This window comes from Leptodactylus fuscus, chromosome 11 (genome assembly GCF_031893055.1).
Source record: "Leptodactylus fuscus isolate aLepFus1 chromosome 11, aLepFus1.hap2, whole genome shotgun sequence".
Taxonomy (NCBI): domain Eukaryota; kingdom Metazoa; phylum Chordata; class Amphibia; order Anura; family Leptodactylidae; genus Leptodactylus; species Leptodactylus fuscus.
The window spans coordinates 25,495,729-25,567,817 of NC_134275.1; the positions used below are offsets into that span (position 1 = coordinate 25,495,729).

At 41.9% G+C, this 72,089-nt stretch overlaps 1 protein-coding gene across 1 annotated transcript; it reads left to right on the top strand.

The window, feature by feature from the left end:
• Window positions 1-12,043: 12,043 nt before the first annotated feature.
• On the top strand, window positions 12,044-50,048 carry LOC142184494 (Krueppel-like factor 5). The gene is made up of 4 exons (XM_075259385.1): window positions 12,044-12,290; window positions 33,141-34,017; window positions 38,869-38,928; window positions 49,493-50,048. The coding sequence occupies exons 1-4, from the start codon at window positions 12,141-12,143 to the stop codon at window positions 49,669-49,671; spliced, it is 1,266 nt and encodes a 421-aa protein (XP_075115486.1). The 5' UTR covers window positions 12,044-12,140; the 3' UTR covers window positions 49,672-50,048.
• Window positions 50,049-72,089: the final 22,041 nt, after the last annotated feature.

The following is a 72,089-nucleotide window of genomic DNA, read 5'->3' on the forward strand; positions in this document are numbered from 1 at the left end:
TAATACTCATTTTCTTCCAGAAAATGATTGCAGTCACAAATTCTTTGGTATTATTATCTTCATTTAATTTGTCTTCAATGAAAAACCACAAAAAGAATTGTCAAAAAGCCAAATTGGATATAATTCCACACCAAACATGAAAAGGGGGTGGACAAAAGTATTGGCACTGTTTGAAAAATCATGTGATGCTTCTCTAATTTGTGTAATTAACAGCCCCTGTTACTTACCTGAGGCACCTAACAGGTGGTGGCAATAACTAAATCACACTTGCAGCCAGTTGAAATGGATTAAAGTTGACTCAACCTCTGTCCTGTGTCCTGGTGTGTACCACATTGTGCATGGAGAAAAGAAAGAAGACCAAAGAACTGTCTGAGGACTTGAGAAGCAAAATTGTGAGCAAGCATGAGCAATCTCAAGGCTACAAGTCCATCTCCAAAGACCTGAATGCTCCTGTGTTTACCGTGCGCAGTGTCATCAAGAAGTTTAAAGCCCATGGCACTGTGGCTAACCTCCCTATATGTGGACGGAAAATAAAAATTGACAAGAGATTTCAACGCAAGATTGTGCGGATGGCGGATAAAGAACCTCAACTAACATCCAAACAAGTCCAAGCTGCCCTGCAGTCCGAGGGTACAACAGTTTCAACCCGTACTATCCATCGGCGTCTGAATGAAAAGAGACTGTATGGTAGGATACATACTTCTTACCCAGAGACATAAAAAAGCCAGGCTGGAGTTTGCCAAAACTTACCTGAGAAAGCCAAAAACGTTTTGGAAGAATGTTCTCTGGTCAGATGAGACAAAAGTAGAGCTTTTTGGGAAAAGGCATCAACATAGAGTTTACAGGGGAAAAAAAGAGGCCTTCAAAGAAAAGAACATGGTCCCTACAGTCAAACATGGCGGAGGTTCACTGATGTTTTGGGGTTGCTTTGCTACCTTTGGCTCTGTGTAAAATGATCAATGATTTGACTTTTTTTTCATTCTCTTTTGTGTTTTTTCATTGCAAGCAAAATAAATGAAGATATTAATACCAAAGAGTTTGTGCTTGCAATCATTTTCTGGAAGAAAATGAGTATTAACTAACAGAATTGCAGGGGTGCCAATACTTTTTGGCCAACACTGTACCTTCCTATATTGATAATGCCCCTAGTAGCCCTTATATAAATAACTCCTGTTAATAAATAAAGTGCCCCCTCCTAACGACCCCTTAAATACCCACAACTCGCCTTAAAAAAAAAAAAAAAAAAAGAAGTTATACTCACGTTCCTAGGAGTGCTTGATGCAGCCGACGTCTCCTCTTCATTAGCCGGGATCACAGCGCGCAGGACGTCTGCTACTATCAGGAGGATGTCATCACATGGCGCCTCCCACACAGAGAAGCAGACGTGTTGCCTGTCTTCTCTGTGGCTACAGCAACACAGCTTTAGTTTTAAATAGATTGGTGTCTCGCAGACGCTGATCTATTGAACAGCACAGCCACTATCAGGAGGGGCGGCATATAATAATGGTCTGTAGCAAATCACACAGACCAGCGCTCCTCTATGCCATTCCCCCCCAAATAGTACCAACTGAGGCCGTCGCCTCACGTCACCTCATTAGAGGTGCGGCCCTGGAACTTACGTACTTTGCCTAGGCAGCGTATAGAATACTATTCTATAAAATGCCAAATGCTATTTAGGCAAAGTATGAAAAAGCCCAAATGAGCTTTGTAAAGTAAGTGAAAGAAATAACTGGGAGTATATTAGTAACATTACTGATATTCTGCAGTAAATACAAGAAGTTATTCTTCTCCACATAACCCTTTAAGATAGTCCTAAATATTAGATGAATGTAAGACTTTGGAGAAAAGAAGCCTTGGAGGGCCATGAATGTGCCTGATACTTTTTTAAAGTAGATTGTGAGCCCCATATAGAGATAACAATGTAAATTTTTTTTCTTTATAGAAAAAAATATGTCTTCATAGAATGGGAGGAAATCCACGTAAACACGGGGAGAACATACAAACTCTTTGCAGATGTTGTTTCTTGGGGATTTGAACCCATGACGCCTGCATTGCAGGGCTGCAGTACTAACCACTGAGCCACCATGTTGTCCTGTGCCTGATACTTTGTGCTCACAGGAGACAAGTCACCACATCAAGTGTCTGACAGCAGCTTACTCCACTTTTCTCCCATTCAGAACACATGCATGCTCATCTGAGCTGAGCATACATATATATGGAGCCATTGGGAAGAATAGTTAGCTGTTAAGTATATGGTAAATTTGACAGTTAACTATTTGCCTGCTGATTTCCACCTCCTCACCTAACGACTCTGCAAATCGGAGTGGACTTGGTCAAAAGTCACTCATAGAGCTCTACACATAAACTATAACAATACAGGGACCTGTTCAAGTATTTACACGGCTTTAGTGAGTTTAATTGAAATGTATAGGTTATCTTTACATAGTTTGTTCACATATAATGGGGCATTAAAATCTGATTTGCAGTTTGTAACTTGGCTTTTTGGTAAATGTAAGAAAATTGGTAAATATGACTTTAAGAAAAGAAGAAAATGCATAACCTTTAGAAGGTACCATTTCCACTTAATATGAAGGGTACATATACCTTTGTGTTATTCAATTGTATATATGTTACCGGCAATGTATGAAAACCGGCATTCTCTAGAATGCCTAAAACTAGCTGGAAATGTATGAAACAATTCGTCATATCACACATTGCCTAGGAAATGCCGAATGAGAAAGTGGCAAAGTATGAAATGATAGGCGACCTTCGTTCTCGTTTCACTTCTTCGGGCTCCTCTGCAAGGCAGTAGCACTAGCAGCAGCAGCATCTCCGATGATATTGCGTGCGTGGCCCTTCGCTTTGTATTAGCAACAGTAAGATTTCACTATGTTTAACTTCCTGCATTACAAATTACAACTCACTAAAGCTATACATTTCAATTAAGATAAGATTGCATTTGGTTAGACATAAATCTGGACTGAATGAAGTTTAGTGTTTCTTTTAGCTGCGTTTTTATTTCTTTACATTCCAGTAGCAGTTAAACTGGTTAAACTGGTGTAAGGGGAGGGGGAGAAAAAGAAAGAACTGAGGTGAAAAGAATTTGTCAGAACATTCAATTCAGCAGAAAAACAAACATTTGTGGTTTAGAATTACATCTCTAGTCACCTCCTTATACCTAACTGTGCTGACCTAACCCACATAAGACTATTAATGCTTGCTGGAGAGAAGATGGAAATGAATACAAGTATAATGCACTATATTGGTGAATAGTAAGCAGCATTGGTGGATCATTTGTGCCGTCTGCCTGGGCTGTTCCCAATACTTCCTCACTTCCTCTGTTTCTTCAGGGTATATTCAGACATAATAGGTAATGGTGGTAATGTCTCAATCTATTGGAGCAAAACTGCTCTATTATATTTGTAGTCATTTCTTTATACTGCTGTCTGAATATACCAGTAGCCAGCAGAAGCAACAGCACATCAGTGCACATTTTAGGCTATATGCAGACACCATAGTACATACAGATTTACAGCGCATTTTTATCAAAGAAAAATCTCTACAGGCTTTGGACATTTAGGATATTCGCGGTTTTGGAAATCGCAGCATATCAATTATAACTACGGAAATGCTGTCGCTTTCCCTATAGTTAGAATGGAAGCAGAAAGTCTGCAGCGGAAACCTCTGTGGACTTTCTGTGAAAAGCGCTGCAGGAAAAACCACGATGTGTTGCCACCGCAGTTTTTCCTACAGTACTCTTATTCAGTGGCTCACTAAGTGAGGCCTTAGCCTTAAAGAGGACCTTTCATGTCTTTTGGCCAACACTGTAGTATAAACTATTACAACTATTTTTTGAACTACAGCATTTTTATAAAAAATTTAAATTTATGCCCCTTACACAAACATATAAAACATTTCCGCCAGTGGTGTAACTACTGGGGAAGCCATGGTAGCAGCTGCCACAGGGCCCGGGACATTAGGGGGCCAGGCGACAGCCACTACCACTGCATTTAAAAAAAAAAAAAAAAAAAAAAAGGCCGTTACTGGCTGGAGTTACTCCAGCCAGTAACAGCCCTATTTACTTACTGATCCTGGCAGTGGCTGGGATCGGTAAGTGATACCCCACAAATAGTATTATTATACTCGAGGGTCCGAGAACACCCCTGAGTATAATGACTCTACAGTCATGCCCAGGAGAGGTAAGAGAACATAAAAAACTTCGGCCTACTTGTGTGACGTCCCTGACTTCACATGACCGAGGCCTGCGTCCATTGTGTTGCTACGCAGGCCCCCTTGGTCACGTGACATCCCGGACATCATTGAAGATGGCCAACATCAGCGGGAAGTACAGCGAAGCCAGAGATAGGTAAGGAACAGTGTTTTTTTATGTTTGTATCCCTCCTGGGTCTCCGATTATTATGCTCTGGGTTCTGAGTATAATAATTGTTCATGGGTGTCAACAGTGGAGCATAATGCTGGGTGAAGGGGCCGCAATATGGCATAATCCTGGGTGAAGGGGCCACAATGGGCCACTATGAAGGGGCTACTATGAGGTATAATACTGTGTGCAGGGGCCACTATGGGGTATAATACTGTGTGCAGGGGCCACTATGGGGTATAATACTGTGTGCAGGGGCCACTATGGGGTATAATACTGTGTGCAGGGGCCACTATGGGGTATAATAGTGTGCGCAGGAATGCGGGCGGGTTAGTCGGGGTCTTCAGCATGGGGGGGGGGCATGTCATGTATGCCACTAATTTACACCCAATTAACAACATAGTGCAACCCTTTCCCCTCCAGTGTAATTTATAAGTAGTTCATGGACAAAACAGTAAAATTGGTTTACAGTTACACAACAATCTATTGTCGTGCTTCAGTGATGAAAGGTCCCTGTATAGTAAGCAATAATGACAGTCTTACTATGAGGCAGTTTTCACCTGACCAATATTGCTGCTCAGTAAGGCTGCTTGCACACTACAGTAACACTAAATCTCCATAGACTTCTATGGAGCCTGCAAAATTCACAGCTTTGTGAAGAAGTCTATGGAACCACCAAATCCATGGTCTGGAGGCCCGTGAAAAATACTGCAGTGTGCAAGCACTAAGAATACCAGACATGTTTTGTCAGTGCATGCGTGAGTGTACATGTGTGTGATCCATGCGTATGTATGCGTGTGTGTATGGTCCATGTATAAGTATGCATGTGTGTGTTTGCATGCATGTGCGTATGTGTGTGTGTGTGTATGCGTGTGATCCATGTGTAGGTATGTGTGTGTGCATGCACGTGTGTGGTCCATGTATGTGTGTGTGTGCACGTGCGTGTGTGTATTTGTGTGTGCACATGTGTGATCCATGTGTATGTATGTGTGTGTGCATGCACGTGTGTGATCTTTATATGTATGCGTGTATGTGCACATGTGATCCATGTGTTTCTGCGTGTACAGAGCAAGTGTCCATGCATGCGGTAGTTGTGTGTGAGTACGCATGTGCTCTGTTCGTCCGTGTGTGTAGTGCACATCCATCTGAGTGTGTTTGCATGCGTGTGTGGTCCGTCAGTGTGTGTGGTATTTGTGGGGTGGTATTGTGGTATTTGTGGGGTGATGTTTGTGTTGCGTGTGTCTAGAGTGGTCTGGTGTTTGTGTGGTGTGTTGTTGCATTTGTGTGGTGTTGTGCTTGTAGGTTGGTGTATGTGACTGAACTGAAATTGCTGTCCTAGGTGCTCATACAGGGCAACAGAAAGTTTGTGGTGGGTCAGGGTAGCTTGTATATGTTAGAGGAAAGAGTAGAGGGAGCCCATCTACACTATCTGCAGTATGTACTGTATGGCCACAACATAAATGGTGGTCTCTGCTTACTACAGAATCTACAGAGGTCTGTTTTTAATATAGTGGCAAGTTTTGTGGCCAATGACCTTCCAGAAGCTGTGGACTCCAGGTGGCCATCCAAACTAATCCATCATTGGGAAGCAGACATTTACTAATCTACTGTACTTAGATAGAAGTTGGGAAATATTATATGTATACACATCTGTTTGAGTGATTTCAATGTATCCATGTTTGAGGAACAGTTTATTCCACTTTCCTGAAATATAGAGCCACCATCCATGCAAACTGTTATATATATATGTATTTTGGTAAATGCTCAGTACTGGGCTGGATTTTCAGGAATGACAGGTAGGATTGGTAGTGGGACCTGTCATTCCACCCCCCTCCAGTCCACACTTTGGGGATGATCCGGCAGCGACTCAGCTGTTGAGAGTCTCCTTGTCTAGGAGGCTTAAGAAGTCAACTCCAGCAGCAGACCTTTGGCAGAGTTTGGCTGGAGAGCTGACAGAGAGGTCATATTTTTGGAGCTGTGTCCTGAATGATTCTACTGGCTTTTTGGATTTCTGTTATTCTAGGTGAGGTAACCTATTCTATGTTTAGCCTAGCCGGGCAGGGATTTATTTTTGTATTGTTTCCTTTTGTTGCTGCACTACCTTTTTGAGTGAAAATAAACTCTACCTTTGTTTTGGACTAAAAGAAACTGGACTTGTGTCTCTATGCCACCCCACCTAGCAACCCCAGGCCCTGATTGATATATATATATATATATATATATATATATATATATATATATACAGTCCTATGAAAAAGTTTGGGCACCCCTATTAATCTTAATCATTTTTAGTTCTAAATATTTTGGTCTTTGCAGCAGCCATTTCAGTTTGCTATATCTAATAACTGATGGACACAGTAATATTTCAGGATTGAAATGAGGTTTATTGTACTAACAGAAAATGTGCAATATGCATTAAACCAAAATTTGACCGGTGCAAAAGTATGGGCACCTCAACAGAAAAGTGACATTAATATTTAGTAGATCCTCCTTTTGCCTCTAGTCGCTTCCTGTAGCTTTTAATCAGTTCCTGGATCCTGGATGAAGGGATTTTGGACCATTCCTCTTTACAAAACAATTCAAGTTCAGTTAAATTTGATGGTCGCCGAGCATGGACAACCCGCTTCAAATCATCCCACAGATGTTCAATGATATTCAGGTCTGGGGACTGGGATGGCCATTCCAGAACATTGTAATTGTTCCTCTGCATTAATGCCTGAGTCGATTTGGAGCAGTGTTTTGGATCATTGTCTTGCTGAAATATCCATCCCCGGCGTAACTTCAACTTCGTCACTGATTCTTGAACATTATTCTCAAGAATCAGCTGATACTGAGTGGAATCCATGCGACCCTCAACTTTAACAAGATTCCCGGTGCCGGCATTGGCCACACAGCCACAAAGCATGATGGAACCTCCACCAAATTTTACAGTGGGTAGCAAGTGTTTTTCTTGGAATGCTGTTTTTTGGACACCATGCATAATGCCTTTTTGTATGACCAAACAACTCAATCTTTGTTTCATCAGTCCACAGGACCTTCTTCCAAAATGAAGCTGGCTTGTCCAAATGTGCTTTTGCATACCTCAGGCGACTCTGTTTGTGGCGTGCTTGCAGAAACGGCTTCTTTCTCATCACTCTCCCATACAGCTTTTCCTTATGCAAAGTGCACTGTATTGTTGACCGATGCACAGTGACACCATCTGCAGCAAGATGATGCTGCAGCTCTTTGGAGGTGGTCTGTGGATTGTCCTTGACTGTTCTCACCATTCTTCTTCTCTGCCTTTCTGATATTTTTCTTGGCCTGCCACTTCTGGGCTTAACAAGAACTCTCCCTGTGGTCTTCCATTTCCTTACTATGGTCCTCACAGTGGAAACTGACAGGTTAAATCTCTGAGACAACGTTTTGTATCCTTCCCCTGAACAACTATGTTGAACAATCTTTGTTTTCAGATCATTTGAGAGCGGGCTGTCCATGCTCGGTGACCATCAAACTTAACTGAACTTGAATTGTTTTGTAAAGAGGAATGGTCCAAAATACCTTCATCCAGGATCCAGGGACTGATTAAAAGCTACAGGAAGCGACTAGAGGCTGTTATCTTTGCAAAAGGAGGATCTACTAAATATTAATGTCACTTTTCTGCTGAGGTGCCCATACTTTTGCACCGGGCAAATTTTGGTTTAATGCATATTGCACATTTTCTGTTAGTACAATAAACCTCATTTCAATCCTGAAATATTACTGTGTCCATCAGTTATTAGATATATCAAACTGAAATGGCTGTTGCAAACACCAAAATATTTAGAACTAAAAATTATTAAGATTAATAGGGGTGCCCAAACTTTTTCATAGGACTGTATATATATATATATATATATATATATATATATATATATATATATATATGAAAAATGCAGAATGACAAGTAGCTTCAGGTACATTTTATAAACCTGTGCACCAGGAAAATAATGAATTATCATAAATTTCTATTTGTCCAAAGACAAGTGTATTGTTCCTGTATTTACTGTAAACTGGAACTTCACAGTACTTTGTAGAATTGTGTAAGGATTTTTCTGCAGGTGCATTTCGACTGAGCCAGTTTATGTCGGATAGAGCGTGCTCTATATTTTTAATTTCCACAGCATTCCTTGAAATCTACCAAAATTATTTTCAGTCTCTAAAGCTTCTGAAAATAGAAAACCTGCAGACATTTCTAGTACATGAGGTGCCCTTATTTTATACACTATTACATGGGGATATTCCTTTTAAGTATTCAGCTGTACAGAGAGTAAGTGCTTGAATACACCTCTCCATGGCATACACTAAGTTATATTACATATATCTTTAGTATAGATTATCTCTTTTAGTGCTTATTCAGATGACTGTATTTCATGTACATGTAATTTTTTTGTTTAAAGTCAGACACCATAAAACTTTAGCGTAACAAATTGCCGTATCCATTAATCTGGTCCTTGTCCATTTCATGTAGTCCAAAATTCCTTTGACTGTAAACTGCGAATACACAGAGCCATACACTTTTTTGGTTTCTTTTTATCATCTGAGGTTTATGGGTGCACAATGAAGAAGTCCTTACAAATCTTACAGATGGTAAGCTAAAAGAATCAAGAAGCAATAGTACATGTACACAAACATAGCATCTAGAATGGTAAAATTACTATAGAGCTGTATTAGCTGGCATGGTTTAAAGGGGTTTTCTGGAACTAAAAAAAATTGATAACCTACCCCTAGGCTAGGTTATCAATATTAGATTGCGAGGGATCTTACACCCAAATGTACCACAGATCAGATGACGGCAGTGAAACTTCATAGGCCAATCATGTTCATGATTCACTTGTATGTAGTTCAGTCCTACTTAAGTGAGTGGAGCTGTCCTGCAATAGCAAGTACAGCCACTAAAGAATCCCATCCACAGATAGCGGAAACATTTTGGAAATTGCAGCATGTCAATTATACCTATAGAAATGCCGGCGGTTTTCCTATAGATATAATAAAAGCAGAAAGTCTGCAGAAGAAACCTCTGCGGACCTTCTGTCAGAAAAACCTTGATGTTTTTTTTCGCCATGGTTTTCGCTGCGGCCTTAGCCTTATGGTTACACATTTTTAATTGCTATCATTCAGCACTTTTTAATGAAGTATAGAGTATAAGCCGAATTTTTCAGCACAGTTTTTGTGCTCAAAAAGCCCCCCTCGGCTTATACTCGAGTCAGCAAAAAAAAATTATTTTTTTTTAAGGGGGGTCTGTGACCAGCCGCAATATCAATGTATAGAATCTCCCATAAAATAGTGGGAAAAAAAGAAGCTTTAAAAAAAGTTGTAAATCCCTCCTTTCCCTAGAATACATACAAAAGTAGAAAATTACTATGAAACACATACACATTAGGTATCCCTGTGTTTGAAAGTGCCCGGTCTACTGAATATAGGGCCTGCAGTGCTCCTGTTCCGTCGGGAAGGGGTTAATAGCAGCACTGCAGATACCCTATATTCAGCCAGGCTGAATTCCAAATGGGGGAAAAAAAAAACAGTCCTCAAGCTCAGGGAAGGGGCAGACAGACAACCAAAACACCCCCTCCCCTTCCCCAGCACCCAGCATCTATTGCACCCAAAAACTCCGACCATTTTAATTTTTGAAATTTTCCAGTAGCTGCTGCATTTCCCCCTAGGCTTATACTCGAGTCAATAAGTTTTCCCAGTTTTTTTGTGGTAAAATTAGGGGCCTCGGCTTATATTCGGGTCGGCTTATACTCGAGCATATACGGTAGCTTTTAATTTATATTACAGCAACTGAATATCTACTGTTCTATGCATGCCTGGTAACAAATACAAACATGTTAGGATCTGCTGCTTGAGGTACTGTAGGTCTATTACTAGCTGACAGCATTATTGCGACACTATCTTTGCATAATTAGATTAAATTTATTCAACTAAAAGGGACACAAGCATGGAAAACTCCTCAAGGTGCTTGCAACAATACAAAAGTAACAGCAGGGAAAATGTGTATTTGTTACTATTGAAGTTTTTTTTTTTTCCCCAGAAAATGTACCGAAATACAACTAAAAAACGCTGTAGAAAAAAACAAGTTTTTCTTTGCAGATTTTATTCTCTAATTAAACCTGTCGGGAAAACACCAGTGTTTCCGCTGGTATTATTGACATGCTGTGCTTTTCCGAAAACACATCAATTGGAGGCTTTTTAGCCCATTGATTTCAATGTGTAGCCCGCGTAAGATGGCACCCATTGAATTCAATGGGATTCTGTTTTACAGCACTCACTCTGACACGTGTTTATGTGTCAGAATGAGTGGCGTGTTAATCCGTGTGAACGCAGCCTATGGGTGAAGTTTTAATGTACATTTTTTTGTTAAAAACCAAATTAAGTTTTTTTTTTTTTTTTTTTTTTTACATGTCGAAACTCATAGAAATCAATGGGATCTGTTTTAACGCCTCTCATTCTGAACGAGTTTACGTTCAGAATGAGCAGAGCGTAAACTCCATGTGAAGGCTCCCTTAGTGAGTCAATAGTGAAACATGAAAATAACACAATGATAATGTCAAAAAGCTATACTGTGAGTTTTTTTAAAAAAATATCTAATGTTCCAATTTTCTATCTAATTTTTAACTGAAAGTATTTTGGATAATGCATGACCAGACACCTAAGGCCCGGTTCACGTCTGCGTTCAGTATTCCCTTCTGGGAGTCCGCTTGGGGACCCCCCCCAAATGGAATACCGACCGCATTAAAAAGTGATGAGCAATGAAGGCACACAGACCCCATAGACTATAGAATCATGTGGAGAGGAAAGTAGTTCTTGGAGTACTTTTCTCTCCTCATGACTCATACGGACACCGCGCGGAAAACACATGTACTCCATTATAGTCTATGGGGTCCATGTGCTTTCATTGCTCACCGCTTTTTAATGGATTCGGTGTTCTGTTCGGGGGTCCCCATGCGGACTCCCTGAATGGAATACGAAACGCAGATGTGACCCAGGCCTAAGTATAATTGCTGTGCATCAGAACAGTTAAATATTCTATCTATATTCTATCGCACAAGTGTATAGTCCTTCTTCCTCTGGCTTACATGTGTGCAGAAGCAAGACATGAAACATTGTAAATGCATGCAGTAGGTACAATTGCCAAACAGTAGAACTAGACTTACTTTATGAAAGGTTATATAATGAACAATATTTTACATTACTTAACTTTTCATGAATTGTAAGTAGCCCTTCATTGTATAATTGAAAGCTGATTTGAGAAACCAGTTCACAAAAGCATAAAAAACAAATGTCTCTCTATATTAGGCTTTTCCTGTTTGCGCATGTGAATATAACCTAAGTGATGTAATATATAAATGTAAGTTATGATCTGCAAAGTAATGTTTTACTTGCGGTAATGCATCTTGAGAGTAATGTGCAAAAGGTCAAGGCTACACACATGTATTGTATAGATTCCTCTGGTGTGGCTGACTTAAATCACTGTCGTCTCTACAGGCAGACAAGTACTTAACAGTATAACAAATACCTGAACTTTACTCCGCACTCATTGGCTATACATAGCTGAGTTCCTCCCTCAATTGGCTAAACTTACCTGTCACTAAAATATCATCCAGCCACCTCACCAACTCCTCCCCCTCCAGGTAAAGGAAAGAAACTCTACATAACACGTTAATCCTTTAATTTCCACCCAAGGATCTAACAAAGGCAAAATACAAACTTATTTTATTTCATTCTCAACATATAGGGTCCAGGTATGACCCTACAAACCAGCTCCAGTGACAGTGCTGTGTATTCCCAGCTAAAACCAGTGAATATGTCTGGTGAAAATGTGGAAGACAGTGCTGTGTTCGAGGATATCAAACCTACTATAAGGATGCTAGAAACACAACCTGAGCTCAATGAGGTGAGACTACAAAGAATTGCTGGATTACTTGCTTTTTCTCTTATATTTTCTTTTACTTCTTCTATGTTTATTATTTCTAATGAAATGTATCAAGTGACACTTCCATGATTCTATATGTAACAACTTAGTAGCACAGATCCTCTCTCATGTATGGTATATGCTTGTGGGTAGATCTATGATGACAAGGCAGAAATAGAAGTCTGCTCTATAGGTTCCTATATATTGTCACACTTAAGTACATATCATATACATTTGTGTTAAGAGATATACACTTATGTAAAACTTCGAAAAGCTTGTTTTTTTTTTCAGAAAAGCACTGATATGAAACAATGTTTTAACTAATAGCAATCCTCACATACTTATACAGACTTGTACATGTGACTTGTAAAAGAGAAGGTATACATTTATAAAGGTATAAAAGCAAATTGTATGTGAAGTATAGTGTACTTTATGGAGAATTTGGCATTATAAAGGGAGTGGTAATAGAGGAATTACAGAAGATAAATTAACTTCGCTAACACGCACACTTTCTAGTTCACACAGTGCCTTCCCCATGTCCCTAAGGCAGGTATCACAATGTACAGATTCCTTTTATTTAATAAATACCTGAGGGCAAGATAATGCATTTTATTAGGGAGTGGAGACAAAAGCAACATCTGAACAAGATATCCCTTACTTGTCCAACAAGATTCTTCTTGTACCTGCAGCACTATTTGGTGATATGTACGTGAAAAGTAATCACATTATTTTAATTAATTTGGACAATTAATGTCAGTTTAAACATGCTTTAAGAATATATTTAGGAAGAGTATATCCTGCTCCATCGCTGAAAATATATTATCTAACCATGGTTTTCTTGAGATTGCGAATGATTTGTGGCTGAGGCCCCAAGTTGCAGAAACGCAGCTTTTTTTTTTTTTTTTTGTTATACAGAAGTGTGTTTCCTATATTCTTCCCATTCCTTTTGTAGTCACTCTTGAGTTTGTCTAAAAACACAAAACGCAACAAAATCTGCTGTGTTTCCGCAATGCGGGGCCTCGGCCTAAAGGAAGAACGCTATTAAAATATGTACAGCACAAAGACATTAGAGCTTTGCATCCATTTACTGCACAGAGACATACGTATACTAAAAACACTCTCAAATACATAAATGAACTATTATAATACACTATATTAGGTATCTTATACTTTACACTTCTGCGATCCACATATTGGCAATTTGTTAACATACTGAGGCATTTGATGCAGTCAAGTTACAGATATGGCAGATCACAGGTGATTGATAAGAAACCATTTTTGTTGAACATTTTACCTGCATGCTCCCAAGACAATTGTTGTAATGGAAACATGTAAAAATAAATTCATATCATATTCATAAATTATTCCTTCCATTAACTGGACTGCATAAGTCATTCCTCTGCACATGTAGTTTTCATTTTCAGTAAGGAGCAGCAGTCGCACGTTACTATGCATTTCTTTTACTGGTATAGTAGACATGCATTACCCATAACTGCAATTAATAGTGCATGCATATTTTCAGTACAAGAACGCTGCTAATCCAGCCTCAGACAGTGTGCAGACCCAGGTGTGTAAGAGGGCACGCACACGGGAGTGGCCAGTTAATCATTAAACCTCTTCCCATTGAAATATCACAATTTACCTCATTCCTTATTGAAGATAAGAATTATTGCAGTTACGTGTCTGTGTAGAGAAATGAAGACTGTATTTAAAAACATGTTGAAATCTAAAAAGGATGACTACGTGCCTCTGAAAAGCTCATGTTTGTGATAAAACAAAGGTCTGAAAGAATTCACAATTCTATCCTGTCCGAGTTATTTATTATAATTAGAGATGAGCGAACAGTAAAATATTTAATATTCGTTTCAAATAGCCGCTCAATATTCGACTATTCGAACGAATATCGAACCCCATTATAGTCTATGGGGAAAAAAGCTTCGTTTTAGGGGAACCCACCATTTGATTCAGGAGGGTCACCAAGTCCACTATGACTCACCAGGAAATGATGCCAACACCTCTGCAATGCAACCGGGACAGTAGGGGAAGCATGCCTGGGGGCATCTAACAAGCCCAAGTCACAGTTTTACCCCACCATCACAGCCTGTCACCTACACACTTTCCACACTCAAAAAAAACCTATAAGGGTGCATTCACACTGAGTAAATGCTAGCTTATTTTGTAGAGTAAAATGACACTTGTAAATTTTGCTATCCCATTGCCTTCAATGATATTTTTTTACAAGTGTAAAAATACGCCTGTAAAAAATACGCCTGTAAAAAATACGCCTGTAAAAATACGCCTGTAAAATGTCATTGAAGTTAATGGGATAGCAAAATTTACAAGTGTAATTTTACTCTACAAAATAAGCTAGCATTTACTCAGTGTGAATGCACCCTAAAAGTGGAAAAATATCTGGAAACCTTCTTTCCTCCCCAATTGGATGGACAGAAACCCAAATTTAAAGCAAAAGAAACATTAACAAGCACCCCTTTAAATCACGTTGCCCATGACAACCACAGATGGAATAAGCAATGGGAAATCCAAAGGCCTCCACACTTAACTGTCATTGTTCATGTGTGTGTGATGTGGTGAGACCTTCAAAAATTCACTTTTCTGGCCCTTAATGTGAGCCCTTCCAAATTAAGTTACAGGCCCTTAAGCTGAGGTACCAGCAGAGATTGAGGCCCTTCAGGTGACTTCAGCCTTTTACCTGCAGAGTTTTAGGCCCTTTAACTTAGTTCAGCCTTGCACCAGCAGAGATTTGTTGGCCCTTTGGGTGAGTTGAGCCTGTAAACAGCAGAGATTTAGTTTTTGGCCCTTGGAGTGAGTAGAATCTTGCACTGGCAGTGTTTTTGGCCCTTGGAGTGAATAGAGCCTTGCACCTGCAGAGTTTTTGGCCCTTGGAGTGAGTAGAGCCTTTAAAAAGCATTGTTTTTGGCCCTTGGAGTGAATAGAGCCTTTAAAAAGCATTGTTTTTGGCCCTTGGAGTGAGTAGAATCTTGCACTGGCAGTGTTTTTGGCCCTTGGAGTGAGTAGAGCCTTGCATCGGACTATATTTGTCCGCCTCACATACATTAAAAAAATTCCACACCACCAAAGACCGTGGCCTCGATGTGGGAGTTTTTCTAGGCTGGCTACAAGAGGGAACATTTTGGGCCCTGAAGGCTGTGGCCTGGCTTCAGTGAAGCAGCTGTCCTCTGCCTCTGGACATGCCTCTACCTCTAGCCACCCTCTTTGGTGCTGCACTTCCCTCCACATCTACACTGCTCTCCCTGCTTGACATCCCCCCTGTCCAGGTTGGGTCAGTGTCCTTGTCGTCCACCACCTCCTCTTCCAATTCCTCCTCCTCCTCCTCCTCTTGCACACTGACCATGGCAACAGGCTGCCCTGATGGCAACTGTGTCTCGTCATCGTCATCACTGAGGGCCAATTGCTGGTCAACAACAACAGGAGATAATGGATGATACAGTGTTTGTGCATCAGGACAGAGGTCAGACAGAGAGAGGGACAGTGAATGGACCCAAAAACAGCTCCTGGGAGGTGGGAAAGGTGGGATTAGTTTGCTGGGAAGATTGGGAATCTTGTGAGGAAGGAGGACCAGACTGTTGGGTAGGAGGACGAGTTCAGGTAGAGGCTGATTGGCTGGTGGAGAATGTGCTGGAAGCATTGTCTGCCAGCCATTGTAACACCTGTTCCTGGTGCTCGGGCCTGGTTAGGGTTGTACCTGCGGGGAAGTGCAATGCTTGCTGCCGCAGAGCAGTAGGCACAGTAGACGCTGTTGGTTGAGCGCAACCTTGCTCCACATCTGCATTTCCACGCCCCCGTCCTCGTCCCTGTCCTCTTGCGCTAGCCTTACGCATTTTTTGATGTATAGTAATGTCCTTTTTATGGTCTATACACCCCTGAGAAAAGCTGTTTTTCACGTATATAGCAAGAAGTAACTACTGTGGATTCCTGTTATTTTGTGGGGGGACACCCCTGAGAAAAGGTGGTTGGAACGTATATAGCAAGAAGTAACTGCTGTGGATTCCTGCTATTTTGTGGGGGAAACCCCTAACACAAACTGATTTGCACGTATATAGCAAGAATTACCTGCTGTGGATTCCTGCTATTTTTCTGGGGGGACACCCCTGAGAAAATCTGGTTGGAAAGTATATAGCAAGAAGTAACTACTGTGGATTCCTGTTATTTTGTGGGGGGACACCCCTGAGAAAAGGTGGTTGGAACGTATATAGCAAGAAGTAACTGCTGTGGATTCCTGCTATTTTTTGGGGGGACACTCATGAGAAAAGCTGGTTTGCATGTATATAGCAAGAAGTAACTGCAGAGGATTCTTGATATTTTTTTGGGAGGGACACCCCTGAGAAAAACTGGTTGAAATATATATAGGTAGTAGTAACTGCTGTGGAGTCCTGCTATTTTGTGGAGGGACACCCCTAACAAAAGCTGGTTGGAATGTATATAGCAAGAAGTAACTGCTGTGGATTTCTGCTATTTTTCTGGGGGGACAACCCTGAGAAAAGCTGGTTGGAACGTATATAGCAAGAAGTAACTGCTGTGGATTCCTGCTATTTCTTGGGGGGACACCCTTAACAAAAGCTGGTTTGCACGTATATAGCAAGAAGTAACTGCAGTGGATTCCTGCTTTTTTTCTGGGGGGACACCCCTAACAAAAGCTGGTTTTAACGTATATAGCAAGAAGTAACTGCTGTGGATTCCTGCTTTTTTTTCTGGGGGGACACCCCTGAGAAAAGCTGGTTGAAACGTATATAGCAAGAAGTAACTGCTGTGGATTCCTGCTATTTTGTGGGGGAACACCCCTAACAAAAGCTGGTTTGCACGTATATAGCAAGAAGTAACTGCTGTGGATTCCTGCTATTTTGTGGGGGGACACCCCTAACAAAAGCTGGTTTGTACGTATATAGCAAGAAGTAACTGCTGTGGATTCCTGCTATTTTGTGGGGGGACACCCCTAACAAAAGCTGGCTTGCACGTATATAGCAAGAAGTAACTGCTGTGGATTCCTGCTTTTTTTCTGGGGGGAAAGCTAACAAAAGCTGGTTTGCACGTATATAGTAAGAAGTAACTGCTGTGGATTCCTGCTATTTTGTGGGGGGACACCCCTAACACAAGCTGGTTTGCACATATATAGCAAGTAGTAACTGCTGTGGATTCCTGCTATTTTTCCGGGGGGACCCCTAATAAAAGCTGTCTGTCACGCATATAGCAACAAGTAACTGTTCTGTATCCCTGTTTTCCACCGTCCGTGGAAAGCTGGACTCCTGTCCTTGCAGTGTATAGCTCTGAGAAGAGCTGTTGTTGTTCTTCGGTTTTTCCCTGCCTATCTGAAGCTAATGCCTATCTAGCCCTCAGCAAATATGTTTCTCTCCCTATCTCTGACCGCGAATATGGCGGCGGCCGTTCTTATAAATGGGAGGTCACATGTTTTCGGCAGCCAATGGGTTTTTTCAATTTTTTTTCAATCCCTCCGTTGTCGTAGTTCCTGTCCCACCTCCCCTGCACAGTTATTAGTGCAAAAAACGCGCCAGAGAAGGTGGGAGGGTATATGAATTTTTACTGCGTATGCCACGTGGTATTCGATTGGGAACGAATACCTCGAACGGCCTGATATTCGATCAAATACCTATTTGATCGCACGGTGTTTGCGTATCTCTAATCATAATGTAATATAAATTATTATTATTATTAATAATATAAATGAATTATAATAATTATTCTATATAATGTTATGAAACACCTAATTTAGCCACAGGCCCCATGTTGTTGAATTGCAGATTTTTTTTATTTAGTGTCAGATTTTGCTGCATTTTCTTTGAGCCAAAGTCAGAAGATTGAGCCAAAGGTGGAATTCTAAGAACTTCCTTTATATTTCCCATTCCCTTTGTAGCCATTCTTGGCTTTAGCTAAAAAAAAAAAACACAGAAAAATCTGAAAGGTTTTCCTTTGTGTACTTTCTGCCTTGTTAAACCAATATTTCCACAGGTATAACGCGCAGGTTTCTATTTTCAGCTGCAGATTTTTTTCTGCAATGAGTGAATGGGATTAGCCAGCACTTGGCAGATACTGTAAAATGCAGAGTTTTTTGCTGCACCGTGTCTGCCATGGACAAAACGCTGCGTTTTTGCAATGTGGGGCACCAGCTTAAGGGTAAGGCCCCACGGTGTGGAGAAACATTTTTTTTTTTTTTCTGCAGATTTTGCTGCGGTTTTTACATTTTTTTTTTTTTAACTTTCACTGCTATACACTTAAAAAAGCTAGCGGAAAAAAAAGCTAGCGGAATACATAAAACTCTATAGTGAGGCGTTTTCTGGAGGTAGATTCTGACGAAAATTCAGCATCAAAATCCTTGCCAAAAAACTGTGTGCATTAACCCTGACGCATATATATTTCTGTATACGACTGGTTTGGGAGTGGAATACAGCCAGGAAAGCTGGATGAAGCGTCTATTTAGCTGTATACCACTGGTTTGGGAGTGGAATACAGCCAGGAAAGCTGGATGAAGTGTATATATATTCTATACACTGATTTGCTGTATACAAATTCATTTTCTCTGGGAGATACACCGAGCTGTGTATCTCCTCTTGCTGCAGTATAGCTCTGAAAAGAGCTGTTGCTTTTCTTCAGATTTCCTGCCTAACAGAACCTACAATTCTATCTGACCCTCAGCAGATGTCTAACCCTATCTCTCCAAGCCGCAACTAACACGAACATGGCTGACACTATTCTTATAAATCAGAGGTCACTTGATTTCGGCAGCCAATGGCTTTTTCCTATTTTTTTTCAATGCCTATGTCGTTGTAGTTCCTGTACACCTCCCCTGCACAGTTATTGGTGCAAAAAAAGCGCCAGGGAAGGTGGGAGGGGATACGAATTTTTACTGTGTTTGTCGCGTGGTATTCGATTGGAATCGAATATCTCGAACAGTCTGATATTGGATCGAATAGCTATTCATTTAAACGCTGTTCACTTATCTCTATTCATGATCAATTACATGAATTGCATTCGTGGGTTTGAATTGTGGTTTGCTGCACTAGATGGCTGTGTTTTCCTTAACCCCTTCCTGCCACAGGCATTTTTAGATTTTCGTTTTTTCGTTTTTGACTCCATGCCTTCCAAACTCCATAACTTTTTTCTTTTTCCTCTCTCAGAGCCATATGAGGTCTTCATTTTTCTTCATTATGCTACCATTAAATATTTTGTACAATGTACTGGAAAGCTGGAAAAAAATTCAGAATGGGATGGATTTGAAGAAAAAGTGCATTTTTTGCGACATTCTTATGAGCTTTCTTTTTATGGCGTTCACTGTGCAGCCAAAATGACATGTCATCTGTATTCTATGTTTCAGTACGATTCCGAGGATACCAAATTTATATGGTTTTATTTACATTTTAACCCCTTAACAAAAATCCAAAACTGTGCAAAAAATGTTTTTTACTAAACGTTGCCATAACTCCTGTAACATATTTACACTTCTGTGTCCAGGGAAGTACAGGGCATTTTTTTGTGGGACCAGGTGTATTTTTTAGTTTTACCATTTTGGGGAATTGCTATTGCTTTGATCACTTTTTATTCAAGGCATTTACTGTAAAAATATTTTTATAGATTTGTAGAGCGGGTGTTTTTGGACACAGGGATACCCAATGTGTATGTGTTTCACAATATTTAAATACTTTTATATGTGTTCTAGGGAAAAGGGGTGATTTAAACTTTTAGTGATTAAAGACCCCCATGGGTTCTGATCAATAATGCAATGCGTTACAATGTTAATTCATTGCAATGCATTGCTAAAAACAGCTTTCATATTGCAGGATACATAGAGTAGCCTTTAATAGAAGTTAATGAAAGACAGGCATGGATCTCATGGATCATTTGATTGAGCCGCCAGTGTGGGTTACTACCTGCAAACAGTGTGTGCACCAATTGTGGGCATTAGCGCCAGTTCTCTGCTGTGTAAAACAGCAGAGACCCAGCGGTTTTGGCAGCTGGCGACTGACTGCCATCTTTAAACACCCGGCATCCACCATACTAGTACGGAAAATGTCGGGAAGGGGTTAAAGGAGTTGTACTAAGGAAACTATGGAAGACCACAATGACACATGTACCATGGAAATGCTGTTATGTTAAAAGTATGCTAAAGCTGGTGCAAAACTTAGCCTGTGGCAATAGATTAAAAAACTAATCACTTGATTATAGTTAATACTTTCTGCTAGTAAAAGTATTCGTGATTTTACTGCAAAAAACATGATATCAGATACCTAAATGGCTGCAGGGAACATACCAGAGTTATGATGTAGCAAGCTTACAATATGTAAAGGAAACCATGCTATATAGAAGAAATTTGAGACTGCTTTGTCTAAAGGTGGCTGCACACATTAGATGAATGCCAGACAAACACAGCAATTTTGGTGGGGCTTGTCTGACTATGTGTGATCACATACTGTAACTCGATCACACGGAGTAAATGCATGTGTATTTTGGCAAAATACACGTGTAAAAATAAGACTCCCATTGACTTCAATGGTGTGTATTTTGATGTGTATTTTGGCGTGGTTTTTTTTACACGTGTAAAAAAATGTAATAGAACTCAATGGGAGTCTTATTTTTACACGTGTATTTTTTACACGAGTATTTTGCCAAAACACACACACGTTTACTCCATGTGAACATAGAGTTTCAGACAGCAATATATATTGTAGCTTTGATGCTTTTTTTAAAGTAAGAACAATGAGTGAATATAAATAGAAGAGAGTGGTGGCGGTAATGGTAGGTACTAGGCAGCTGTGGCTACATGTGCGGCAGTATGGCATGGCATAATATGATGGACCAAGTTGTAGGACATGTCTGACTGGATGGTAGAAACTTGATAGTCTTCAGTAGTTGATACCTTTTTAATGGCTAACTAATAATGATGACAGATTACAACGTTTTGGAACTCTCGGGTCCTTTCTCAAGTAAATTTAAAACCCTTTCTGAAGGATTCATATTTATATACAAAAAGGGCACATAGGGATAGAATTCCAGGAGGAAGGGGGGTAGAGGGTTGTTAGTAATTGGTAGAAACAATGTAAACACTTACAGGTCCTTATCAGTTCTCAGGTCAGTGATTTCTGTAAAATGACATAAAACCATGTGACAAATTTAGCCCCCTCTCCAGTGTTTGAAGCAGGGTCATAAATTTACACTCATAAATGCGTTGTTCTCTCTTTGATTTGAAATTCCCTCGGATCGGTGATTATGATCCTCATTGCAAAACTGCTTTGATACAGGAAGGTCAAGTCTTCGTTCTCTAATTCTATGGCGATGTGAATTCATACGCATTCTAAGCTTTTACTCCGTGTGAACGAGCCCTTAGAGTTTGGTATTTCTATCCTGTCAGTGGTCAGTATGTAAGGGCAGGTTTTGCACCTTTTCTGTCCACATGGAAATGTTCCTGTGTTAGTTGGAGGTGACAGTGAGCTGCTGACAACCATATTCCTGAGGTTTGGTGGCTGTCTGTAGAACAGGAGGGGGGTGTGTGTGTGTGTCTGGAAATATGGATTTTAGACAGTTGTCTTTTTGTAGTAGTGGATGTAATTTGCGTGTGATTCCTCTTAGCGTCTCCAGGTGTGGGTTATGTTCGAACTCTGCAGATAGAGACGAACACCTTGGAGGCCTCAAAAACACATTCTTGAGGCAGGGTTACCATCTAAAAACAATTGATAACCAAATCACCAGGGCCACAGGAATACCAAGATCAGATATATTAAAATACAATACCAAAAAGGAAAACAATCGGGTGCCCCTGGTTGTCACATATAACACACACCTGGAGATGCTTAGAGGAATCACACGCAAATTACATCCACTACTACAAAAAGACAACCATCTAAAATCCATATTTCCAGACCCCCCCCCCCTCCTGCTAGGTATTTTCTAAAGAGACTGTGCACTGCCATCAGTTGGTGAAACACAGTGGATTTCACTAAGGTGCACTTCAGCAACTGCACCGCCAATAGCTTGGCCAGGTGGAAGTTAAGTTGCGGACCAGCCGGCTGACTGGTACAGATTGCATGGAGGAGGAAGAAGAGCAGGTGGAGATGATAATAATGAATGATAATGTAACGATGACCGTGTGCTACATGACCTACAAAGACTATAATGGGGAGAACTGGAAAACAAGAAAAAACAGCACCATGCACGTACCTAGTGCATTATCCCTGATAAATATCACTGGGGGATTGTTACTCTATAGAAAGTAGTTCACTGAAGGAGTAACTAAAATTTAACTTTTATTGGATTTGTTAAAACAATTATTTCAAGGATAAATCAACTCCTAAAAACACCAAGATATGGGTGGCTGGATCTTTCAATAGTGTGTGTGGTCTAAATATACACACTTTAAAGGGATTCTACCATTAAACTACCTTTTTTTCTAATGAACACGTCGGAATAGCCTTAAGAAAGGCTATTCGTCTCCTACCTTTAGACGTGATCTCCGCCGCGCCATTCTGTAGAAATACTGGTTTTAACCGGTATGCAAATGAGCTCTCCGCAGCAATGAGGGCGGGCCCCAGCGCTGAAAGGCCGATGAGCGCATCCCGATTGCTGCCCGAGAGCTCTTTCCTGCGCTGCCTCCTTGTTCTGCAGCAACTCCGCCTCTTCTGGCTTCTCTTGCTCTTGTAGTTCTATAGAGGAGCATAGAGAGGCCACCCCAAAATGGCCGCTGGCCAGCTCCTGTATTGAACTGCAAGAGCGGCTACCCCAAAATGGCCGCCGGCCATTGCTGGGGTAGCCGCTCTTGCAGTTCAATACAGGAGCCGGCCGGCGGCCATTTTGGGGTAGCCGCTCTTGCAGTTCAATACAGGAGCTGTCCGGCGGCCATTTTGGGGTGGCCTCTCTATGCTCCTCTATAGAACTACAAGAGCAAGAGAAGCCAGAAGAGGCGGAGTTGCTGCAGAACAAGGAGGCAGCGCAGGACAGAGCTCTCGGGCAGCAATGGGGATGCGCTCATCGGCCTTTCAGCGCTGGGGCCTACCCTCATTGCTGCAGAGAGCTCATTTGCATACTGGTTAAAAACAGTATTTCTACGGAACGGCGCGGCGGAGACCACGTCTAAAGGTAGGAGACGAATAGCCTTTCTTAAGGCTATTCCGACGTGGTAATTAGAAAAAAAAGTAGTTTAATGGTAGAATCCCTTTAAATCCTCCCACAGGACATCAAATAGAATCCTCAATATTGATCAGTCTGCTTATATTGGTGGTTCCCGGTCAGTCAAACCACCCGCTGACCTGCCTCCAGCATAAACCGTCTCCCTTATTACTGTCTCACCCTACACATCAAGTATTAACCCCTACGCATTTCCCTAAATAAATAGTTCATCAGGGAGAATTATAGCAAATGCCCTACAAATGATGTGCGGTAAAACCACAGTTTGCAGGACCATACTGATCTCCTGCTGTCCCTTTTCAACACCCTCAGATTCATACTAATTTTATTAGCAGTGGACCGGCAATAAAGTGTGTGGCAATATAGAGTGTGGTGAAAGGAAAATAAACAAGGAAGGACGGAGTAGACTGCAGGAGATGCATGATACATTATAATCACAGCGGACTCTTGATGTCCTGAATAACGTATAGTAACCACACTCTTTTGTAATTGGTATCCCTCTGGGAGTCTAATAGAGGGCATTATTTGGGGACTGATTAGGGTGTTTTTAACGTATAAATAATAAAAGTTATATTTTATTGAGTATGAGCCAAGTAGGGACTATAGGTGTGTTGATAGTGACGAGTTTCTCTACACCCGTGTATGCACGCTGTGTGAAAAACCCCACAATTCTATCATAATTTTTAGTATTATGATTTACGTTATGATCTACGTTTACTCTGCATAAGAAATGACATGGCAAGTTTGTCCAACAGGTCATTACAGCTTATTTATATTGGTTTATTATGCTTTACAGCTTTTAGAAATAAAAGGTTGGTTTTTGAAAATTAAAGATTTTCCTGGGATCACTATGTCCTGACTCCTATAACATTTTTACTGTTTTGTTTACGGAGATGTGTCAGGGCTTTTTATTTACGGGACAAGTTGTGCTTCTTATTGGTCCCAATGTTTGGTATGTATGGCTTTTTGATCACTTTTTATTGCTATTTTTTGGGGAATCGCACCTGAGGGGTTAATCCGCTAGTGTTGGAGTATCTTCCAACTTCTGGTCCTTGGCTGAGTAATATAGCAGAATAGTGGAAGTAGTGCCACAGGAACAGGTTCTGTGCTCACCGCATTACAGCATCGTACTATTACGGCAACAAACTGGCTGTGCACATGATCATGTGCATGAGGCCTTACATAAAACTAGCCACTTTTTTGGGGGGAAATATGGTTAACTTTTTCCGATAAGTTTGTGAAATGTGCCATTTTTAAATAGGCACAAAAAAATAGGCAATTGTGCTCAAGTACATGGGCAGCATATAAAAACCGGAAATATCTCACAGTAGTGGAATCACAATTTTCTTTGAAGTTCATTTGTGCAAGATTTATTAGGCTTTGTGCGCTTTTCACTTTTTTATATATTAAGCATGCAAAAATACACCTCAGAAAAAATGGTGCATGCAGCTATAAATGGGCAAAAAAGACACAAATACTAAATCCCCCCCCATTGTATTTTCTTAACCATATTGTTAAGTTTAAACAAGTTTTATCAAGGTTTTTCAAGTGTATAACATCAAATAGTAACAAAGGATGGAATAAAATGTAAAACAGGTTTCACTATATTGTTAGAGCCATAACCTTTAATTGTGCTATTGGCAGAACGTTATTTGTTGCACCAATTCTAAATCTTTGTACATGACAGTTATTGTCAAAGTCTGTAAAGCACTGCGGAATATGATAGCGCTATATAAGTAAGCATAATCTATATATATATAAAACTCAAATTCTGTAGTAGTCTGCTCTATACAAATCCACAGTTCTCGCCTGATTTGGGTGAAATTTGGCACACCCTCTCTCCACATACAGGAGCAGAATACTGCGCATGTTACATCTAGCTAGTGTCCCCCCGTCATCAGATTGGAGCCCCCGAAGTTAGGTGCCCTATACATATAATGGGGAAAAATGAAAGTGAAAGTGCTGAGGGGAAAACAACAGTTGTGACTGACAGGGACGGATTATAGCGACAGCGCCAAAGAGTCGCTGCTAAAGGGGAAAGGGGATGCACCACCACACACAAACATTTCACAAACACCATATAAACATCACACAGACAGCACAAATACACCAACCTACAAGCACAACACCACACAAATGCCACAACACACCACACAAACACCAGACCACTCTAGACACACACAACAGAAACACCACCCCACAAATACTACAACACCACCCCATAAATACCACACACACACACACACACGCACACACGCAAGGACCAAAAACGCATGCAAACCCACTCAGACGGATGCACACTATGCACACAGACAAACAGAGCACATGTGTACTCACACACAACTACCGCACGTATGGACACTTACATTGCGCCTGCACAAACACATGGATCACATAGGCACATACACAGACCACAAACGTGCATGCACACACGCATACATACACATGGATCACACGCGTGCACACACACACACAAAGACACGCACCCACACACATGCATACACATACACGGACCACACATGTGCATGCACACACGCATACATACATATGGATCACGTGTGCACACACACACACACAAATGCACGCACGTGCGCTTACACATGCATACATATACACGGACCACACACATACATGCACACACGCATACATACACATGGATCACACACATGCGCGTACACACACACACATATACGCGCACGCACACATGCATAGATATAGATGGACCACACACGTGCCTGTACACATGGACCATACACATGTGCATGCACACATGCATACATACACATACACGCACGCACTGAAAAAACACATCTGGTATCATTAGTGGCTGCTTGCACACTATAGTATTTTTCATGGGCCTCCGGGCCATTGATTTGGTGGTTACATAGACTTCTTTGTGCACAAAGCTGTGAATTTTTAAGGCTCCATAGAAGTCTAAAGAGATGTAGAATCCACGGCCCAAAGACTGTAGTATTACTGTAGTGTGCAAGCAGCCTTATGGAAAAGCAATGGTGGTCAGGTGAAAACAGCCTGATAGTAAGATTGTCATTATTGCTGACTATACAGGGAGCTCTCATCATTGAAGCCCTACAATAGATAGTTGTGTAACTGTAAGCCAATTTTACTATTTTGTCCATGAACTACTTATATATAACACTGGAGGGGGGAAGGGTTGCACTATGTTGTTAATTGGGTGTAAATGTTTTAGATGTTTGTGTAAGATGCATAAATTTTAATTTTTGATAAAAAAAAATTGTTTAAAAAATAGTTGTAATAGTTTATACACATAATATGTATTGAATATGTAAAATCTATAAAAATGTTGAAATGAAAAAAAATTGTTCACATCAATATTATGACAAATTAGTAAAATGCCAAAATAATACAAAATTTTAAGCATACCTTCCAACAGTCCCAGATTCTGCAGGACATTCCCATATTCGGGGTCCTGTCCCGCAGTCCTGGTCAGCGGGAAGTATGTCCCGTTTTTAACTCATCTACGTCCAGAGTTAAATACATAGGCGAGTAAAGCAGGAGCTGTCACAGCTCAGCTCCTGTTTTATCGCTGCAATCTGGCTCCTGGATGTGTAGGCGCGATGTGATTATGTCACTCACATTGTGCCTACTACTCTGTAAGTGAGACTGTGGAGAGAGCTGCAGGGGAGCGAGGAAACGGTGAATATCAGTGTTGTTTAGTGTTAAAAATTGAGGGGGAACATAATCAAGGGGGGCCATGAAACTGGTGGTAGATGAAGGAGGGGAAGAACGACATGAAACCGACCCAGAGATGGAGGGGAGACATGTAACTGGGGACAGAGATGGAGGGAGGGGGGACATGAAACTGGGGCAGAGATGGAGGGGGACATGAAACTGGGGCAGAGATGGAGGGAGGCACGTGAAACTTGGGCAGAGATGGAGGGGTGACATGGAACTGAGGACAGAGATGGAGGGGGGACATGAAACTGGGGCAGATGGAGGGGAGGACATGAAACTAGGGGCAGAGATGGAGGGGGGAAATGAAACTGGGGGCAAATGAACGGGGACATGAAACTCGGGCAAAGATGGGGGGGGGCATATAATTTACAGGTGACTGTAGGAGGATTATACTGTGTGGGGGCACATGAAAAATGAATGAGAATGGGCGGAGTCAACATAAACATGGGCGGAGCTAAATTTGCACCGCACATTTTGTCCCATTTTCTGTTCTTCAAAAGTTAGGAGGTATGTTTAGGTGGAAAAAAGATTTACTGTATAACTCTGAAAATGTAAATTACAGTGTGACACTGAAAATTTTACTTTAGCCAGCATAACCAACAGTTTATCATATTTTCCGCGAGCGAAGTCACGGGTATTCTACTAGTAAACAATAAAATAAATAATAATAATATATTTATATAGTCCAACATATTCACTGCACTTGCACTTTACAAAATGTAGGGTTCAAGTACAGACAAAAAGAGATCTTACAGAGAAATAGTCAATTCACACAATGAGATTTGATGGCCCTGCTCGCAAGAGCTTACAATCTTTGAGGAAGAGGGGGTGACACAACAGGTAGCAGGCGTGACATAGGAAATAGCATTGCTTACAGTGGTCCAGACAGTTTGTGATAGAGGTTACTTTCATTACACATAATGCTGTATGAACCGTCACCAGTCAGTGTTCTTTAATGTGCCTATGGTACCTGGACATATAACGCTGCAGTCCAATATGGCATCATATCCTGTGGGATAATGTGGAAGTGTGAATAAAAGTGGGTTAGTTTTAGGGATTCTAACTGCGGAAGGGTTTACATTAGGAATCATGATAGGCCTGTCTGAAAAGATTTGTCTTTAGTTTGCGCTTGCAGCTGTAGAAATTTTGAGTTAATCTGATTGTCCAGGATAAAGTATTCCAGAGAAGTGGTGCAACTCGGGAGAAGTCTTGTATTTGGGAGTGGAAGGTTCTGATAATAGAAAGTCTTAGTCTTAGGTCATTGAGTGAATGAACAGCTCAGGTTAAGTGATAGATAGAAATATAGGAGGAAATGCAGGAAGGTGCAGCAAATGGGCAATGGGATGAGGGTGATAAGTTTATATTGTATTCTGTGATGAATAGGCAGCCAATGTAGTGACTGGCACAGATCAGAGGTATAGCTGTAGCATCTAGACTGATAGATGAGCCTGGCCGCTGCATTCAGTATAGATTGTAGAGAGGAGAGTAAGGGGGAAGACTTATTAGTAAGGAGTTACAGTAGTCAAGGCGAGAGTGAGTCAGAGCAACAATACGTGTCTTTAATGTGTCTGTGGTAAGGAAAGGGCGTATATACACCTAGAACATATATCATATGATTCCATCACTTTCCCTGTTTGACTTACAATTTTGAACATGTCTTGTTTTTCAATTACCAGGACTCCTCATAATATACTGGTCAGGTAGCCCAATGGTCTCTGCTGAAGCTACTGAAAGGGCTATTCTTCTAAATGAGATGACGTGAAATATGTGGTGATGCACTGAAGACCATATGGTTCACATTACATTTTCCCTAAGCTTTTGCCATCATAATGCTGTAAATATTCTGCACTTCATCTTTATATCTTACCATCCATGATATAAATACATGTCACGAGGAGGAAACTGTTTTGTTTTTCTCCTTTTAATAAAATTTTTGGTTTTAACGATTGCTTGCATCATGGATAGTATACTGGAAAAACTCCCAGGTCATTGGCCATATAATCTGTAGGAATAGGTTATTATGTAGTGCAAAATAAATCTACTGCTATATATTCATTTAATATACAACTAGCCAGTTGTGTAGGACTGGTTTATGGCAGAAGACATTCATGAAATCTGCTTTTAGCAGGTGACTATTGAGCAAAGTGCATGTAAAGGCTTGTAAAAAAGGATAGCTATTAACTTATAAAGTAATAAATTGCTTGGTATGCCGATGTAACTTCTTCTAATAACCATACCAGATTCATCCGTAAAGTTCTAACGAATAGGAGCCCTATTTATAGAGATAAAGGACAAGATAGGATCATCTTCTTAATAACAATAAAGTATTTGGAAAAGGTTTTTAACAATCCCAAAGCAAAGGAACTAGATACAGTGGGTACTGAAAGTATTCAGACCCCTTTAAATTTGTAATTTGTTTGCAATCCGCCTTCCATAAACCTCAATGTTAGAAAAACAGTTTTGAGGCGTTCCGTTGTGTACCCTCATTTTATGTACGAACACAAAGTCCTGCAAGTGTGACTTTGCTCTCCATTTAAAAGAGTTGATACATGGTGGAAAGGCTCAAAATGTACACCTGCAGATTGTTTTAAAAATCTATTGACATGAAAGGGTTTTTAAACAAACAGTTTCTAAACAGTTTTTCTGATCTTAAGGTCGGATTCATGACGGAGGGATACCAGGCTCAAGTGTGAACAAAGCATTATGTGGCATTTAATGCTAAATGAATTGGATTGACATATTACTTACATTGCATAGCACACCATCTGTACAGATAGCACCTGCAACATCTGAATGTTAGCTCATATTAAAGGGATTATCCCTATAGATAGACTAACCAGCATGGCTTTCAACAATGTTTTCATACATACTTCAATGGGACAAAGCTGCAGTACCTACACACACTACTGCAGTTTGTATGGCAAGTGAGCAGCCCAGTTTATGGTATGTAAACATTACCAAGGGCCACGCTGTCTCAGTACACTTGATCTGCAAGGTCTTGAGTATTGGACCTCTGCAGATCTACTATTGATAGCCTATCCTAAGGATAGACCATTAATACTAAAAAAAGGATACCAGTAATCCCTTTAATATGAGCTAACTTCTCAGATGTTGCAGGAACTATCTGTATAAATATCGTGCTATGCAATTTAATAGGCCATCAATCACTTTGCTGGCTAAGGATAGGCCATCAATACTAGAGATGAACGAGTAGTGTTCGATCGAGTAGGTGTTCGATCGAATACTATGGTAGTCGAAATACTCGTACTAGATCGAACACTACTAGCTGTTCGAAGTTTAAGGTTCGATGCAGAACCAGTGTTGATAGGCAGAATGCTATACATTCTGCCCATCAACGCTGGTTCTTCTCTTACCTTTCCGAAGTCTTCTCCGCGCTGCGTCCCCGCATCTTCTTCCGAGTGGAATTCACTCTGCCTAGGCATCCGGCCTAGGCAGAGCCGACTGCGCATGCGGGCCGGATGCCTAGGCAGAGTGAATTCCACCCGGAAGAAGACGTGGGGACCCTGCGCTGGGAGAAGACTTCAAGCAGTATCCAGCCTGACCGTCACTCGTGGACTTGGTAAGTATGATTTTATCGAATTTTGTCTACCCCTGAAACGAGCATTTCCCCCCATAGACTATAATGTGGTTTGAAATCCGTTCGAACAGTCGAACAGTGTGCGGCTGTTCAAATCGGATTTTGAACCTCGGACATTTTAGTGTTCGCTTAGTGCTCACTCATCTCTAATCAATACTTAAAACGGGTTATCCCCTACTGCCTGACTAGATGAGATGCTTTTGGTGAAGCTATACATGGTAGGAGCTACTGGTTTTAATTAACGCAATCCATGTATGTATGGAGACATAAGGAGGCAATATGCATTAGACTTTAGTCACAAGATTTTGGCCATGTTGGAGAGCAATTTTCTATCAGAATAAACAACTAGATCAGCTGGAGCAGTTTAGCAAAAAATACATCGCAGTCTGCACAAAATGGCAAATCATCAGCCAAATTTGGCTGACCATGCCAAACAATTTTATGTTTAGCAGTGTGACAGCAAAAATATCCAACAGAGTGGATAATGTTTTGGCAGACAAAAATCTGCTGTCACCCATTGAGAACTTCACAGAATTTCACTGAATGTTTGCACTCAATGTTTGCACCTTTGATCAATTAAGCCTGGTTCACATCGTTATTCTGTTCAGAGAGTCCACTTGGGGACCCCCCGAACGGAATACTGAACACATTGACAAGCGGTGAACACTGAAAGCACACCGACCCCATAGACTATAATGAGGTCCGTGTGTTTTCCACGTGGGGCCCGCACGAGTCATGCGGAGAGGAAAGTAATTCATGAAGTATTTTTCTCTCCGCATGATTTGTGTGGACAATGCGCGGATGGAACTCCTATCAGTGTGTTCGGTATTCCATTTAAGTGGACTCCCTGAACGGAATACCAAACGCAGATGTGAACCAGGCCACAGCTGCATCACAGACAATTTTTATCTTGTGTGGCTAACCTAAATCTGGCCATACGCACTAGATTTTAGGCTGCCATTGCTAGTATGAAATGAACTGTGAAAGGTTGGACATATGGCCAACTGTTCCAAACACATGAACAACCATGAACCCTCCAATGAGTGTCCGACTACCCCAGAAACATGGGAAACTAACAGATGAAAGTCATTCAATGCTAATGCATTGCTGAAAACATGAGATGATGTACATTTTGTTGTTGTATTAGTACAAGCACATGCCCACAATGCTAAAATCACCCACAGGTCAGACAGTCTAGCCCATACACAACAGTTTATAAAAGACAGATGGCAGAAAAAATCCTACAGATTTTGGTTCTCACCAACTTTAGTTGATGATTGGCTGTATGAGTCAGACTGTCTTAGATTGATGACAACCAGCAAATAGCACATCATCCATTATCAGCCACTTCAGCAGTCTAAAATGTAATGTGTATGGCCAGTTTTACTTACAAGCAATGCTCTGTGGAGAAAAAAGTATGGAAAATAACTTTCCTCCAGAAGGAAGAAAGCTTAACTCTTATTAGTCAAACCATCTGTAAACCATTGGCTGATACAGCTGTCTATTTGACTACTATTAAGAACTTTCAATTTTTCAAAAGGAGAGTTAGTTTGTATATTTCTCCTATGGAGCATAGATTGCAAATTCACATTAGTATTAGGCCAGTTACAAACGATTGTGGCCGTGTTCAGTGTGCTATCTGTGTATTCCAAGGATAGCACACTGACCCATTCATTTCAGTGGGCCCATACACATGACCATGAATTTCATGGTCCCGTGTGCGGGCTGACAGTCCGTGATGCAAAATAGATAACAGGTCCTGTTCTATTTTGCAGCCCTTGCTTCCTTGGCTCCTATTCATTTTATGAAAGGAGCCACAGAGACATGGCCCATGCACGGGCAGCACACAGGGGACATCCCCGTGCCTCCTGTATGCTGCCTATGCTTTTAATTCATGGCCAGCTGGTTGCAGGAGACCGTGCTGCAACCGGCCTTCATGTTATCCATTCTTCTGTTCCATCATTGAAACAGAAGAACAGACAAACAGTAGAGATGGATCCGCTATACTGGCACCACAGCGATATCACCCAGCTAACCAGTACTCCACTTTGTGCTAAAGAAGGTAAAGAACCCTGAAAAAGCATGAGTGTTAGATTTGGAGAATGTAGCTTTGTCTCTCATTCTATATGTTGTGTATACATGTGCTCATTATATACTTTAATCCTTGCTGCTTCACATAGCCATTAAGGAATGAATGTTGTTGCTATCCTAACTTTTTGCAAGTTAATACAAGTTCTAAATATGTAGCTTCTTATTTATTTTTTTTGTGCTCAAGTAACAGGCATAAATGTATGTACCCATTATACCGGGGATGTGCACATTATACAGTAACACATTATATTTTCTCTCCACAGACCAGATCAGAAATGGACAAATACCTTCTGAGTCATGGTCCTCTTGTGCAAATGCTTTCAGACAAAAAATACAGACGGGAGAGTGCTTCAGTAGTAGACGAATTCTTCGAAGCAGAAAAGCCACCCCAGGCCCCATTCAGTGTAAACATCAATGTTATTCTGCCAGACACATCTCATTTAAGAACAGGCTTATACCGACCACCAAAAACATTCACTGTGCTCCCAGAAATAAAGAGCGAACCAAGTAGCGATTTCCCCCAACCATGCTCTGCCTCCTTGACCCAGGCTCTTCCAGATTTCACAAGCGTGTTTAGTATTCCGCATTCAGTGGCAGTAAACAACATATTTATCAAACAGGAAGCCCCCTCTGAAGTTCCACTATCAAACAGTACCAGCCTGCAAACTCACCTATACCATATGTCTGTGGCCAATGATGCGCTAAGTGTTGTACAATCCAGTGAAAGCACAGCAGCAGAAAATGCAATTGCTGGCAATCCTATGTCAACTATCAATGGAAACTCTTCTTTAAACCTTCCTGCAAGACAATTGAGAAAGCAGTTCCAGTGCTTGGGACAAGAGGGTGTTGTCGTTTCTGGGCAGATTTATGAGTCTTCATCTGTCACTTTACCACCTTCTCCACCTAATTCTCAACCAGGCAGCCCTGAAAATCAGTCAGAGGTGATTAATACTATATCACCTCCTCCATCTTATGAAACTACATATGGACTGAAACTTGTACAAGCTCCTTTGCTACACCAAATTCCAAATTCTCTTTCTATGCTACCACAAGGACAAGTGATTATGGCAGTCCCTAAATACAACAGACGGAATAACCCTGAACTTGAGAAAAGACGAATCCATCACTGTGATTATCCAGGTAAGAAGGTTTTATTATATTTTATGTATGCTGACACCCTATCACTGTAACTAACAGTGGGAAAACGCATTGCATGTTTTCTGCAACATTTTTCAATGAGTTTTTCCTCTTTGTTTATTCTTGACATATTATATATAGGGAAACAATTTACAATTCTGCAGCTAATATGAACATGCTGCGATTAAAGGGATTATACCATTAAAATCACATTTTTTTCTCGATAACATGTAGGAATAGCCTTAAGAAAGGCTATTCTTCTCCTTTCCTTTAGATATCTTCTCTGTGCTTCCATTCGGTAGAAATCACGGTTTTCGTCGGTATGTAAATTGCTCTCTTGCAGCACTGGGGGCGGGCCCTAGTGCTCAAACAGCACTGGGGCATCTCCAATGCTGCGAGAGAACTCTCCATCTCCATCTTCTTCAGGAACGGCCTCTCTGCGCATCTTCTTCAGACCTGACTGCGCATGCCCATAGGCCACAAGAAAATGGCTGCTTAATTACTGTGTAATTTTGGGGAAAGTTTTAGATTTTTTTAAAGGGGTTAAAATATAAAAACAAATTTTATAAATCTGGAATTTACGAAGTCTTACAGAGCAATAGAAAACAGGTGATGTCATTTTGGCTGCACAGTGAACTCCATAAAAAAAAAGCTTAGAAGGAAATCGTGCAGATGCAGTTTTCAGCTTTCCAGCCCATCATACGGAATATTAAATACCATTCGTCACACAAAAGTTTGACAAAGCCCTCATGCAGCTCTAGGGTAACATGGTTGCTCAGTGGTTAGTACTGCATCCATGCAGTGCTGGAGTCCTGGGTTCAAATCCTGCCATATACAACATCTGCAAGGAGTTTGTATGTTCTACTTGTTTTTGCGTGGGTTTCCTCCCGGCACTCCAAAGACATATTCATAGGGAGGGGAAAGAAAAAAAAAGCCCTTATACGGCTCTATAAGCAGAAATTTTTTTAAAAAAAGTTTATGGCTTTTGGAAGACAGGAAGTCAAAAATTTAAAAATGTCTGCGGCCAAAAGAGGTTAAACTTGAAAATGTATTATGTGATGGCTACGGTTACCCAAGTAACCCCCAATCTCCACTTAATATTCTATCCGATCTATTATTTAATATTAAGTGTAGAAGTGTCCCCTCTTATTTGGGTTCTGCACTAGTTGGGACAGGTAATTGTATTTAATCATTGCCGAAAACCTGTTACCTTTATTGGACATGAAGGTTTCATTTCCCAATTTGTATTGGGTAGATGAAGTTAATAATTGCTACAATATATTTAGCTGACTTCTCCATTTGGTCCATTAGTAACTTTTCCCCTTCCTCAACTGTACTTGGAGATTTATAATACACACCATTTTATTTTTCTTTCCTCTTATCTCCACCCATAGGGACTCTACATGTTAATTTTCCTCACAGATGTCATCTTGCAGTATAGGCTCAGTTCACATCTGCACTTTTTACTCATTACAAGGATTCCATTCCCCTCTCCGCAAACCGGAAACCGCGCAGAAACCAACGGATCCCATTATAGTCTATGGGGTCTGAGGATTTCCTAAGGTGACCACTTTGTTATGCAGATTAGGTTTCTGTTTGGGGGTTCCCAAGCGGAGCCTTGAACAGAAACCCGTATGCAGATGTGAACCTAGCCTTAAAGGGGTTGTCCTATATCAAGGATCCTATCTATACTGCTAGCTTATGTGGATTTAAGACTTTTCCTAAATACATTGTTTAAAGAAAACTACTTTGTTGGCCCAGTGGTGTAACTTTTGACATGGGGTCCCCCCCTTCCTGACCAACACCGAAGACCTTGACCAACCGACCCCCCCCTCCCGCCGCATTCTTGCGCGCTCTATTATGCCCCATAGTGGCCCCAGTACACAGTATTATGCCCCATTGTGGCCCCTGCACACAGTATTATGCCCCATAATGAACACCCATGAACAATTATTTCATAATAATCAGGGACCCAGGGGGATAAAAATATATAAAAAATGTTCCTATCTCCGGCTCCACTGCAGTCTTCGGTGATGTCGGCCATCTTTAATGATGTACGGACGTCACATGACATTTCATGTCCTCCCTCCATCTGCCCTCAGTTTCATGTCCTCCCTCCATCTGCCCCCAGTTTCATGTCCTCCCTCCATCTGCCCCCAGTTTCATGCACCCTCTCATATCTACACACACACATAGACAGACACTCTCCATCCTCCATCTCACATCCCCCCTCCCCTTCAGTACCTTGCACCACATCTATCCATCTCTTCCAGGACTGCATGGGCTATAAAGACACGACCACTTAGTTATGTGACGGCTGACGTCACACACAGGTCCTTCAGTAGTACAAGCTTTACCCCGCTCTTATCGCAGTTACAACATTTTATCTGTTATAAGAGGGGGGGGGGAGTTTTTTAATAAGTAAAACACTACAGGGATATGCAGGGAGCTTCGCAGGACAGGAGTAGAAATGCGGGACATTCAGGGAGCTATGCCGTTACCGGCTGGAGTAACTCCAGCCGGTAACAGCCTGTTAAGAAAAAAAAACTTGCAGGGGTAATGGCTGTTGCTGGGCCCCTGATGTCCCGAGACCTGTGGCAGCCATACCCCTGCTACCCCGGTAGTTACGCCACTGGTTTGGCCGCTAACTGAGATTCTTCACTTCATTGTTTACACTGTGTTTCCATAACCACGGACCTGGGGATGGACTTATGTCTCTACCCAGGACAAGTGACGTAGCTCACTGCTCTCAGGGAGGGGAGGAGGAGCTGAGTGTTTGGTGCTTGTATTTCTGAGCTGTTTATCTCCGGCTCTTCCGGTTATCAGTCGGCTAATTGAATTTTGCTGATAAGGGCTGAGACAGGGAGTCCATTAAACATAGACCTAAAAGTGAGCATATTGCTGACTATATATATATATATATATATATATATATATATATATATATATATATACAGTATATGACTATATATAAGCTGACTGTTGGTCCTGTAGCATGTAAGTTTGGGATTGTTATCACCTAACAAATCCAGCTCTGCTACATCAGCTTCATAGTGTGCATCTTCCAGTGATGGGGTGCGTTCACACTGAGTATACGCTGACTGATTCTGAACATTAAAACACGTTCAGAATCAGCATGTACAAAGCAGATCCCATTCATTTCAATGGGAGCCGGCATACGTGCGCTCCCCATTGAAATGAATGGGCTGCTTTTTTCCCTATTGGTTTCAATGTGATACGTGCGTGGGAATGTTTGTTATTTCATGTGGTCTTGTTGTTTGTACTGCATTAATATCTTTTTGAAATTTTATCAATATATTTTAATAAATTATAGATTTTTATGCTTTATTTGGTGCTTGTTTTTTGTATTTCTAGTGTTTATATCACCATAGCACCATAGCAATTGTGTACCCATCTTGGTATTTGCCAAATTGTCATATTTTTAAATAGCTTTATGCCAAATAAGGGATAGTTCACACTAGCACTTACTTTTTCTCATAGGAATGAATTGACCAGGGTTGATTGGCCAGTATAGAGCATTCGGCCAATCAACGCTGGTTGTGCCGGAGGCTCATCTGTGAGGAGGCAGAGTCTAAAATCGGACCACAACGGAGACTGCTGTGGTCCGATCTTAGACTCCGCCTCCTCATAGACGAGCCTCATGCAAAGCCAGCGTTGATTGGCGGAATGCTGGCCAATCAACGCTGGTCAATTCATTCCTATGAGAAAAAGTCAGCTCCCTCGTAACAGCAAGCTGACAGCTCTCCTGACTAGCAAGGACGAGCCTGCGACAGAACCAGTGTTGATTTGCCGCAGGCTCGTCTTTGCTAGTTGGGAGAGCTGGCAGCTTGCGGTTACGAGGGAGCTTACTTTTTATCAGCGCAACTGCAAGCGCTGTGCAGTTAAAGCGCACGGACCCCATAGACTATAATGGGGTCTGTGCGGTTTAACTGCACAGCGCTCCTCCTAAACACCCTCCTCCTGCTATTCGTGGACTTGGTGACTCTCCTTAAGAGAGTTCACATCTGCGCCCGGCACTCCGTTATGCAGGTTTCCGTTTCCTGCATAAAACAGAGCAGGAGATGGAAACCTGCAGGAGTCTTTCTCACCCATTCAAATGAATGGGTGAGAAAGCTGTCCGGCCGTGAGCGGCGGTGAGCGTTTTATGCTCTCCGCCGCAAAACCAGGTTTTTTAATCCGGACACAGAGTCGGACATGCAGTACTCTGTGTCCGTATTAAAAATAAAAACGGTTTCGTGGCGGAGAGCATAAAACGCTCACCGCCGCTCACGGCCGGACCCGGTCTGTGCTTTCCGTCTTCTTGCATGCAGTAGACGGAAAGCACAGAACGGAGACCAGAACGCAGGTGTGAACCTAGCGTTAGTCGAATAGTGGTTTCCCCTGAAACAAGCATTTTTTCCCATAGACTATAAAGGGATTCGATATTTGATTGAGTAGTCGAATATTGAGGCTCTACTTGAAACGAATATCGAATCTCGAATATTTCACTGTTCGCTCATCTCTAGTTTTTATCCAACTTCATTGGCTATTTTACTATAGATGGGTCACTGGTTCTATCCCATGATTTGTTTCAGTTCCAATAAGTTCATTGTGAAACTGAGTTTAAATTGGCTTAAACATAGTATATGACGCCTATGACCTTATCTATCTAACTCATGTATAGCTCTGAATGCAAACAAAGCCTTTGACACAGTACAAACAACAAAAATAGCAAAGTACTGTCATGGTTTTATTAGGTATTTTATATGAAAAATGCATCTGTTGTAATAGTACACAGTTATATTTTGGATCTTGTCATACTTAATATTAACTTGTTATGTGCTTTTTCTTCAGGTTGCACAAAGGTGTACACCAAAAGCTCACATCTCAAGGCACATCAGAGAACACACACAGGTAACAAAGACACAATTTCATTTTTACCTCCCTTTAGTTTCCTAATGCTCCAGTGAAATTGAAGAAATTCCCTTGTTTATAGCACAATAAAAATATCTTCTAATTTATTTATGTCTATTAGTTGGTTAATAACTAGAGATGAACGAGTAGTATTCGAACGAGTAGGTATTCGATCGAATACTAAGGTATTCGAAATATTCGTACTCGATCAAATACTACTAGCTATTCGCAGTAAATATTCGATTCAGAACCAGCGTTGATTGGCCGAATGCTATACAGTGTATAGCATTCGGCCAATCAACGCTGGTTCTGCAGCAGGCTCTTCCTTGCTAGTCGGGAGAGCTGGCAGCTTGCTGTTACGAGGGAGCGGACTTTTTCTCATAGGAATCCATTGACCAGCGTTGATTGGCCAATGTACAGCATTCGGCCAATCAACGCTGGTTCTGCTGGAGGCTCGTCTGTGAGGAGGCGGAGTCTAAGATCGGACCACAATGGAGACTGCTGTGGTCAATGCATTCCTATGACAAAAAAGTAAGCTCCCTCGTAACAGCAAGCTGCCAGCTCTCCCGACTAGCAAGGATGAGCCTGCGGCAGAACCAGTGTTGATTTGCCGCAGGCTCGTCTTTGCTAGTCGGGAGAGCTGGCAGCTTGCGGTTACGAGGGAGCTTACTTGTTATCAGCACAACTGCAAGCGCTGTGCAGTTAAAGTGCACAGACCCCATAGACTATAATGGGGTCCGTGCGCTTTAACTGCACAGCGCTCCTCCTAAACACTCTCCTCCTGCTACTCGTGGACTTGGTGACTCTCCTTTAGTCGAATAGTGGTTTCCCCTGAATCGAGAATTTTTTCCCATAGACTATAATGGGATTCGATATTCGATCGAGTAGTCTAATATTGAATCTCGAATATTTCACTGTTCGCTCATCTCTATTAATAACTAGTTTTAACTCTTGCATGTTTTGATTTTCATTTTTGACTCCCCGTCTTCCAAACCCCATAACTTTTTTGTTTTTCCATTCACAAAACCATACAAGGGCTTAATGTTTGTTGGTCAAATTGTTCTTCGTGATTGTATAATTTAATATTCTGCGAAGCTGGATAGAAATTCAGAATGGGGTGGAATTGGATAAGAAGTGCATTTGTGCGACGTTCTTGCAGGTTTCATTCTGATGGCGTTCCATTTTTGTCAGAGACAAAACAGTGAAAAAATGGTGATTCAGTATTTTAGGTTTTTTTCACTACAGCATTCACCATTTTATATTTTATATTTAAGTTGGTACAACGGGCATTTATGGACACAGGATAATGTGTTTCACAGTAATTTTTTTTACATATATGTAGTTTTGGGAAAGAGGAGTGATTCAAATTTTTACATTCTTTCAATTTTTTTTAAACTTTTTTTTCAAACTGTAATTATTAGATTCCCTAGGGTCTTGAACCCAAGGGAACTGATCACTAATGTAATGCATTACAATTCATTGCGAGTGGAGCAGAATTGTTTGTTGAAGAATTCAAAGGGTCTGCAGGTTCTTTCATATTTTTCAGTACTAATATAGACTAACAGAAAACGTCTGACTATACAGATGTATATAGGCTAGAGCTAGGCAATCAAATCAATTTGATTTGTTCTCCCTCACCCCTGGTTCACACTAGCGTATGTATTCCGTCCAGTTAGTGTCCGCATGGAGTCCCCCCGGACGGAATACAATCGCAATTTCAAGCGCTGTGCTGTAAAAGCACATGGACCTCATAGACTATAATGGGGTCGATGTGCTTGCCGTGCATTGCCTGCACGAATTACAGAATACATACGCTAGTGTGAACCAACCCTTAGGCTTGGTTCACACTGTGCGATTTTGCTGAAGAACTGAGCATGGTTTTTAAGTGTGGCATGTTAGTATACATCTCACCGGTATGCTAACAACAATTCAGCTGAAAACCTCTGGTGTACTGGCTGTTAGCATATAGGTGGCAAATGTTATATATGCAACTTGTTCATGCAATTAAAAACCATGCAGTAAAAAAGAAACAAAAAGCAATGTTTGACTTACAATTCAGATTTTTTAACAGCATAGTCTAATTTGATTTCTACTACCTGAACCCAACATTTGCCACAATAGCTGGGACTTTGAATATGGAGGTCATTCAGAACCCGAGCAGACGCTATAGTCTCGAGATCTCTGCTGTTCCACCTAGAGCCAGCTGCATGGGTAGAAATATCATAAGCAAATTTGCTCTATCATCTGAAATTTGGGAGCTATGAATAAAGAACTAGCTTGAGGGAGCCTGCACACGGAGTTTACACTCTCTCATTCTGAACGTAAAAATCGTTCAGAGTGAGCGGCATGAAAAACAGATCCCGTTGACTTCAATGGGTGCCGGCATATGCGCGCTACCCATTGAAATCAAATGGAGGCTTTTTTTACCTATTGCTTTCAATGTGATATGAGCGTATGCCGGCACCCATTGAAGTCAATGGGATCTGTTTTTATGCCGCTCACTCTGAATGATTTTTACCTTCAGAATGAGTGAGCGTAAACTCTGTGTGAAGGCTCCCTAACACTTCTCTGGTGGGGCAGCACCAGATGGCAATGCATCACATACAAAATATCATTTCATACTGATGCGGTCTAAGATGTTTTTTAGTTACAGCTTGCTTAGGTGAAATGGAAATGAAAGGTGTCTGATCTTTCTACATATTATAGTGGGGGCAGCGCCATTTTGATGCCTCACTGGTGGGGTTGAGCCGATTTTGAAATTTCAGGATTGATTTTAAAATCCGATTTCCGATCATTTTCCATTCGATCCCGATCCTGATCCCAATTCTGATCCTAATGCAAGTCAATGGGATTTTTTTTTAAGATTGTTTTAAAAAGCTATGAAAAGTTACCAAAAAATACATACAAGTTCTTAAAATGCATAGAAAGAGCAAGGGAACACTTAAATGGCCATAAAACATTGTTTTTTAATCACTACGTGAGGACGATAAGACACTCGCCATATAATAAGCCATGGCTGACGTTCGCCAGTAGATAGATACTATCTGCTCTTCTGTTTCCTCCCTGCTGTGCCGTATGCTGGACTCTGCTACATCTCCATTACTGTACATTGACTCGTCTAACTAGCTTTTCCCACAATGATTGGCCAGTAGCCATGAATTGTGGGAGCTAACCTCCGACCTTGATCCTGCCGGAAAAGATCGGATCAGAATTCTAATCGAAATTTACTCGATCGCCGATCCGAATCCAATCTTTTCCGATCCCGATCGCTCAACCCTACTCACTGGGCACATGTAAAAGATATCTTTGCATTTGGTAAAGTTAGTCTGTACGTATTCTACTCCTCTCATTGGGCTTAATAACACACTTCTTAATCTGACTTCATTTTCAATGTAATAGGTTCACTTTACATCTTTGTTCTACTGTAGACCCAGGCAATGGGAATGTGAAGATATGCTGTTGCGCTATTGTTTGGGGTAGCCCTTCCATGGTGTTCCAAGAAGTGTGCCAGAATCTGACACAATAGGTGCTGTCCCTTTTCTGATTCAGTGCCCATTGTTTTGAGCCTGGCTCTGACCTTTTTACACTCTGGAAGACAATAGTTTGGCAGGCTCTGCTATCCCTCTGAAGATAGAAAAACTTTGTTGCATTCCACTATGTTAACCCTTTAATAATTGGTGAATACTTGTGCGTATAATATTGCAGGTAAATATATTGTTGAGACTTAGAAATATGAAAATTTACATACAAATTCAGTTCCGTGATTGACAAAGTGTTATATGAATTCTAAATCCTTATAAAGGAAATTATTGCCTATTTACCTTTCAGTTTTCACACGCCTACAACATTTGCACGATTGTTGTAAGGCCTGGTTGCAGACAACCGTGCTGCAACCGGCCTGCTGGGAATTAAAAGCACGCGACTTCTTTCATTAAATGAGCCACGGGAGCACGGGCCGCAAAATAGGACAGGAATAGGACCTGTCCTATCTGATGCGGCCCAGACTGGCAGCCCGCACACGGGACCGTGAAATAAACAGATATCACATACTTAAAGTCCCTGAAGTTTCATACAATAACAATGGTGGTGAAATATGGCAGTTACAACATAGCATCAGAAGTGGGGCGAAGTGCAAAGTCTGCAATGGGGCTCTTATCTACCTTATGCCATGTAGAATAAAAGGTATATTATATGCAGCAGAGGGAACTACATTTTAGTTATGTTTTGTGTTTACTTACACAGAATTTTCTGTGGACCCCATACAGCATATATAATGTTCCCTGGTACTCCCCACACAGTATAAAATGCTCCACTCCACATAGTATAATACTCCAGAATAGCCACACACAGTATAATACTCCAGCATAGCCTCACACAGTATAATATTCCAGAACAGCCCCCACTGTGTGATGCTTCAGAGTGACCCCACACAGTATAATACTCCAGTGGCATGGCCTGTTGCGGATGTGAGCAGACGTGCTTGTTCAGAGTTCCTGTACAGATATCCTTCATTTATCTTGAATGTTGCAGTATTTTTCTACTAAGCTATCCAAAGTAGTGGATTGAGTTTTATTTATCTTCCTGATCGATCTGATACCACTGTGACCAAGAGGAATCTCAGAGAGAAAATTGGGATAGACAGCAGCCTCTACTCACAACATAAGCAACATGTTACTGATATACTTTGGCAGCATACTTGTATGCCAGAAACTGCCAGTACCATGCCAGAATGGACTAGGGACTCCCTTGCTTAAAGGGGTATTCCCACGTCGCATACTCACCAGTCTTCACTGCTGTAAAATCTTCTTTCTTCCTGGTTCCTTGCGTCATTTGGTGGGCGGGGTTTCATATGCAACCTGTCATTTAGCTCCACCCCCAAATTAGTGTGTAGCTCAGCCCACCGCATAGTGTGATCCTATGGGGCGGCTGAAGGGCCTGTGATGTCATCAAAGGTCCTCAGACAACACTATATGCACAATATTGGACTATGAAGTACAGGCAGGAGCAACTCCATTCTGTGTTACATACAGAGACTGCCTGTCTTTGCCATAATGAACACAATTGAATTAGCTAGCCTGATAACTGGGAGAACAGTAGATGAGTTCAGAAATGAAAGCAGCTCCACTCCCCTATCTGAGAGCAGGAAGCTAGGTCACGTGGTATAGTCACAGGAATAGCTAGAAACACAGGCTCGCTCCCGTGCACTTAGCCCCTCCTCCCTCCCCCCTGAGAGCAGGCAGCTACATCACTTGACTTTTGAGCCGATAAGTCAAGGGATGTGTCAACAATGAATCTTAAATCCACATTAACAAGCAGTATAGATAGGATCCTTGTGATGGGACAACCCCTTTAATACAATCATTAACTGGGCACAACATCCTGACAGTTAGCCTGCTATCAATCCAACTTACTTGGCAGTCTGCAATTGTATTCACCCTACTTCAAAAGTTGTGCATGTGGCTATCACCCAGTGCAATACCTCCTTCAATGCTTGTATGAGAGGACTTAAAGAAATTAGTTTGATAAGACACGACTTGCAAAAAGTAAATGAACGCATACCAATGGAGGACAGAGTACCTCCCTTACAAAGATAGTTGGTCAAAGTTGTGTATAATGTGTCTCTGTTATTGAACAATTTGGATGACCTTGAAAATAGACTTAGATGCAAAAACTTGCACCTCATAGGAGTTCCAGAAAAGGCTGAGGGTCCAAACCTGACTGAGTTTTTTGAGAACTGGCTTATGTTTTTGGTCTGCACTGTACATGTCTAATTATTTCAAGGACCTCCCTCCAAATTCTGCCAACACATATGAGTTTCCCTTTCCCTGGGACTGAAACTATTCTGGAACCACATAAGAACATTTAGACACTGTTGGCAGAGTTCTCTGGCCTCTCGCCAGATCTTCTGCTCATGAGCATTAAGCCATTGGGCAACCTCAGTCAGAGTAGTAAACATGTGGGAGTTGGCCACAAAACGCAGCTTTGCGGGGTATAGCATTGCATAGTTCAATTGCAGTGTTCTCAGACATCGTTTCATATCTTGATACTGGGCTCTGCTTGTCTGAATCTCAGCAGAAACAGATGGAGTGAAGGTACCTCCAGAACCCAAATTATGTCTGTTGGAGATAGATCCTGTATCAGGCACATAAAACTATGATGGCTAGATGGTTTCAGATCTCCCTTTCTAAAATGAACTCTAAAACTAGAGTGGAGTGAGGAGTTTATCTTAAACATAAAGGAACATCTAAATTTGATGCTATATCAGGCCTTGCTTGATATACGAAGTAGTTTTATTTACTCACTATTGGCTCAGGCGGAGGAGACAGATGAGTGAAAAAAAATCTATTTTTCCCTTTGAATAACGTCAGATATTGTATATGTGCCATACTTGAACTACTTGTTGATGACCCTATTTGTGCATAAAAGACTTTGACCCTGACTGATGTATGGTGGGGTCTATCTGAATTGACTAGGGGTGGGAGGTGAGCAAAATATTATGTATTATATATATCGATAGTCTTAACTTTTGATTTTCCTGCTGTGATTATTTGCTCCTGGTAGAGACTTATGTATTTTATTTCTTTTGTGTTGTCAGTAGTATTGTATACAACGTTTGATATCCACTGGTCTACAACAATGTTTCCCAAAGTGTGGGTTGCAAACTGAGGGACCAAGTAAAGACCTCTGAGTGGTCACAAGCCACTGACAGATATGCAGAGTTAATAGGGGCAACACGGTGGCTCAGTGGTTAGCACTTCAGCCTTGCAGAGCTGGCGTCCTGGGTTTGAATTCCATATGAAACAGCTACAGACTATCGTGTTCATACCTGAATGGTGTTGCAAATTGAGTATTGCCATTGCAAGCTCTTTCTTTTTTTTTCTCAAGAAGAAAAAAATAAGAATCTGCAGTAACTGTATACTGTGTCATTGTCACACACAACAAACTTGTCTATGCATAGTATTAGCAGAAATTGATGAATGGATTAGTATAAGAAATTCCAATATTCATTGTTCAAATATTTAACTTTCCTAAGTTAATATTGATTCATTCTCATGCTATTCATGTCCATGACTCTAGTTCTTACGTTTACGTGTGCCAGTAATTTATTTTTATATAATGCTGAGCCAATAGAGCCTGTAAAGTGTAACTCACATTTCATTGACTTTTTCCCCTGCTATTGTGGTCAGTGCAGGTGGGGGCAGGGGGTGAATGCTTTTTTAATATAATTTATTAATCTATCAAACTTCCTTTTAATAGAAAACAGGCTGCAAAGTATCATTGGAATGAGCAATGATCTAAGTAAGCAATGACAGGGAGACACTGTCCATACAAAGTTATATTGAAAATTTACCAAAGGGGGATGGTCACTTCAAATGTACCCTCTCCCCGTTACATATAATAGTTAATCTCTTATCATAAATTCCTTTATAAATAATAATTTCCTCATATATAACAGTTCCACCTTATAAATAATACGTTACCCTTACAATAGCCCCCTTATATTTATTAATGCCCCACTATAAATGCCCCACTATAAATAATAGTTTGCTCCATTTATCAGATAATCCCTTTCCCTTTCCATAAAACTATAAATCTTGAAACACTTGGTCTATTCTCATTTAATCCGCTTTCTCTCTGCTAACTCTCTTCTTGACCCCTTACAATCTGGCTTCTGCACTCTGCACTCTACTGAAACGGCCCTCACAAAACTTTTCTGATAGGCTGTGAGGAATCGCTCAGGTAGATGCTTGGTAGCAGTGCAGGAAACGGACACAAACACTGGGTTGCACACAAGTTCAGGCTTTATTTACTTGCAGTGCCTTAACTGCCTTTGCAAAGGCACAAATAAACAAAACAAAAGCCTTCTTGGCTGAGAACTAACTGAATATAAGAAAACTTTTCCGTCACTATACAGGAGCCTGGCTACCAGACTCCCGCCTTGACAACAACAACGGGTGGAACAGTACCTGCTTTGTAGGTTCGGTCTGGACAGCTCAGCTCTGTCAATGTGGTGCCACACTCCTATTCTTCACACACAGACTAATATCAGGCCTTGATTAGTCAGCTGACCTCCCTGGTGTGGGTCTTTACCAAAAACTCTTTAGCTGTTTGGCTGGGACATACCTGTCTTCCCAGACCACACCCTTCACTTTCTCACACAGGTCTACCACAATTCCTAATGTAAACTCTTCTGTAACATAATTAGAATCCATAAAATGAACTCTCCTCTGTTTCCGCTCTCACATTAACCCACACAATATGATGCCGCCCTTGCTACCTCTTGTGTCACCCCCTCTACCTCATAAATTAATCTCTTGCGAGCAGGGCTCTCCGTATCTTTTTGTCTGTACTTGAACCCTACAAATTGTATAATGCTGTGGAATATGTTGCAGCTATATAAATAAATGTATTATTATTATTATTATTATTATTATTATTATAAAGTATTGTTGGATGACGGAATTTTTTAGTGTTGCTTATGAAAAAAAAACCCAAAAGCTGCTTTCTTCCTGTGATAGGTTGTTGCATCAATGTTATGATCTTCAGAGATTACTCACTTTTAAACCACATACAGTACAGACCAAAAGTTTGGACACACCTTCCTATTCAAAGAGTTTTCTGTATTTTCATGACTATGACAATTGCAGATTCACACTGAAGGCATCAAAACTACGAATTAACACATGTGGAATTATATACTTAACAAAAAAGTGTGAAACAACTGAAAATATGTCTTATATTCTAGGTTCTTCAAAGTAGCTTCCTTTTGCTTTGATTACTGCTTTGCACACTCTTGACATTCTCTTCATGAGCTTCATGAGGTAGTCACCGGAAATGGTTTTCACTTCACAGGTGTGCCCTGTCAGGGTTAATGAGTGGGATTTCTTGCCTTATAAATGGGGTTGGGACCATCAGTTGTGTTGTGCAGAAGTCAGGTGGATACAAAGCTGATAGTCCTACTAAATAGACTGTTAGAATTTGTATTATGGCAAGAAAAAAAGCAGCTGAGTAAAGAAAAATGAGTGGCCATCATTACTTTAAGAAGTGAAGGTCAGTCAGTCCGAAAAATTGGGAAAACTTTGAAACTGTCCCCAAATGCAGTTGCAAAAACCATCAAGCGCTACAAAGAAACTGGCTCACATGAGGACTGCCCCAGGAAAAGAAGACCAAGAGTCACCTCTGCTGCAGAGGATAAATTCATCCGAGTCACCAGCCTCAGAAATTGCAGGTTAATAGCAGCTCAGATTAGAGACCAGGTAAATGCCACACAGAGTTCTGGCAGCAGACACATCTCTACAACAACTGGTAAGAGGAGACTTTGTGCAGCAGCAGGCCTTCATGGTAAAATAACTGCTAGAAAACCACTAAGGACAGGCAACAAGCAGAAGAGACTTGTTTGGGCTAAAGAACACAAGGAATAAACATTAGAAACATTAGGAAATTTGAAATCTTTGGTTCCAACCACCATGTCTTTGTGTGACGCAGAAAAGGTGAACAGATGAACTCTACATGCCTAGTTCCCACCATGAAGCATGGAGGAAGAGGTGTGATCGTGTGGGGGTGCTTTGCTGGTGACATTGTTGGGGATTTATTCAAAATTGAAGGCATACTGAACCAGCATGGCTACCACAGCATCTTGCAGCGGCATGCTACTTCATCCGGTTTGCGTTTAGTTTGGACCATCATTTATTTTTCAACAGGACAATAACCCCAAACACAGTTTCAGGCTGTGTAAGAGCTATTTGACCAAGAAGGAGAGTGATGGGGTGCTATGCCAGATGACCTGGCCTCCACAGTTACCAGACATGAACCTAAATGAGATGGTTTGGGGTGAGCTGGACCGCAAAGTGAAGGCAAAAGGGCCAACAAGTGCTAAGCATCTCTGAGAACTCCTTCAAGACTGTTGGAAGACCATTTCAGGTGACTACCTCTTGAAGCTCATCAAGAGAATGCCAAGAGTGTGCAAAGCAGTAATCAAAGCAAAAGGTGGCTACTTTGAAGAACCTAGGATTTAAGACATATTTTCTGTTGTTTCACACTTTATTGTTAAGTATATAATTCCACATGTGTTAATTCATAGTTTTGATACCTTCAGTATGAATCTACAATTTTCATAGTCATGAAAATACAGAAAACTCTTTGAATGAGAAGGTGTGTCCAAACTTTTAGTCTGTACTGTGCATCTATAAGCTGTCCTTGTTTTATATAGACCCATTGACTTACATGGGCATGTTTTACCTGCAGAAAAAACTAAATACCTAAATTTTTATATTTTTTTTCTCAATATGGAACCAACGTCCATGAGAAAAATTAAATTCTGAATGGACGTGAAAAACGGGTCAATGGGTCAGTGTGCTGTCAGTGGAAAATATCTGACATGTGAATGACCATTTAAAGGCATATTGAGAGTAAAACCTATATGTTGAGTTTACATCTGTACAAGTGTATTATTTAATCCTAACTGCAATGAGTAGCATATCTACCTCTGTGATATAATGCCAATACCTGCCTTATTGTTACAGTAATTATAGTAATTGTCTTACTTGTTCTTTCTTTCTGGCAGGTGAGAAACCATATAAATGTGCCTGGGAGGGCTGTGATTGGCGATTTGCCCGTTCTGATGAGTTGACAAGGCACTACCGCAAACACACTGGCGCCAAGCCATTTAAGTGCGTAGCCTGCGGCCGCTGCTTCTCTCGTTCTGACCATCTTGCCTTGCACATGAAAAGACATCAGAACTAGTCGATAGGAATGGCCTTAATGGACAGTGTACTGTATATATGAACTCAATAAACACATTTTGAGAGTTTTCTTAAAGAACAACATAACTATAGCAAGCACAGCCTGTAAAGACTGCTGATCTCCACATGCAAGCAAGAAAACTAAAACTTACACAGATCCACTGAAAAAAAATGTAACTACTTTGGCTCCAAAGAGGAAACATTGAGGAGTCCATATTTCTTAGCGATGGATGATATCTGGCACCAGCTACCTCTAACAATTTATGATGTAAATTCTAAAAGCAAAATTCCCTTGAACAAGACGTCTAGAAAACAGTGAATATGGTCTAAAGCTTTTATGGTTATATGAGACAATGTATTTGAAAGTTTATTTTGATGTACGAACTTGACTTCTATTAAAAGAATATGGTACAAAAGTAAAAATCATAAAAATACATAGCAATTCATGGAAATGTAAGACCAGGAAATTGCTTATTTTTTTAAACCAAGTTTGTATGTTAAACATGTTTTAAGAATTTTTGGTGATTCCTTTTTTTAAATTTTCCATGTCAATATCTTTGGGTTTTTTTTGCTTTTTTTTTTTAAAAAAGGACTAAGTCCTGTAATTTTCACTCTGGCCAATAAGCCAAATAATAGACTGAAAATTTCCAATTTTGTATTGGTTTTCTTTGCAGCAGATTCCTCATTTACATCTCAGAGAAGACAATCAGGATTACATTAGAAGATAACAACTTCTTAGATGAAACACCTGACCCAGCACTGCATCCCTTACTGGCGATAGTTTTTCACAGCTTATTCTGCACTGAACATGTTTAGGTCCAATGCACATAGGGGCATATAGAGCATATCACTAAATTGCTGTTAACAGAGCAGAGAAAAAGCTCATTCAAGAAGGTAACCCCTTCTAATCGTGTATAGAAAATAGAATTGATAATCTACAATCAGAAAATATAACCGGAATACAACTCTTTCACTGGTTTTAATATTTGAATAAAAAATGTGATACATTCCATTTAAATGGTCAATAACTTTCAGACAACTTAGTTTCATTAATATAGCATGTGATTTGGGGCCAAAATGTAATGCACTTGATATAAAAATATTGCTGCCTTAAAACCTCTTTAAGTTTGCTGGAGTTCATGCCCTGTTACTAGGGAAAGTATGTCTTCAGAAACCAGCAAGCTCAAGATGGAAATACAAATCTCTGTTAACATCCTCCATATGTTTACGCACAGCTTGTGCTGCCTGTGCACTGCTCAGGGGAATCTGCAGCTTCTTGCAGCCCCAATATTTCCATAGAGATGAGTCTAAGAGACAGACATATTGTACATGCTCCCTGCTCCGAGATAAATGCAACATTTTCTGCAGCCATATTGGGGCTATTAGCATTAGAGTAACTGATAGGACACCACAGATGAAGGCTTATAGAGCCAGATACAGATTGCCTAGAAAGACTCTGTAGATATTTCAGTTGTTGATGGAAACCAAGGAACCCTTTAAAGTATTCCTCCAATAATAAAGCTATTTTTTTTCTTATAAATGAATAGTAATCAGTGAATGTAAGAAACATTATGATTAGAGAACAGTAAAATGTTCGAGGTTCGATATTCGTTTCGAGTAGCCCCTCAATATTCGACTACTCAAATCGAATATCGAACCCTATTATAGTCTATGGGGGGAAAATGCTCGTTTCAGGGGTAGGCAACATTCGATCAAATTATACTTACCAAGTCCACGAGTGAGGGGCGGGCTGGATCCTCCGAGCAGTCTTCTCCTTGCAGCGTCCCCGCGGCATCTTCCGGCTCTGAATTTACTCTGCCAGGCATCGGGCCTGGGCAGAGCCGACTGCGCATGTCCACACTACAAGCGGACATGCGCAGTCGGCTCTGCCCAGGCCCGATGCCTGGCAGAGTGAATTCAGAGCTAGAAGACGCCGCGGGGAAGCTGCATGGAGAAGACTTCTAAAGGTAGGAGAAGAACCAGCGTTGATTGGCCGACTGTACAGCATTCGGCCAATCAATGCTGGTTCTGCATCGAACTTTTACATTCGAATAGCAAGTGGTACTCGATCGAGTACGAGTATTTCGAATACTGTAGTATTCGATCGAATACCTACTCGATCAAGTACTACTCGCTCATCTCTAATTATCATATATTTTATTAAAGGAAGTCTATCAGCAGTAAATTTATAATTAACCTTATTACAGTATCTTGTAAAGATGATTGTACAGCGTCACCTGAATCACTCCGTTTTTCACCTTGTGAATCCATTCCTCTGTTGCTGAGACATCAGTTTTTTTTGTCAATATGCAAAGGAGCTCTTTGGAGCATTGAGGACATTGCTGATGCTCCAACAAGGTAAGCTGCAACATGCTCCAGGAGCTCATATTCATATTGACAAAAACATCAATGCCTTGGTAACAAAGGCACCAATTCACAAGGAGAAAACACAGTTTGATTTGGGTGACCCTAGTTTGTCTATCTGCAGTGATAGGTTGATATTCTACTTTCTGGTGACAAACCCCTTGAAGGACCTGTAGGGTCATTATGCACAGAGCAGCCATATAACACAAATACTAATTTTTACTGAATATCCTCAGTAATTATAATGACCTTTTTTCATGCGTAACAGTGAGCTTGGCTTCCATCTTAGATAACTGAAATCTGTAGTTCTCCTTCTATAACTAATAGCTAGAAATGAGAAGGCTCAACCTGCAAGCTGGAGTTGAAGTAATAAACAGGTTGTGAGATATAAACATCAAATTTTGGATCAGTAAGGCTGGATTCATACCTGCGCTCATTGCCTGTTCGGGCATTCCATCCATCGTTCCGCTTTAAAAAAATGAGGAGAGAAAAATCCATTAAGCAGGACTTTTCTTTCCACATTTTTCGGGCGGTAACCCGACAGACTCTACTATAGTCTACTGGGTCTGTGGCTTTCTGTAGGTAACCGCTTTTTTAAATGGTTTAGGTTTCTGTTCGTGGGGTCCCCAAGGGCTTCTTCTTGTGCGACGGCCCCTCCTTCTCCAGCGATGAGTCACCTCTTCTGCACGTACCTGGATACGCAGAAGAGGTGATTTACTGGTAGCAGTGCGCGCACACTGCTAGGAGAAGATCGCGCACCCTGCCAATACAGAGGGAGGAGCCGTCTCACTGGAAGAAGCCATGGATGAGTGGAGTGGATGAGGGTGAACAGTAGTGACAATCTGTTTCTGGAAATGGGGAAATGGAGCATCACCGGATAATCAGATAATGTCCCTGGGGCGGTCACATGGGTCCCAGGGATATGGGTAAATATGCAATTTTTATTACCAATGTTATTTAGAAAGTAGGAGATGGGAAGGTGTTTAGAGTAGTATAGGGATTTCATATTATCCCGGACAACCCTTTTGAAGATCACACAAGTACATGATACATTGCAAAGCAGTTCTCAAACTTTGTCTGCAGAATATTAGAGCAACCCATTATTATTAGAGATGAGCGAACACTAAAATGTTCGAGGTTCGAAATTCGATTCGAACAGCCGCTCAATGTTCGTGTGTTCGAACGGGTTTCGAACCCCATTATAGTCTATGGGGAACAGATACTCGTTAAGGGGGAAACCCAAATCCGTGTCTGGAGGGTCACCAAGTCCACTATGACACCCCAGGAAATGATGCCAACACCTCTGGAATGACACTGGGACAGCAGGGGAAGCATGTCTGGGGGCATCTAACACACCAAAGACCCTCTATTACCCCAACATCACAGCCTAACAACTACACACTTTACACACTCAATACCACCTCTCTGACAGTAGGAAAACACCTTGAAACATGTGTATTTGGCACTTGCAGTGAGGAGAGCTTGTCACCAGCAGTGAATTTGGCCCTTGTAGTAAGTTGAGGTTGGCACCAACATTTGTTTTGAAAATCAGGGTGGATTGAGCCTCTAACCAGCAGAGTTTGGGCAAATTCATGGTGGAGGGAGCCTCTAAAAACCCCAGTTTGGACCAATTCATGGTGGAGGGAGCCTCTAACCAGCCCAGTTTGGGCAAATTCATGGTGGAGGGAGCCTCTAAAAAACCCAGTTTGGACCAATTCATGGTGGAGGGAGCCTCTAACCAGCCCAGTTTGGGCAAATTCATGGTGGAGGGAGCCTCTAACCAGCCCAGTTTGGACCAATTAATGGTGGAGGGAGCCTCTAACCAGCCCAGTTTGGACCAATTAATGGTGGAGGGAGCCTCTAACCACCCCAGTTTGGACCAATTCATGGTGGAGGGAGCCTCTAACCAGCCCAGTTTGGACCAATTCATGGTGGAGGGAGCCTCTAAAAAACCCAGTTTGGACCAATTCATGGTGGAGGGAGCCTCTAAACAGCCCAGTTTGGGCAAATTCATGGTGGAGGGAGCCTCTAAAAAACCCAGTTTGGACCAATTCATGGTGGAGGGAGCCTCTAACCAGCCCAGTTTGGACCAATTAATGGTGGAGGGAGCCTCTAAACAGCCAAGTTTGGACCAATTCATGGTGGAGGGAGCCTCTAAAAAACCCAGTTTGGACCAATTCATGGTGGAGGGAGCCTCTAAACAGCCCAGTTTGGGCAAATTCATGGTGGAGGGAGCCTCTAAAAAACCCAGTTTGGACCAATTCATGGTGGAGGGAGCCTCTAACCAGCCCAGTTTGGACCAATTAATGGTGGAGGGAGCCTCTAAACAGCCAAGTTTGGACCAATTCATGGTGGAGGGAGCCTCTAAAAACCCCAGTTTGGACCAATTCATGGTGGAGGGAGCCTCTAACCAGCCCAGTTTGGACCAATTAATGGTGGAGGGAGCCTCTAACCACCCCAGTTTGGACCAATTCATGGTGGAGGGAGCCTCTATAAACCCCAGTTTGGACCAATTCATGGTGGAGGGAGCCTCTAACCAGCCCAGTTTGGGCAAATTCATGGTGGAGGGAGCCTCTAAACAGCCCAGTTTGGGCAAATTCATGGTGGAGGGAGCCTCTAACCAGCCCAGTTTGGACCAATTAATGGTGGAGGGAGCCTCTAACCAGCCCAGTTTGGACCAATTAATGGTGGAGGGAGCCTCTAACCACCCCAGTTTGGACCAATTCATGGTGGAGGGAGCCTCTAAAAACCCCAGTTTGGACCAATTCATGGTGGAGGGAGCCTCTAAAAACCCCAGTTTGGACCAATTCATGGTGGAGGGAGCCTCTAACCAGCCCAGTTTGGGCAAATTCATGGTGGAGGGAGCCTCTAAACAGCCCAGTTTGGGCAAATTCATGGTGGAGGGAGCCTCTAACCAGCCCAGTTTGGACCAATTAATGGTGGAGGGAGCCTCTAACCAGCCCAGTTTGGACCAATTAATGGTGGAGGGAGCCTCTAACCACCCCAGTTTGGACCAATTCATGGTGGAGGGAGCCTCTAAAAACCCCAGTTTGGACCAATTCATGGTGGAGGGAGCCTCTAACCAGCCCAGTTTGGGCAAATTCATGGTGGAGGGAGCCTCTAAACAGCCCAGTTTGGGCAAATTCATGGTGGAGGGAGCCTCTAACCAGCCCAGTTTGGACCAATTAATGGTGGAGGGAGCCTCTAACCAGCCCAGTTTGGACCAATTAATGGTGGAGGGAGCCTCTAACCACCCCAGTTTGGACCAATTCATGGTGGAGGGAGCCTCTAAACAGCCAAGTTTGGACCAATTCATGGTGGAGGGAGCCTCTAAAAACCCCAGTTTGGACCAATTCATGGTGGAGGGAGCCTCTAACCAGCCCAGTTTGGACCAATTAATGGTGGAGGGAGCCTCTAACCACCCCAGTTTGGACCAATTCATGGTGGAGGGAGTCTCTAAAAACCCCAGTTTGGACCAATTCATGGTGGAGGGAGCCTCTAACCAGCCCAGTTTGGGCAAATTCATGGTGGAGGGAGCCTCTAAACAGCCCAGTTTGGGCAAATTCATGGTGGAGGGAGCCTCTAACCAGCCCAGTTTGGACCAATTAATGGTGGAGGGAGCCTCTAACCAGCCCAGTTTGGACCAATTAATGGTGGAGGGAGCCTCTAACCACCCCAGTTTGGACCAATTCATGGTGGAGGGAGCCTCTAAACAGCCAAGTTTGGACCAATTCATGGTGGAGGGAGCCTCTAAAAACCCCAGTTTGGACCAATTCATGGTGGAGGGAGCCTCTAACCAGCCCAGTTTGGGCAAATTCATGGTGGAGGGAGCCTCTAAACAGCCCAGTTTGGGCAAATTCATGGTGGAGGGAGCCTCTAACCAGCCCAGTTTGGACCAATTAATGGTGGAGGGAGCCTCTAACCAGCCCAGTTTGGACCAATTAATGGTGGAGGGAGCCTCTAACCAGCCCAGTTTGGACCAATTAATGGTGGAGGGAGCCTCTAACCACCCCAGTTTGGACCAATTCATGGTGGAGGGAGCCTCTAAAAAACCCAGTTTGGACCAATTCATGGTGGAGGGAGCCTCTAAACAGCCCAGTTTGGGCAAATTCATGGTGGAGGGAGCCTCTAAACAGCCCAGTTTGGGCAAATTCATGGTGGAGGGAGCCTCTAACCAGCCCAGTTTGGACCAATTAATGGTGGAGGGAGCCTCTAACCAGCCCAGTTTGGACCAATTCATGGTGGAGGGAGCCTCTAAACAGCCCAGTTTGGGCAAATTCATGGTGGAAGGAGCCTCTAACCAGCAGAGTTGTGGGAAAGCAGGGTGGAGGGAGCCTCTAACCAGCAGAGTTGGTGGAAATCAGGGTGGAGGGAGCCTCTAACCAGCAGAGTTGGGGGAAATCATGTTGGAGGGAGCCTAGTATTAGCAGAATTGTGCAACGCTTATGGTGGATGAGTATGAGGATGCGGAGGAATTGGAGAGGTTGAGTACAGACATGGAGTTTCATGTTGGGGTGCTTTACACAGGTGGGCACAAAAATGAAGGCTCTATCCAGTGGTGGTTCATTTTTATCAAAGTGAGCCGGTCGGCACTCTCAGCTGACAGACGGGTGCGCTTGTCAGTGATGATGCCACCGGCTGCACTGAACACCCTCTCAGATAGGACGCTGGCGGCAGGACAGGACAGCACCTCCAAGGCATATAGGGCAAGTTCAAGCCACAGGTCCAACTTCGACACCCAATACGTGTAGGGCGCAGAGGGGTCGGAGAGGACAGGGCTGTGGTCGGAAAGGTATTCCCGCAACATGCGCCTATACTTCTCACGCCTGGTGACACTAGGACCCTCCGTGGCGGCACTTTGGCGAGGGGGTGCCATCAAGGTGTCCCAGACCTTAGACAGTGTGCCCCTCGTTTGTGTGGACCGGTGAGAACTTGGTTGCCTACTGGAGGAACTGCCCTCCCTGCCGCCACTGTCACATGCTGGAAACATCTCCATCATATTCTGCACCAATTGCCTGTGGCAAGCATTGATGCGATTGGCCCTCCCCTCTACCGGAATAAAAGACGAGATGTTGTTTTTATACCGGGGGTCAAGGATAGCAAAGATCCAGTACTGGTTGTCCTCCATGATTTTGACAATACGCTTGTCGGTTGTAAAGCACCCCAACATGAACTCAGCCATGTCTGCCACAGTGTTAGTTGGCATGACTCCTCTGGCCCCACCGGAAAGTTCAATCTCCATTTCCTCCTCATCCTCCATGTCTACCCATCCGCGCTGCAACAATGGGACGATTCGAAGTTGCCCGGAAGCCTCCTGTATCACCATCACATCATCGGACAACTCTTCTTCCTCCTCCTCCTCCTCCTCCTCCATTAAACGCAGTGAAGCGGACAGATGTGTGGACCTACTCTCCAGCTGTGACGGATCGGATGCTATCCCTAACTCCTCTGTGTGATCTGAGTTATCCCTGATGTCAATCAGGGATTCTCTCAGAACACACAAGAGCGGGATTGTAAGGCTCACCATCGCATCCTCAGAGCTCACCCTCCTTGTGGACTCCTCAAAGACCCGTAGGATGTCACAAAGGTCTCTCATCCATGGCCACTCATGGATGTGAAACTGAGGCAGCTGACTTTGTGGCACCCTAGGGTTTTGTAGCTGGTATTCCATCAAAGGTCTCTGCTGCTCAACCACTCTATTCAACATCTGAAACGTTGAGTTCCAGCGTGTGGGGACGTCGCACAAAAGCCGGTGTTGTGGCACATGCAGGCGTTGCTGGAGAGATTTTAAGCTAGCAGCGGCTACTGTCGACTTGCGAAAGTGGGCGCACATGCGCCGCACTTTCACCAGTAGCTCTGGAACATTGGGGTAGCTCTTTAGGAAACGTTGCACCACTAGGTTGAAGACGTGGGCCAGGCATGGAACATGTTGGAGTCCGGCAAGCTCCAGAGCTGCTACCAGGTTCCGGCCGTTATCACAAACGACCATGCCTGGGCCCAGGTGCAGCGGCTCAAACCATATTGCCGTCTCATCGAGGAGGGCATCCCTCACCTCGGAGGCAGTGTGCTGTCTGTCCCCCAAGCTGATCAGCTTCAGCACAGCCTGCTGACGTCTACCAACGCCAGTGCTGCAACGTTTCCAACTCGTAGCTGGGGTCAATCTAACAGCGGAGGAGGAGGCGGTGGCGGAGGAGGAGGCGGTGGCGGAGGAGGAGGCGGTAGAGGAGGAGGAGGAGGGGGGTGTTCTTCTCGTGTCCCTGCCAGGAATGTTAGGCGGGGAGACGAGGTACACCGGGCCAGTTTGGGAAGCAGTCCCAGCCTCAACTACATTCACCCAGTGTGCCGTCAGTGAAATGTAGCGTCCCTGTCCGCATGCACTTGTCCACGCGTCGGTGGTCAAGTGGACCTTTGTGCAAAGCGCGGAACTAAGGGCCCGCCTGATGTTGAGTGACACGTGCTGGTGCAAGGCGGGGACGGCACACCGGGAGAAGTAGTGACGGCTAGGGACGGCATAGCGAGGTGCCGCAGTTGCCATCAGGTCCAGGAAGGCGGGAGTTTCAACAAGCCGGAACGCCAACATCTCCTGGGCCAGCAGTTTAGCGATGTTGGCGTTCAAGGCTTGCGCGTGTGGGTGGTTAGCAGTGTATTTCTGCCGCCGCTCCAATGTCTGAGAGATGGTGGGTTGTTGTAAAGAAACGCCTGATGGTGCCTTTGATGGTGCAGGAGAAGGAGATAAGACAGGACCAGGGGAGGATGAGGTAGAAGTCAACAAAGTGGCGGAGGCAGATGAAGTGGTGTCCTGGCTCGTCCTCTGGAGTGCATCGCCAGCACAGTCAGCAGTGGCAGTGGCAGAGGCAGAGGCAGAGGCAGTGGCAGTGGCGTGAACGGCAGGCGGCCTTTGTCCTGCCGTTGCTGCCTGCCACTGATTCCAGTGCTTGGATTCCAAATGACGGCGCATTGAAGTGGTGGACAGGTTGCTCTTCTCAGAGCCCCTAATCAATTTCGAGAGGCAAATTGTGCAGACAACACTATATCTGTCCTCGGCGCATTCCTTGAAAAAACTCCACACCTTCGAGAAACGTGCCCTCGAGGTGGGAGTTTTTCGGGGCTGGGTACGAACTGGAACATCTTGGGAGATTCCGGGTGTGGCCTGGCTTCGCCTAAGCTGCTGACCTCTGCCTCTGCCTCTAGCTACCCTTTTTGGTGCTGCACCTGCCTCAACATCCACACTACTTTCCCCGCTTGACATCCCCCCTGTCCAGGTCGGGTCAGTGTCCTCATCATCCACCACTTCCTCTTCCAACTCCTGTCTCATCTCCTCCTCCCGCACAATGCGCCAGTCAACTGGATGCCCTGACGGCAACTGCGTCACATCATCGTCGATGAGGGTGGGTTGCTGGTCATCCACCACCAAATCGAACGGAGATGGAGGAGACTCTAGTGTTTGAGCATCTGGACACAGATGCTCCTCTGTTAGGTTCGTGGAATCGTGACGTGGAGAGGCAGGTTGAGGGACAATGAAAGGAGCGGAGAACAGCTCTGGGGAGCAGGGACAGTTTGGGTTATTGTTCTGTAAAGCTTCGGAATTTTGGGAGGAAGGAAGACAAGACTGTTGGGTAATAGGAGGAGAGGAGGCAGAGTCTGACTGGCTGCTGGACAATGTGCTGTAAGCGTTCTCTGACAGCCATTGCAAGACCTGTTCCTGGTTCTCGGGCCTACTAAGGTTTGTACCCTGCAGTTTAGTTAATGTGGCAAGCAACCCTGGCACTGTGGAGTGGCGCAATGCTTGCTGCCCCACAGGAGTAGGCACGGGACGCCCTGTGGCTTCACTGCTACCTTGCTCCCCAGAACCATTCCCCCGACCTCGCCCACGGCCTCGTCCACGTCCCTTTCCGGGAGCCTTGCGCATTTTGAATTCCTAGTTAGAAATTGGCACTGTATACCAGTAGTAAAAATTGTGGGTGCACGTAACCCCAATATATTCTTTGAATTACCAGTCAGACACTGGCACTATATGGCAGTAGCAAGAAATGAGGGTATTTGTATTCCCAATATATTCTTTGAATTCCCAGTCAGACAATGGCACTGTATACCAGTAGTAAAAATTGTGGGTGCACGTAACCCCAATATATTCTTTGAATTCCCAGTCAGAAACTGGCACTATATGGCAGTAGCAAGAAATGAGGGTATTTGTATTCCCAATATATTCTTTGAATTCCCAGTCAGACAATGGCACTGTATACCAGTAGTAAAAATTGTGGGTGCACGTAACCCCAATATATTCTTTGAATTACCAGTCAGACACTGGCACTATATGGCAGTAGCAAGAAATGAGGGTATTTGTATTCCCAATATATTCTTTGAATTCCCAGTCAGACAATGGCACTGTATACCAGTAGTAAAAATTGTGGGTGCACGTAACCCCAATATATTCTTTGAATTCCCAGTCAGACACTGGCACTATATGGCAGTAGCAAGAAATGAGGGTATTTGTATTCCCAATATATTCTTTGAATTCCCAGTCAGACAATGGCACTGTATACCAGTAGTAAAAATTGTGGGTGCACGTAACCCCAATATATTCTTTGAATTCCCAGTCAGACACTGGCACTATATGGCAGTAGCAAGAAATGAGGGTATTTGTATTCCCAATATATTCTTTGAATTCCCAGTCAGACAATGGCACTGTATACCAGTAGTAAAAATTGTGGGTGCACGTAACCCCAATATATTCTTTGAATTCCCAGTCAGACACTGGCACTATATGGCAGTAGCAAGAAATGAGGGTATTTGTATTCCCAATATATTCTTTGAATTCCCAGTCAGACAATGGCACTGTATACCAGTAGTAAAAATTGTGGGTGCACGTAACCCCAATATATTCTTTGAATTCCCAGTCAGAAACTGGCACTATATGGCAGTAGCAAGAAATGAGGGTATTTGTATTCCCAATATATTCTTTGAATTCCCAGTCAGACAATGGCACTGTATACCAGTAGTAAAAATTGTGGGTGCACGTAACCCCAATATATTCTTTGAATTACCAGTCAGACACTGGCACTATATGGCAGTAGCAAGAAATGAGGGTATTTGTATTCCCAATATATTCTTTGAATTCCCAGTCAGACAATGGCACTGTATACCAGTAGTAAAAATTGTGGGTGCACGTAACCCCAATATATTCTTTGAATTCCCAGTCAGACACTGGCACTATATGGCAGTAGCAAGAAATGAGGGTATTTGTATTCCCAATATATTCTTTGAATTCCCAGTCAGACAATGGCACTGTATACCAGTAGTAAAAATTGTGGGTGCACGTAACCCCAATATATTCTTTGAATTCCCAGTCAGACACTGGCACTATATGGCAGTAGCAAGAAATGAGGGTATTTGTATTCCCAATATATTCTTTGAATTCCCAGTCAGACAATGGCACTGTATACCAGTAGTAAAAATTGTGGGTGCACGTAACCCCAATATATTCTTTGAATTCCCAGTCAGACACTGGCACTATATGGCAGTAGCAAGAAATGAGGGTATTTGTATTCCCAATATATTCTTTGAATTCCCAGTCAGACAATGGCACTGTATACCAGTAGTAAAAATTGTGGGTGCATGTAACCCCAATATATTCTTTGAATTACCAGTCAGACACTGGCACTATATGGCAGTAGCAAGAAATGAGGGTATTTGTATTCCCAATATATTCTTTGAATTCCCAGTCAGACAATGGCACTGTATACCAGTAGTAAAAATTGTGGGTGCACGTAACCCCAATATATTCTTTGAATTACCAGTCAGACACTGGCACTATATGGCAGTAGCAAGAAATGAGGGTATTTGTATTCCCAATATATTCTTTGAATTCCCAGTCAGACAATGGCACTGTATACCAGTAGTAAAAATTGTGGGTGCACGTAACCCCAATATATTCTTTGAATTACCAGTCAGAAACTGGCACTATATGGCAGTAGCAAGAAATGAGGGTATTTATAACCCCAATATATTCTTTGAATTCCCAGTCAGACAATGGCACTGTATACCAGTAGTAAAAATTGTGGGTGCACGTAACCCCAATATATTCTTTGAATTACCAGTCAGAAACTGGCACTATATGGCAGTAGCAAGAAATGAGGGTATTTATAACCCCAATATATTCTTTGAATTCCCAGTCAGACAATGGCACTGTATACCAGTAGTAAAAATTGTGGGTGCACGTAACCCCAATATATTCTTTGAATTACCAGTCAGAAACTGGCACTATATGGCAGTAGCAAGAAATGAGGGTATTTGTATTCCCAATATACTCTTTGAATTCCCAGTCAGACAATGGCACTGTATACCAGTAGTAAAAATTGTGGGTGCACGTAACCCCAATATATTCTTTGAATTCCCAGTCAGAAACTGGCACTATATGGCAGTAGCAAGAAATGAGGGTATTTGTATTCCCAATATATTCTTTGAATTCCCAGTCAGACAATGGCACTGTATACCAGTAGTAAAAATTGTGGGTGCACGTAACCCCAATATATTCTTTGAATTACCAGTCAGACACTGGCACTATATGGCAGTAGCAAGAAATGAGGGTATTTGTATTCCCAATATATTCTTTGAATTCCCAGTCAGACAATGGCACTGTATACCAGTAGTAAAAATTGTGGGTGCACGTAACCCCAATATATTCTTTGAATTCCCAGTCAGACACTGGCACTATATGGCAGTAGCAAGAAATGAGGGTATTTGTATTCCCAATATATTCTTTGAATTCCCAGTCAGACAATGGCACTGTATACCAGTAGTAAAAATTGTGGGTGCACGTAACCCCAATATATTCTTTGAATTACCAGTCAGACACTGGCACTATATGGCAGTAGCAAGAAATGAGGGTATTTGTATTCCCAATATACTCTTTGAATTCCCAGTCAGACAATGGCACTGTATACCAGTAGTAAAAATTGTGGGTGCACGTAACCCCAATATATTCTTTGAATTCCCAGTCAGAAACTGGCACTATATGGCAGTAGCAAGAAATGAGGGTATTTGTATTCCCAATATATTCTTTGAATTCCCAGTCAGACAATGGCACTGTATACCAGTAGTAAAAATTGTGGGTGCACGTAACCCCAATATATTCTTTGAATTACCAGTCAGACACTGGCACTATATGGCAGTAGCAAGAAATGAGGGTATTTTATATTCCCAATATATTCTTTGAATTCCCAGTCAGACAATGGCACTGTATACCAGTAGTAAAAATTGTGGGTGCACGTAACCCCAATATATTCTTTGAATTCCCAGTCAGACACTGGCACTATATGGCAGTAGCAAGAAATGAGGGTATTTGTATTCCCAATATATTCTTTGAATTCCCAGTCAGACAATGGCACTGTATACCAGTAGTAAAAATTGTGGGTGCACGTAACCCCAATATATTCTTTGAATTACCAGTCAGACACTGGCACTATATGGCAGTAGCAAGAAATGAGGGTATTTGTATTCCCAATATATTCTTTGAATTCCCAGTCAGACAATGGCACTGTATACCAGTAGTAAAAATTGTGGGTGCACGTAACCCCAATATATTCTTTGAATTCCCAGTCAGACACTGGCACTATATGGCAGTAGCAAGAAATGAGGGTATTTGTATTCCCAATATATTCTTTGAATTCCCAGTCAGACAATGGCACTGTATACCAGTAGTAAAAATTGTGGGTGCACGTAACCCCAATATATTCTTTGAATTACCAGTCAGACACTGGCACTATATGGCAGTAGCAAGAAATGAGGGTATTTGTATTCCCAATATATTCTTTGAATTCCCAGTCAGACAATGGCACTGTATACCAGTAGTAAAAATTGTGGGTGCACGTAACCCCAATATATTCTTTGAATTACCAGTCAGACACTGGCACTATATGGCAGTAGCAAGAAATGAGGGTATTTGTATTCCCAATATATTCTTTGAATTCCCAGTCAGACAATGGCACTGTATACCAGTAGTAAAAATTGTGGGTGCACGTAACCCCAATATATTCTTTGAATTCCCAGTCAGACACTGGCACTATATGGCAGTAGCAAGAAATGAGGGTATTTGTATTCCCAATATATTCTTTGAATTCCCAGTCAGACAATGGCACTGTATACCAGTAGTAAAAATTGTGGGTGCACGTAACCCCAATATATTCTTTGAATTCCCAGTCAGACACTGGCACTATATGGCAGTAGCAAGAAATGAGGGTATTTGTATTCCCAATATATTCTTTGAATTCCCAGTCAGACAATGGCACTGTATACCAGTAGTAAAAATTGTGGGTGCACGTAACCCCAATATATTCTTTGAATTCCCAGTCAGACACTGGCACTATATGGCAGTAGCAAGAAATGAGGGTATTTGTATTCCCAATATATTCTTTGAATTCCCAGTCAGACAATGGCACTGTATACCAGTAGTAAAAATTGTGGGTGCACGTAACCCCAATATATTCTTTGAATTACCAGTCAGAAACTGGCACTATATGGCAGTAGCAAGAAATGAGGGTATTTGTATTCCCAATATATTCTTTGAATTCCCAGTCAGACAATGGCACTGTATACCAGTAGTAAAAATTGTGGGTGTATATAGCCCCAATTCTATTGCTAGGGGACTTGCAGGGTATTTCTGGGGTGAAGGTGGGGGGGCACACCGTTGGAACGGGTATCGGGGTATATATCGGGTATACGGGAATACACTGACAGTGTATTCTATTCAGGATCCTGGGAAAGCTGGGTTGCGGCGATTGAGCCCGTCAGTGCCACGTTACACTGACAAGCTTCTCCCTGGAATTTAGCTCTTACAAGAGCTGTTGGTTGTCTTCTCCTTCCTATCCTAGCCTGTCCCTGCCTACCCAGAATCTAAGCCCTAGCTAGCTGGACGGAAACCTCCGTCCTCGGTGAATTGCAAGCTCAGAATGACGCGAAGCTGGGCGTCGCTGTTCTTTTAAATTAGAGGTCACATGTTTTCGGCAGCCAATGGGTTTTGCCTACTTTTTTCAACGTCACCGGTGTCGTAGTTCCTGTCCCACCTACCCTGCGCTGTTATTGGAGCAAAAAAGGCGCCAGGGAAGGTGGGAGGGGAATCGAGTAATGGCGCACTTTACCACGCGGTGTTCGATTCGATTCGAACATGCCGAACAGCCTAATATCCGATCGAACATGAGTTCGATAGAACACTGTTCGCTCATCTCTAATTATTATCACTAAAAATACAACATGGATGGAGATTAGGAAACTAGAGGTGGTTGTAGATTTTAGGTAACACGCACTGATTTTCAGGATGGCAGTGCATTTCAACCATTTACACACAATGGCACAGGAACTTATATCATCTCTGTATAAATCTCAAACTGATCGTATTATCTTAGATGGACCCAGGACAATGTTTCCCAGATCTCCACAGTTCTGAGTTTACATTTTTCCAGGCGTGACACTAAGTATATCATATCAAGAAATATTTGGAAGATAAAGGACATAACTTATATATGGGAAGTTCTGGAGTAAGAACAATCAATGCTATTTGACTATAGAACATCCCATGCATAACGTGTTGACATGACACAGGGAGTTTGATCATTTGTAAGAAGAAATTTTACCAACCGCCAGTGTCAGACTGAAGACCCTAGGGCCCACCAGAGGAACTTGTTGTATGGGCCCACCCAACAGCTTTCTGGTAACAGACTACATCACGGCTCCTCAGGTAATCTTACATATGTGCTGACTACTCGGGAGTCTGGTGATGCACATTGGTGAGGAATTTTCTTGTATCGTCATCCCCTATAGTACTGTACATGCCCCAATAGGTCAATGGCTGGTTCATGCATAGTACTGTATGGGGAATTACATGGCCATGGAGCATTTTGAGCTTGTGCAAGGTTATAATGAGGGAGCTGTGATACAGGCATAGCACATTTATTAAAGACAACCAGGCATACTGCACATACATATATAAAGTAAAATGAGGTATAACATTTATATAAAGATACCAACAGGCTTATTACATATGTGTACTGTATTGAATAAAAATAAAAGTTATGCTGGTAGCCAAACACAGACCTATTTTATGCCAAGATCATGCCCTTTTTGCATATACTGAGCGAAATGGGACACTGGAACAAAATTGGCGAAATGGGACACTGTACGCTTTTCCAAGGGTAAAGGTAATTCACAAATGATCATAGCCTTACTGAGGGTCCCCCCTCCCCCACTTATACATTCACTAACAGTACAGATCAAAAAGGATATAATGTTATTACAGCACACCTGCATGGGTATAATGTGTATGGGGCGGGGGTCTCAATAAGTGTATGAGTGTGAGGATGAGGTCCCTCAGTAAATGTGTTGGGGGGGGGATGCTTCAGTAAATGTATCAATGTGAGGAAGAGTTCACTCAGTAAATGTATAAATGGGTGAGATGGGACCCTCAGTAAGCCTCTGATCATTTGTGGGGAGTCTCAGTATGAGTGGTGGTGATGGTGGGGCCTCAGTAAATATGTGCATAATGTGGGAGGGGGGCTCAATACATGTATGAATAGTATGAAAAGGGGCTCAGTATATGTATGAATGGTGTAGGAGGGGGCTGAGTTAGCAACCTAGAGAGCGGTGAGTGTGAGTCTACTGTAGATAATGCAGGTGATCAGGGGCGGCATCTCCTGACTGTGGAGAGATAAAAAAAAATATTAAGTGCCTGCTCCACCACTAGGGGGCAGCTGTGATATCAGTCATTTCCGGAGCCCACCCAAGAAGCCTGCAGTGGGCCAATCTGATGCTTCCAGCAGCACATGGAAAAATGATGAATACTCTGTTCTCCCGCTGTGCTCATGGGTATGCTATGGAATTTGTGACACCAATGCTACTTATCAACTGAACAACAGATTTTGATGGGAATGTGAGAAATTCCCACATGTTTTAAATGTAAAGTCCAGGTGGCAGATTACATAAGATGGTATCCAATTTGTCTTGAGACCACAGAAATCTGAGCAACTAGAGCAAGAAAATCTATTTTACATACTTGGTTCTTACACAGGATACATACGTTTCTTGGGAAAATAAATGTGACATTCAATATGGACAGCATACATGCAAGATTGAAAAAGCCACACGGACAAAAAGATTCTTTGTGAGATGGTGATGTTTTATTGGTAAGAAGGCATTACATCCAATTTATGGATTGGTTCCTCAAGCAGCAGCTAATATGTAACTCCGTTATTAATATGTCTAATAGGGGTTAAGTACAAAATTAACAGGTTCTAAATGCTGAAATTATTGTCCAAGTGTGAATGGGGATAACACTCAAAGTTTAGCTACTATGGTTTGTTATTCTGCTCTCATATGTAAGTTAATGTGTATTTAAGCTTCTATGTACACCCTGTTTAATTACGTGTTGGATCGATAGACGTGTGATGGACTAGTTGACCCTTTTATTGTGTACAATCCATACTTGATCTACTGTATGAGCTTTTTTCTTTGACTTTTTGTAAATAAAAAAAGCTCTCATAATGGTCATTGTAACTGTAATCCGTATTGTCCCTGTTTTTCCATTTTTCAGTAATAGATTATTTTTTACAGGTTTAAATGGATGAGAACCACTGTTGCCGCCTCTGGTCGAGAGAAAAAAAAGTTCACTTGAGTTTAAACTTTTTACATCAAATTATGGTGCATTTTCTAGAAGAAAATCACCAACGTACTATTTTAATATGTTTTATTAAGATAACTTATATAAAATAGACGATTGACCAAGAGGAGCAAATATGTGTATATGTAAGTTTTATATAAATTTTAAACTGAGCAAAAAACCCCAAAACAAAACAAATTTATATTTAAGTATGGACTCTTTTTCCTTTGAAACTTCTTTTTGGTGTTTTTCTTTTTTGTTCAATCTCAGGCCTATCTCTTGTTAACCATCCAACAGTAGTCGACGAGTACCGTATTTTTCGGACTATAAGACGCACTGGACTATAAGACACACCTAGGTTTTAGAGGAGGAAAATAGGGAAAAAAAATTTTGAAGCAAAAAATGGTAAAATATTTAATATATGGGAGTTGTAGTTTTGCAACAGCTGCAAGGCCACATTGACAGGTGACCCTGCAGCTGTACGGGGACGCATAGAGTGTTTTTTTTTTTTTTGCGCGGCCAGATGTACTTTTTAGTTATACCATTTTGGGGAATATCTATTGCTTAGATCACCTTGTATTGAAAAAAAACCCGGTGGTTTATGATATATGATTTTCTACTTTTATATATATATTCTAGGGACAGGAGGTGATTTAGAACTTTTATTTATTTCATATTTTTAAAGCTTTTTTTTTTAACCATTTTATTCCCCCCCCCCCGGGGCTTGAGCCTGCGGTCACTTGATTGCAAGTCCCATAGACGGCAATACAACTGTATTGCCGTCTATGGGACATTCTGTCTATTAGTATTACGGCTGGTCATAGACCCAGCCGTAATACTAATATAGCAGTGACAGGCCTGGGAGCCTCATTAGGCTCCCGGCTGTCACCCGAACAGGTCGGCTCTTGCGATATCGCCGCGCAGGAGCCGGCCTGCAACTTCACAGGTACGGGGCCGGTGGGGACCGGCCCCGGGGGAGAAGGGGCCACCGATACTGACCCGGCATCCGCTGTACTAGAGAGGCGGATGCCGGCGAGGGATAGACGCTATCACAGGTGCATCTTATAGTCCAAAAAATACGGTATGTTCTTGTCCCATCTTCTTGATATTTACGCTCCATATCTTTGATGTTTTGGTGGGACCTTTCACCCTGTTGTTTACTGACTGATCCTAAATTTTCGGGGAAAAAGTCCAAATGTGAGTGATGTCCGAATGAGTAAATGACACTCATGGAGCAACCCAACTCTTGAAATTTGTCGATCATATTCATTACAATCGGTCAGGATCCTTGTAATTAACCAGAAATTTACTGATGACATCTTTGAAGGCAACCCAAGCTTCTTTTTCCCTTGTCAAATTCTAAATCCTTCATGAGCTTGCGTATATATGGACTAGCAAAGATTTCCTCTTTCAACTTGGCTTCGGATAAACCTGGAAACTTTTTGCACAGGTATTTAAAACAATCGCCATCTTTTGGTATAGCCTTGGTAAACTACTTCATTAAACCTAATATTATATACAGACAGGGTAACAATACTTTTTTTGGCTCAACTAAGCTGTTCCACGTCACCTTTTTGGTGCCTTTTTCAAGATTTTGTCTTTTCAGACATTCTTTTTTGACTCAATGTTGAGTCTTATCACAGTTGTCCCACTCATAAATGAAACATGGGTACTTGATATATCCGCATTGTTGACCAAGAAGTATGGGGAGACCTTTCAAATCACCGCAAATGGTCCAACCGTGGTTGGCATATTTTATTTTGTTGAGGATGAGAGCCAGATTATCATAGCGTTCTTTTAAATGCACCGAGTGTCCAACTGGTACAGATGCATACTGGCTTCCATGATGAAGAAGGACAGCTTTTAAGACTCCTTTTCAATGAATCTATAAAGAGCCTCCGTTTATCTTTATCATAGGTGATATTAAATTTGAACATCAACCCGGGAACATCAGAACAATACACCAGGTTCTCCTCTTCCTTAAAGTACTTAACAAATTCCTTTTCTCAATTCCTGTACCAATAAAAAGAGGTTCCTTTGGCCATTAGGTTTTTTCTTTCAATCTTGAGCTACCAATTCAGCTGCCTCTTTCTCAAAGGCCCAGATATCTAGTCAGATCATTATGTTCAACCTGAGAGAAGGGCTGAGGTGAATCGCCTCCAGAGGGATCATATTCTGTATTGGAACCTTGAACTTCTGGATGTTCCAAGTCTGAAGACTCTGAAGAGATTACTGGCAATTCAGTTGGAGGCAAAGGCACTGGCATATCAAGTCCAAGAGGAATAGAGGGTACGGCCAACGGAATGTTATCAGGATAAGAGATTAGCTTTTGATTTTTGTGGTCATACCTACGGACATGGCAGGAACAAAACTAACAATCATCAGAGTGGTTTTTCGGCTCCCACCATGTCATAGGAATACAAATCAGAAAGCAGTCTTCTTTCCTTTGAGCTACAAGCATAGATCATTGAGACACTGCACACAAACTTTATGAGAAGCCCACGATTTGTCCTGGTCTCCGAGTTTTATGCCAAAATACACAATATAAAGTTGTCTTACATATTCTGCAATGCTCTGTATGCGATTTTTAATAGCACTATATTCGCCGTATATGTAACAAAAGTCATCTGGCAAATTTTTCCAACGTCTCGAACTTGAAGCCATGTTTTACAAAACACAGAGAGAAAAGCAACCGTTAAAATTGTTCCTGTGATGAAGTTTCCACTTGTCACAGTATCAGCACACGCACAACACTACATATGAATGAAAAATTGAGACAAACTTAATTTCCATGTCTTTTATCTTACTACAAACACTGTAACTAAACGATCTTCTTGGTTAAAGAGAGATAAACTGAGGACATCTCCTCTTTTATATCTTTTCTAATGACTCCAGAAAAGTTGAGAGAATTTAGTCTTCTGAAATACAACATGTGTAGGATCAATCCAGATAGAGCTCAAAAAGATAGAATGTGATTGTGTGTTCCTGTGAGGTCAGCGAACCAAGATAAGGATCTAAGATAAGTATTCATGCGGCACACTGGTAGAGAGAAATTGTGATGGGGTATTGTCACAGAGAGATATTCTGTAGGTTTCATCATGGTAGAATGATGGTCAGGCAGTGAGGGAATAAACTCAATGCTGAAAATAATTTTTTATGGTAAATGTTCAAAAATCCAAGTAAAATTGAATTTTTCAAGAAAATGTGATGTGATAGTGATGTGATAGAAATTTTTCCTTATTTTTCTTGAAATCAGCACCAAAAAATACACACAGTTCAGCTATCAGCCCCCTTGTATTTTTTTTTTCATCATAGGCCTGTGTAATTGATACAATTACTCAAGAGAAAAAAAATGCAAAAAGACAATAATTACCTGATGCCGTCCAGGACATTGATAAACTTAAAGGGATTGTCCAGGATAAAATGATAATTTAACACTAAATTAAACAGAGACGCTATTTCAGAGCTCGATATGTTGCACCCAGCTTGTGTCAGCAGAGACACACACTCCAAAAGCTGTTAAGCGGGTATCTCACACACAACAGCTTCATCTCTGATAGAAACTGGGCGCAACATATTATACACTGAAATGACATTACCATTTTTTTTACCTTTTACCATCAACTGTGTATTCATTTCTGGAAAATAAATTAATGCAACAGGATTGAGGATTAAAAATGTTCATGGACTGAGTCCCATAGAAAACTTTTGACTTGAGGCTCCCCTGATGGCATAGTGCCCCTTTTTGGGTGCTTATTTGAATACGTTTCAATAACCTTTTTTTGCTGGATTTAAAAACAAATAAACAAATAAACAAAAAAACGCCACCATAGATTCTGGCATTGCATTTTAAAGTTTTTTTTGCCATGCAGCATACAGCATAATTAACATGCTACCTTTATTCTGCATGTTGGTATGATAACGCCAATACCTAATTTATATATATATATATATATATTTATGCGCTACTAGCCCATTTGGGGACATAGGTAAATCAAATATTTTTGCACCGCCATCTTCTGAGATGTGTAACGTTTTTATTTTTCAGTTGACAGTTAGAGGGCCTATTTTTTGACGGATGGTTTTGTAAGGTGAGATGATGGAAAATCATTAATTTTAAATAGGAAAAGGATTAAATTTTTTAAATTTTGTTATATCATATCATTAAAGAGTTTTATTAAAGTTTTCCAAAGTAATATACAACAAGAAAGTGGAAAAGGGAAACGAGGGTGAATAGAGCAACTGTTAGGCTGAGTTCTCACCAAGTTTTTTGGTCAGGATTTTGAGGCCGAATTCACCTCAAAATCCTGACAAAAAAGATGGCTAGCATTGATTTCAATGGGAATCGGTCATCTCTTTTTCTCCCTGAATAAAGAATGGACATGCTCATTCTTTAGGTGCATTACGCC

What these genes read in the sequence shown, in the direction of transcription:
- LOC142184494 (XM_075259385.1), top strand. Translation starts at nt 12,141, where the DNA reads ATGACCCTACAAACCAGCTCCAGTGACAGTGCTGTGTATTCCCAGCTA. An exon ending in CACAACCTGAGCTCAATGAG is followed by an intron (nt 12,291 to 33,140) that starts GTGAGACTACAA and finishes TTCTCTCCACAG; the next exon opens with ACCAGATCAGAAATGGACAA. An exon ending in ACATCAGAGAACACACACAG is followed by an intron (nt 38,929 to 49,492) that starts GTAACAAAGACA and finishes TCTTTCTGGCAG; the next exon opens with GTGAGAAACCATATAAATGT.